At 34.5% G+C, this 72089-nt stretch overlaps 5 protein-coding genes, 2 long non-coding RNA genes and 1 pseudogene across 10 annotated transcripts; 1 reads left to right on the top strand and 7 right to left on the bottom strand.

The window, feature by feature from the left end:
- Nucleotides 1–14216: 14216 nt before the first annotated feature.
- On the bottom strand, nt 14217–15921 carry LOC122606235. Its single transcript, XR_006324834.1, has 2 exons — nt 15858–15921; nt 14217–14532 (listed from the first exon to the last, which is right to left on the bottom strand). It is a non-coding gene; the product is annotated as an uncharacterized LOC122606235 (long non-coding RNA).
- Nucleotide 15922: 1 nt separating this feature from the next.
- On the top strand, nt 15923–16166 carry LOC122606233. The gene is made up of 2 exons (XR_006324833.1): nt 15923–16014; nt 16105–16166. It is a non-coding gene; the product is annotated as an uncharacterized LOC122606233 (long non-coding RNA).
- Nucleotides 16167–17001: 835 nt separating this feature from the next.
- Nucleotides 17002–26720, bottom strand: LOC122605417 (paired amphipathic helix protein Sin3-like 2). 4 transcript variants are annotated; one of them, XM_043778365.1, is made up of 25 exons: nt 26536–26718; nt 26337–26450; nt 25466–25675; nt 25199–25382; nt 25003–25101; nt 24740–24910; nt 24356–24623; nt 23834–23970; nt 23540–23615; nt 23405–23434; nt 23133–23317; nt 22887–23041; nt 22662–22789; nt 22328–22582; nt 21714–22247; nt 21471–21556; nt 20944–21393; nt 20764–20864; nt 20547–20685; nt 20314–20466; nt 20069–20229; nt 19500–19611; nt 18499–18592; nt 17634–17825; nt 17002–17494 (listed from the first exon to the last, which is right to left on the bottom strand). In XM_043778365.1, the coding sequence occupies exons 2-24, from the start codon at nt 26414–26416 to the stop codon at nt 17665–17667; spliced, it is 3969 nt and encodes a 1322-aa protein (XP_043634300.1). In that variant the 5' UTR covers nt 26417–26450; nt 26536–26718; the 3' UTR covers nt 17002–17494; nt 17634–17664. The 4 variants fall into 4 exon arrangements, with proteins under 4 accessions (XP_043634300.1, XP_043634302.1, XP_043634301.1 ...); XM_043778367.1 differs by lacking the exon at nt 18499–18592; XM_043778366.1 differs by lacking the exon at nt 18499–18592 and having other exon boundaries at nt 17634–17811; nt 26536–26716.
- A 2326-nt stretch (nt 26721–29046) lies between these two features.
- Nucleotides 29047–37647, bottom strand: LOC122605419 (ABC transporter B family member 15-like). Its single transcript, XM_043778369.1, has 7 exons — nt 37408–37647; nt 36444–36498; nt 36176–36354; nt 32431–32891; nt 31573–32113; nt 30575–31456; nt 29047–30450 (listed from the first exon to the last, which is right to left on the bottom strand). Exons 1-7 carry the CDS (start codon nt 37645–37647, stop codon nt 29077–29079), a joined length of 3732 nt encoding a protein of 1243 aa, XP_043634304.1. The 3' UTR covers nt 29047–29076.
- A 3637-nt stretch (nt 37648–41284) lies between these two features.
- On the bottom strand, nt 41285–47766 carry LOC122604749 (ABC transporter B family member 15-like). The gene is made up of 9 exons (XM_043777618.1): nt 47719–47766; nt 47499–47554; nt 46692–46911; nt 46008–46062; nt 45525–45703; nt 44704–45164; nt 43979–44519; nt 42993–43847; nt 41285–42670 (listed from the first exon to the last, which is right to left on the bottom strand). Exons 1-9 carry the CDS (start codon nt 47764–47766, stop codon nt 41285–41287), a joined length of 3801 nt encoding a protein of 1266 aa, XP_043633553.1.
- Nucleotides 47767–51661: 3895 nt separating this feature from the next.
- LOC122604748 (ABC transporter B family member 15-like) lies at nt 51662–56407 on the bottom strand. Its single transcript, XM_043777617.1, has 7 exons — nt 56174–56407; nt 55993–56047; nt 55721–55899; nt 55191–55648; nt 54373–54913; nt 53211–54104; nt 51662–53050 (listed from the first exon to the last, which is right to left on the bottom strand). The coding sequence occupies exons 1-7, from the start codon at nt 56405–56407 to the stop codon at nt 51662–51664; spliced, it is 3750 nt and encodes a 1249-aa protein (XP_043633552.1).
- Nucleotides 56408–57706: 1299 nt separating this feature from the next.
- Nucleotides 57707–63667, bottom strand: LOC122604747 (ABC transporter B family member 15-like). The gene is made up of 8 exons (XM_043777616.1): nt 63630–63667; nt 62071–62350; nt 61917–61971; nt 61650–61828; nt 61122–61579; nt 60350–60890; nt 59201–60094; nt 57707–59095 (listed from the first exon to the last, which is right to left on the bottom strand). The coding sequence occupies exons 1-8, from the start codon at nt 63665–63667 to the stop codon at nt 57707–57709; spliced, it is 3834 nt and encodes a 1277-aa protein (XP_043633551.1).
- Nucleotides 63668–64576: 909 nt separating this feature from the next.
- Nucleotides 64577–71478, bottom strand: LOC122604746 (annotated as a pseudogene).
- Nucleotides 71479–72089: the final 611 nt, after the last annotated feature.

The raw sequence follows: 72089 nt of genomic DNA, 5'->3' as shown, positions 1-72089 counted from the left end.
TGTTCAGCCACCCCCAACATTTATGGATCTTGGCATAAATGAGGGTGAGTTTCAGCTTGAGTCTTCGGACTCATCTGAGACGGAATCTGACCAGGAGATGGCTGATGCAACTGTACTTGATCAGCTCCCTTCTCTCCTTGGTCAACCCCAAGAACCACATATTTCAGTTTCCCCAATAAATGTACAAAGTTTAGATATACCTCCAATATTCGCCTCTCACCAACTACCTTCCTCTATGGGTGTGCCTAGAAATAGACACATCCTAACCCCACTGTCGCCGTCGTTCACACCTGAGCACTCTCAGCATGAACGACACATTGAATCTCTTCCCTTCATTTCTACAACCCCTCCTCTTCTATCAACTGATGCTACTGCAACTGGAGAACCAAATATTGTCATACCTCGTCCAGTTGCACCTGTAGCTTTTTCGGCTGGTCCAGTGACACCTTCTCCTCAGTCATTGGAAAGCCAATTTGTGTCTTTTCAAGCCGATCTCTCGAACCTTCTCGCGAGGGTGGAAGAGATTCAAAAGACACTCGATAAGAACACCAAGTCCCTCTCCAGGTACCACAAGGATCATTTGCAAAATATTAAAGTGGTTGACCTGGGGATCAACAAGTTCTCTGCCAATGAGGACTTGGTGTTTGGCAAGCTGAACGAGTTAGTGGAATCCTCCAATCAACTGGCAACATCTTTAAGGGAGGCATTCGCACTGACTCAATCTGGAGTCACATCTTCAATATCCAACCTGCTGAATAGTACTGTCAGATCATCAGAGGTTGATATTAAGAATCTGGAAAGGCAGGTGCAAGATTTGTGTAACAAACCTGGCCTAGATGTGACAGAGCTTGGCAGTCAGTTGGCCTCTTCAGTGGGTCTAAAGATCGAAGAAACTTTGGCTGCCAGTGAGAACAATTTGATTGAAAAGGTGATGTCTGAGATCACCAAGATTGCAGCGCCCCAGGTCGATCTCACTCCTATTACATCTGAGATCGATCGGTTGAGGTGCAATCTAGATACACTGGCTAGCAAAGTGTCTGAACACTCAACTGCTATATCTGATCTGACCACTGAAGTTGGCAAAGGAAGGGAGGTTGAAAGTGTTAAGGAAGTCCCTGCAACTGGGCTCTCTTCAGATGATCTCTCTATACTTAAACAGATTTTAAAGAGTCAAGAGCAGACAAGTGGAAATGTTATGACTCAGTCTCAAGAGATAAATCATCTATGGAGGACAGTTCGCATAATTTGTGGAGTCTTCAAAGAGTGCAAAACAATGCAATCATGGCAGCCTCTAGATCGCTTGCCCTCTAGTCATGCCGATTTTGAAGCCATCAGGCAAGGACTAGATGCTGCCAAGGGGGAAAGGTCGGTACATGCCCCTCGCACTCTTGTGGAGACTTCAGGTAAAGGGAAGGAGATAGTGGCGGCTACCAGTACTGAGGCTGGTGAGCAGGAGATTGAGGTGTTTGATGATGTGGTGGTTGGGAGTGTTGATAAGGGAAAGGCCATTGCTGATGAATCTATGGAACCGGCCACCGATGCACCAATGTTGGAAACTGGCAATGTTGATTTGTTGCCTCCAGTTACTGAAAGCGAGAGTCAGAAATTAGCAAGAGTGGGATACCTGGTCAAGGAAAGGAAGAAACAGATGAAGGTGAACCAATTTGAATCAAGAAGAAGTCTTCCAACCCCTCTTGTTGATATCACTGATGCTCAACTCCTTGGCTTGACACTTGTTGAATACAAGAAGATCAAAGAAGATCCAAGAATAGTCAATGCACTGAAGGAGATGCTTGAAGTTGAACTGGACAAACACTACCAGGATGATGAGGCTGAACTGGATGCTAAGTGTTTGAATGTTTCGGTGGAAAAGGCCAGAGAGATTAGGTCTGAAGGGATTCTCAAGAGGACTGAGCAGGTAAAGAAGGCGGTCACCAAAGTATTGAATCCACCCAAGTCCAAAGGGAGAAAACAAAAAGCCTTGCCAAGAGATGCAAATCTGAGGACTTGGGTAGAACCATCTGAACCCACAACTGATGATATTCGAGCTGCTACACAAAAGCTGAGCACGAGCAAAATCAAACTGACAAATGAATCTGAAGCTCGCACATATTTGTCAGATGTACAGCGTCGAAGGCACAATAGAGGCAGGATTACTGATGTTAAGGTTTCGATCAAGCCTGGTGCCAAGCATTTTGTTGTTGAGGTACAATACTTTGGTGGGCCTAAGAGAACAACTGAGAACCCGGATGTCCATCAGTATGGTCATTCCGAACATGTAGAGATGTTGAGGTTGCTGGAGGGGAGACAGAGGAAGAATAAGGTTGAAAAAGGCTGGGAGTATGTATTGCAAAATCTTATCAAGTTCAAGGAAAACATTGAAGAAAGATTAGGCCTTGATCCTGAAGATACTCAGCCAATTTCATCAGTCACAAAGAGAAGGAAAACTGGCGAAGGGCCATCTGTTTAAGTTTTCCTTCTAACTATCTGCTTGTAATTTTGTATACTTTCTTGTAACTTATTTGTAAATGTTGTGTATATACAAGTTGCCAGATTGTAACTCACAAGTAAGATATCTGATAAGATCTACAAACAATTAAAACAAAATCCAAGACATTTGATGATCTATAAAAATGTCTTGGAAACTTAATAGGTTTTATCAAACTCAAGTATTTCAAACTTAAACTTGTATAGAAACAAGTTTGAAAACACTTGACAATATTTCAGGACAATTAGGGGGAATTTGTTAGGTCCAGTTTAAGCTAAACTGGAGCTCTCCAGTGACATCTGGAGAGCATGAGGAATTGTCCGAAATATTAGAAGTCCAGTTGCATTGTACAGGTTTAGCAACTGATGACTTCCTCCAGTTGAGATCAGAAGACTAGAATCTGAAGACCTTCCAGTTGAAGTCAAAGACAACAAATGGAAGATAGAGATTGGCAATGGCAGCGAAGCCCAGTTGACAATCTACCAGATTAATCAACTGGAGAATCCTCCAGTGTAAATGCTCTTACAAAGCTTTACACTGATTACGAGGAGAACCTTTTACTCTACATCCTTTTAACCGGACAATGATATTGTCTTTGGATAAAGGTGCAAAGATGTAGAGTGGTTGAATAAAGTAACCTTTTGTCTTACTTTATTTAGCACACACAAAGGATTATTTAAACAATACTTTTGTGTGCTGTCAACCATATTTGTACGTCGAAGTTGAGATCCCCATGCTCAATCTTCGACTATAAATAAAGGTCCTTGCACAAGAAGAGAATACAACTTTGCAAATACATATATTTTGCAATATTGGTGAACTTGTGCAATGTTCTCTCAATCGCAAAAAGGAACATTTCACAACTCTAAGTGTTTCGATTGTTTAGGAGAATTTCCAAGTTTAGATCAATTGTAATTCATGGGTTGTTAGGATATTTACATTCATGTATTATCTTGGTTCCGCAACAACCTTGTATTTTATTTAAACAAGTATTAAATAAAATACACTTGAAAATTACATATTGTCTCACCAGTTTACTTACTTATCACTTATATTATTGCAGTGTGTTAATTTACATATTTTGTCACCTTTATACATTAACTCCAGTTAACCTGGTACACGATCAATCTAAACTGGTCACATCCAGATTAATTGATCGTGTTGCAAAGTTCTCTCACCATTGACATAGAGGTGTCTTCAGCACCCATCTAGTAATAGTTGGGACTTACAAAGGGTCCATAGTTATATCGTAATGCATATCGACCGAAAGGGTCCATAGTTACGTCTAAAAGCATACAATGGAAAGGATCCATATGGATAACATACCGACTGAAAGGGTTCGTAATTTACACCCGAAAACTTACTGATGGAAAGGGTCCGTAAATTCCATCAAAAAGAATACTGACAAAACTTTTGTCACAAAAGGGTCCAACGCCATATATAACAGAATTTAAACACACTGTACCATCGGTATAAAATAAAATTATAGTTCATCGGTGTCACCAAATCACGGTGTGAATAACATAATGGAAAAAGGGTCGATTAATTTACATAAAGAAAAAGGCTGCTAAAAAGGGCTGATTAGACAATTGAAAAAAATTAAAGAAAGAAAGAAAGATACCTTCAGATTTGAAAACGTTTGTGCTGCTGCTTCACATTGTGATGGTTTCTATATATGTATTATATATATATATATATGAAAAAATTGTGAATAAAGACTGAACAAGCACAATGTGAACAAAAAGAAGCCCTGAATCATGAAAACTTCATATCGATTACAAATAGGTTTTTGAAGAAACTAATATGTAGAATAAAAACCCTAAATGTGATTATTTCTTCAATAAAAAAACCCTAATTGCAAAGAATGAAAACAGAGTGTATGTATAATGTTCATGTTAATATGAAATTAAAGTCGGTTAATACACGCGTCAATATAAAGCTAACGTTATTGACTTATTTCATGCGGGTTTTAAAATAAAAAGGAAAATTTAATTGTTTCAAATTAGGATGAGTCTGTTTATTAATTGTTTAAAAATTAATTAGAGCATAATTTTATTTTTTTTACAAAAACTAATGTATACATCTCTTGACATAAATACCAATTTAATTATTTGAAAGATTTTAAACAAAACCATTTGATTTTTGTGAATGAACGGGACAAATTAAAGCATCCATAAGTAATTCTGTTTTTGCTTCTTTTGATTACAAATGTTGTAATTTTTAAATCTTACTTTATAAATGGTAATAAAATAATAACACTAAAATTTATATTGTCAAACCGGCAATGAAAAGATATTAAAAGTGAAAAGTATAAAAGTATTATCAAAATATATTAAAGATGGACGTGTTGCAACTTATAACAACCATTCATGTTTATGTGTCATATGACCACCTACAAGTACATGTTAAATTTTCATTTATTTGTTATAATTGTAAGTTTGTTCGATATATACAGTTCAACTATAAAATTTAACACCAAGTGAGACATCTCATTGTGATTTTCTTAGACCATCGACTTAACATCAGGCTCTTATTCGGCATGTATTTTTTATTTTATCAATAATTTTGATAATGTGTAGTTGGTTGTTTGAAGTTGACACTAATGCGTTTTGCAATGCAATTAAACGGAACAACCAACTAATTAAAGTCCGGCGTTGAAGATGCCTTTATTTGCGGATTTGACAAAAATTAGCGTTTAGAATACCGACCTTACTAGTTTGCATAACTTTTTACTTAAAATACTAGAAGCACCACTTACCTTCAAAATATTACCATACGTATAAAATTTCCAAGCTCAAAGCTATCTATTAATCTATGCATGGTCGAGCCAGAATGACAGACCATGTCGGGAAACAGTGAACAATTTAAAAAATGACAAATCATGCCAACACAAGATTACCTTAAAGTCATACAACCTCTCTAACAATTTGGTCTTTTGGACAACTAAAAAGATGTCCTAAGCAAACTTCTTTACAAGGGCCTATATTTGTTTGATGGTCTAAGGAGTGAAGATAAGCTATAGCCAAAACACATATGATAGCAAACATTTTGACTTGTTTATTATACATATGATCGCAAGTTTTTATGCCTCAATTGATGTTGCATCGCAAGTTTTTAAATATTTTATGTTGACAAAACATTATTCTTATATAAAAAGAAGTGATATCTTTAATGTATTTAATATTATTATTATTATTATTATTACTATAATTACTATTATATATCATATTAAGTGTTCGTTATGACTTATTATATAATTAATTGTTATAAATATGGCATGTAAAGATTTGATGATAACATTATTTTAAAAAATAATTTAAATACATTTAAAGTTTCATCTATATTCTTATATTTTAAATGAAATATTTTAGTAATATAAACAAAACGATCAGATTAAAAGTTATCCAAAATCTCAAACTACTATATTTAAAATTTGAAGGAGTGGGATAATATAATTCTTAAAAAACATATTAGCATTTTAGTAATATAAACAAAACGATCAGATTAAAAATTATCCAAAATCTCGAACTATTATATTTAAAATTTGAAGGGGTGGGATAATATAATTCTTAAAAAAACATATGAGCTTTATATTAATACTATTTCAACTATCAATTTACTAACTATATACAGCCAACATGTATCTATCTGATCTAATAAATAATAATGACATTTGCGATGATGTTTACTTACAATGCACAAAGTCATTTAATATTATCTCAATTGTTCAAAATAAGTGTTCATAATAAAAAATTAGTCTAGTGGTAAGGCAAGCACTTGGTGACCTTAAGGTCTCAGATTCGATCTCCGCTGGGGACAAAAAATAATTCCTTTAAGGTGCCCGTTACCAATGAAGACTAGACCCATATGTGAAGTTTAAATACGCGGGTTCAATCCTTCGGGGTGCCCAGATCATGTGGGGATTAGGATGGAGGTATTTTACCGGCATCATATGGCTCATACGGGGTGGGTCGATGGGTATCCAATTGTGGTACCGGGGCTAGGGTTCCCCCATTACCCTTTTAATAAAAAAGACACACACTTATAAAAATGTATATGCCTTATAAACTGTTATTTTACTGTTGTTGCTATATTATGATTCATTTAAGACCGTTCATTCGTGTTGCTTGTGTAATTAATATCATCTACATGATTATTTAGATACGAAGTGTTAAATAATAGTGGATACATTCATTGTTATTTAACTATGGTCACCATATTATGATTGTCCAACTATAGTTTTTTGAAAGTGTTAAAAATGTCAATTTATGTATTATTTTACATTAACATTTTTAACACTTTCTAAAAACCACAGTTGGACAATCATAATATGGTTATCAAATTTAATTATTTTATTTTTATTAAATGACAATATTAATATTAATACTTATACTTTTATAATTATATAAAATATCCCCCATTAAATTTAATTTACACTTTTTATCCAATAATTATAATATTAGAAATCAAGAATAATAGCTAATATATATCTAATTGATTAATAGTTGATATTATATATCCAATCAATTAATAGTTAATATATAACCTAATAATAATACAATCTAGGATAAATTACACAAATATACATGAGGTTTGTTCGAAACTACATTGGTCATACCTAAAATTTAAAAATTACGTGAGACATATCCATCGTTGTCAAAAGTTTACACTGACCAAACCTATCATTGACGATTGTCTATTTGACCGTTAGGTCAAGTCACGTGTCGTGCACGTGAGGTGTCAAAACCGTAATTTCGTGTATACTTCAGGTATCATGCGTGTAATTTACGCTAAAAAAATTATTAAGATATTTATATTTATATTTCATATATTAAAGTGGGTAGATATTCTATATTAAAATTCACACACACACACACATTTATATATATATTTAATATAATGGACTCTCTTGCTCGATGTGTGGTGAGCCGCGGAGTCTTGGACTCTTTTGCTCGCTGTATGGTGAGCCCCGGAGTCTTTGACTCTTTTGCTCATTGTCGGTGGCAAGTCATGGATGACAATTCATGGGCTTGTCATCGTATAAGGATCCTTATATATGTTTGTTACTTGCGTGATACGATGTTGTTGATGTTGAATGTATATTGTACTCACTAAGCGAAAGCTTATTCTTTTAATTGTTTACTTTTTTTATAGGTTGTCTCGGAAGTGGAAACAAAAGGATGTACTTGAAGTATGAAGTTGATTTATGGATATTGAATGTATTAGCTAAATGTGGAAGATGGTAAAGTGGATAGGACCTCTAGAGATCCCTTTGAACTATTGGCTTGTGATACATTGATTGTTTTGGTAAAATTTTGTTATGTCAAGTGATGGACTCAACAAGTTTTGGTTATATATATTGAGTCTTTAAAATAGTAGTATATTGGTTATGATTAAAATGAATTTTTGGAAAACTCATAATCCGTAACAGGTTTTGACGAAGATTTTACGAATGGGTCATGCCGAAATTTCTAATTTTTGTGTATGGTCTTTTATAACAAATTTTGACATATGTATTGGTTGAAGTTTTGAAAAGATTGTTATTTGAGTCAAGTGTAAAATGATAATTTTGTGCAGACAGGAGTCCAGGTGTGGCGCAAAAAAAGACTACTTTTTAACTAAATTGGGTGGAGTCGTTTCATGACGTGACAGTGGGTTGACGAATCCACACCCGGTATGATCATGACCACTTTATGACGATATTATACTTGTGATGTATGACGTATATTATATATTGTTATGTAATGACGTGACGGTGAATTGACGACTCCACACCCGGCATGATCATACTTGGGATAAGAGTTGTTTAGCCCATATTATGACGTTTATATACATTATTGACGATTATTGTGACGTAACGTTATTGTATTGACTTTGACGTGATTAGGTATTATATCCTCACTTATCGATAACAGTTGATATCCCGACACTTGGTTTTCATTACTTGAACCTACGAACTCACCAACTTTTTGTTGACACGTTTTAGTACACTTTTCAAGTGAACAGGTTAATCAAAGACGTATTGGATGATTTATTGCTTGATTGTGTTAGTATTGGACTTGGACTTCATGAATCCGTGATTCATAGTTCCTAATTTATGGGTTATGCTTAGGATCATTTACCATCTTTGAACTATTCTTTTGTAAACATTTGATGGACGTGCTCCTTATGCATTTTTGTATGATCCGGTACTTGTATTCGAATTGAATTGTATGGATTGTCTAATCCTTTTTATGCATTTAGATCGTCTCTACTTAATTTCCATGTCGTGTTGTGCTATTTGTGTAACCCTCATGATTCCGTCATTGTTGGGGTGTTACAAATGTGTATAAATAAAAGGTGAAAAAGAAAAAAAAAAGAAAATTGGTTCCTAGCCGTTACATTCAAAATTTAAAAAGAAAAGTTTTTTTTGTTTGTTTTGGAAGCGGGGCAAACCCCACTCAAAGCGTCCACACTCGGCGATCAATCGATGGGTGGGGAAGAAATTGTCATCGATTGAATGAAATAACAATTCTATCGATTAGGAGTGCATTATCATTTCAAATTAGTGAATGAAATTTGTTAAACTTTTGCATTTAATCAGAGAGAAAATAATAAACTCTTTTTGGAATATCAATAATTTTGTTAATGAAAAAGGTCTCGAAGATAACAACTTGTCCGATTTGATTGAGCCGCCACTGCAAAACGATTTCATGTTTATAAATCTCTCTATAAATAGAGCCCTAGCTTTGCTTCCCGATCGTTCCTCACCTCCCAATCAAATATTGATTAAGCTATTTAGGTTGGATCGACGCTTGAATAATGCTCAACCAAATGAACGAGTATTTTGTTTGATTTTCATCAATTACTGTTTAACTTGTTTAACTTTAATCAATTATTCCTTTTATTGACACACAGTTAAGTTTACCTTTGTATTACGAATATAATGTTGTTTTATTGAGTATATAAACTAGTATTAATATTTGTGTACACATTATCACATAATGATTTTTATTTGTCTAAAAAACATTTAGGAAAATATTAAATGCAACCCTTAAAACTGCACTTAACGTGAATGAAAAATTTGTACTTTCCATATTAAAAGTTCACTTTCTGAATTTTACAATAAATGTACAACTATTTAATGTATCTTAACTACAACTCTTAGGGTTGCGTTTAATAAAATCCAAACTTTTGTTATACATTTATAAGTCGTTTATATATGTATATCCAGATCCAATGCACACAGACAATGAAATGCAGTTTAAAATACTTATAAACCTACATTTTATAAACTTGTTTACGATACTTCTATACTTAATGTCAGGGGTGGACTTATTAATAAGAAATGGTGTGTACTTACATACCCTATGTATCTTATTTGCAATGTAAATTTTCAGATTTTTTGGTTTTTTAAGAGTGTAGACCTGTTGATTTAATGGAGAATACCCTGCAACATTATCAAAGTTAGAATAGATAAGAAAAAGGAGAAACTTAGATTTGTTTTAAGGTGGAATGTTAAAAATGGGGAAAATGATCCAATGAAACTCTACAGGCTGTACTTTTGCTAGGTTCTTTCTAACACCCCTATTGATATGTATATTTGTAGTTTCAATCCTTTACCTTCTAAGATGTTTATAGAAGGTTTTAAAACTTTATATGTGAATATAAGATGCTATGATTTTAAGTTGACCCAAAAAATAAAATAACTATTAGTTTGGTATGTTATCTTTTATTTTAAATCTTTATTATAACTCTTCTATCATATTTTATATATATATATATATATATACTAGAATTTTTTTACCCGCACGATGTGCGGCTGCTTTAAAAAGGTGCTCAATAAAGTGAGATTTGAGTTAAACTTGCTTAAAAAAAATTTAATGAAACGCTTAATATGTGAACAAATGTGTTAATGGAATGGATCAATAATAATCGTAAAAAAAACATATGGACGAACAATCTATTTAGTTTCACTTAATTAAATTAGCAATAATGTATTCATTATCCAATCATTAAACTAATTGTTATATGCACTTGTTTTGAACTAACTCTTCGTCTACCATCATAATATTTTTCTCATCATCACAATGAAAAATTGTATTGTTAAAAAACCAAAGAAAAAAGAGATTATATTAACCATTATCATAAAATTCAAAATAAGATAAAAGAATTAAACCAAAAACTGTACATAATTTCCATAGTGATATGAACGAAAGAATTAACATAACTCTTTCAGAAAGTTATGATATTATACAAAGCTCTTAACTCATATAAGATGAATATAATTTAGTGGTGATAAAAAAACTTATAAACTTTAAATATTGCCACTAATAATTAATGCGATGAGAGTTCCAACTAACCAACGGCCTGCGCAAACTTTCATATAATCACCATAAAAAAAACGAAAGGAACCTCATATAAATGTTGAATAAAAAAGATAATGAAATATCATTAGGTATAGACATGATTTTTTAAACTAAAGAAAAGATATCATTTTATCTAATGAGAAGATCTTAGATTTTTACTCTATATATATATATATATTTATTTATTTTAACATATATACGTTTATTTGTTTTCTAAATATATAGTTTATTTAAAGAAAAATATAGAGTTGACACATACGATAAAATCTTATGTGGCAATTTTTCAAATTAGTTTTAGATTGCAAGAGGGCTTTAAAATGCTTGAATAACTATTGTTTTATAAGAGTTTTATATATATATATATATTTATATATATTATGTATTTGAACATTTCATTCATATTGTACTATATCTTGACATACTTGATGTGGTTGAGAATCGTACAAAAAACTCATAGTTAGGGTAAACCTGAACCCTAAACTTTTATCCCTTTTACCCAAAACCTTTTTTATCGAAAAGTGCATACCTAATGACGGATTTCTAGATCCATTTCTTGATGTAATTCTAGATTTATAAATGGAATATTTTGAAATACATTGAATAAAGGCAAAGTTTCAAGTCATGCATATGTGATGTGTATGTATAAGTTTCTTCTTACGAAGTTTTTTTCGCTCAAGTACAACATATGTTTCATACTCATTTCATGAAAACCATTCCTTATATATTTACTTTAAAATAATAAATCAAATCGAATATCAAATATATTATATAAATCAATTATACCACCGATTGATTTTCTTTTCTTTTAAAAGTGATGTTTTCTCTCATTAATCCCCCTGGTATTACATATGTCATTCATTCGCTATCATGGCCATGAGCATTGAGTGAGCATTTAAACATGAGATAGAATTTAGTGTGAATGTTATGTCGCCATAACTTGCAAATTATGAGATTTGAGTGAAAATGATGTGACATTGATATAATCACGTTAATTAGAAGTATGTTACAATTACTCAGTCACTCCATACAATTTACTCAAACTAGCACGTTACCCGCATAATGCGGTGGTTTTTGTGGTGATGACGGTGTGGTAGTGGGGAACGGTCGTTGGTGGTAGTGGCGGCGTCAAGTGATGTTAGATAATTGATGTAAAAGCAATTGATTTAAAGGGTTAATGTGGATATTTTAAAAGAAAAAGGGTTGATAGTGTTATATATCCATTAAGGGTATTTTAGTCATTTTTCCTATGTAACTTTCAACATGGGGGTTATTTTTTTTTATTATATAGTATAGATATAGAATTAGGAAAGGGGTAAAATAAAATAAGTATTATCCTAAAACAAGTAAGATATGATATGAGTTTGACATGTGTCCTTTACTAATAAATTAATATTTATAATAGACAAGGATCGTATGGTAAATTACCTACCAAATTACGCTAGTTGTAACATCTCTATAAATCAGCTCTCCCACTCTCATCCATTTACCTGCTTTCTCTCCCTCAAATAATAAATCAATTGCAACAAAATGAATTATCAAAGCCCACCATCGGATCTTTAGCCTAAAGTTACATTAAATTAAATTCATATAAAATTGTTTTTCATTAAATTAGTATAATATAAAGCTAGATTAAATTTATGTATGTGAATGAAGCCTTTCATCATACATTACAATTTCTAAGTTTAAAACAGTTTATAAATATGCATCACATAGACGCCATGATTATCTTATACCAGTGCATCAATTATTACAAAATACTTGTGCAATAGTATTTACAACATATTATATATAACAATCACTTTTTGCATATAAATACTTGTGCATCTATTCTTACATAAATGCATCCATCCATTATTGAATCAGTGTGAATCAAAAAATACAATGACTATTTTGTAATGTTTATAAATAATTACAAAAAGACAAAAAAAAAAAATTTTATATTTTTTGCATCATAATAGTTTGTCATGAATGTGTTAAAAAATTATGCATCACTATTTGTATAAAAAAGAACGGTTATGAACAAAATATTGAAGTCAAAACGATGCATCGTGATTTTCTTAAAACTAATTATGATGCACATAATTAATAAAGTGATGCACCATGATTATTTGTTTAATCATTGTGCATCAATGTTTAAAAAAAAAATCATTGTGCATCACAAACTAACACTATTGATTAAAAAATATGAATAAAAGATTATCAATATGACAATATAGCAAATTAAAATAAAAAAGAGACCAAAAGTTTTATTTAATATGATTTATTGACTTAAATCTAATATAAATATTGACATTAAAATGATTTATCGTGATTCTTTGAAACTAATTATGATGCACCATGCATCACATACTAACAATTTAGATTAAAAAAATTTAATTAATATTGCATTATAGCAAATTTAGATTTTGGAGAGTACGAAACCAGCAAGTTTTTGACAACATTAAGCCCTGCGTAAACACACTGGTCGAATCGGTTAAAGTCATGTCACGCCTTTGGATTTCAAATAGGACTTCATACGTTCATAGAACTTTAATGTAATAGTTTACTGTTTGTTTTTGTTATTTTTCCCCTTGTGGTGTACTTCAGCTTCTGGCTGATTATTTTTGGTGACAATAAAATTTCAGTTAAAAAAAAAAACCAAAAGATTATTATCTTATGAGATTTATAGATTTAAATTTAGTGTTGTACAATTTTAAAAAATCTTGTTTACAAAAAGTTAAAATTAAAATTCATAAATTATGTAAGAAACTACAAACATGGAACGCATGTTTTTATGAATATATGTTCCATGCCATTGGACATTCAAAAATTTACAGAAATGACATCAATAGATATAAATTTTTGATCTGATCACGATGGAAGATCTAAAGGATAATATATTATCTTTTTGTTTTAGTTTAATAGTTATTTTACGATATTTAACCTCGAATTAATCATAGATATAGATAGTTTGAGCAAAACTCAGTTTAACATGGCTTAGATATACTATTTATAATCACCATAGTAAAAAACAGAGTTGATGAAAGATCTTTTTTTTATACCACTACAAAGTGATTTACATGTCGATCTGATTACAAACCATATTTATTTTGATAGTTTCACCCTTAATTTCAATAATAACCATCTCTCATAAGTCACAAACACATATTTCGCATTCTTTTAGAAAACAACCATTTGATATGTTAGATAAATACTCGTATCGTATATGCAGCATGCTCAACTAGTTAAACTCAATAGAATGCTCGCTCTTTAGTTATCAAGCTGCAAAAGATCACATAATCATAGAATATTAAACACGGTAAGATAATTCGATGCATATCGAAAGAATATGTTATCTTAACAAAAGAAATTAAATCATATCAGTATATCACCCTTTAAGGTAATCCACAGTAAATTTGCATTGTTCTTAATTCAAAAAATTTCACTGACAACATTTTGTTTATAAATTAACCTTGAATGAATCTCAAGATCAAACTACTAGTATATATATATGTGAATGTGACAACCAATATGCATATGGTTGATCTTGAATCAGAAAACTAGGTACTTCATTTTGGGTCTGCAAAGAAAGAGTTGATGGATGGCATTATCTCGGGAGACTTGTTGCGTACAAATCTCCTTACGATGTGTTCCACATATTTTTCACCCTCCTTAAAGTTATCCAACACACCCGCAGTTCTGTTTTCCTTGGTCACTCTGTACATATGCCAATCAAAGTTAGATACATATAAATCACTCTGTAGAAAATGTTACTTCTTGTCGGTCTTCTTCCATAACATACTATTATTATATTAATCATCTACTTTTCTTCTTCATGTTTGTCTCAAAATGGTTCTCATATTTCATTAAATACTTCACTATTATTTGATGGTTTTAATTTAAAATCAACTCGTTCTAAATACGAAGAATAAACTGAAATACTGCAACAAATTTACATATTTTAAAAGCAGGGTTGATGTGCACATGACTTTTTTAATTTTTTTATTTACTTTATGTACATAAAAACACAAGGTACACATCTTAAAAATGGAGAAACTCGTCAATGTATGCATATATTACATACATACATACATACATACATACATAAAAAAGTTTCCTACGCAAATCACTTCCTTAAAATTCCAATTTTTCTATTGGTAGACAATAAAAGTGCAATGAAAAAAAAATATTATTTAAAAAAAAAAAAAAAAGTGCAATGAAAGAAATATTATAAAAAGTTAACGGTGGTCAATAATTGGAAAGACGTGAAGCAACAACTTGTACAAGTTGGACTGTTTTGGATATGATCTGTATTTCGTTCCACGAATATGCCTTGTTTTCAAACAATAGGCCGCCCTTTTTAAGAAGCTTCGTATGAGATTTCCACCAATCTAAAAAAAAAAGGTAAATTTTTTTTTTATCTATCTATAAATTTATAAACCCTTACAAAAAAAAATTAATACTTCTATTTTAGAAAATTCAGCACTTTTTTATACCCAAAATACCCCTATTTCTCAATATTAATTCCCATATAAACCTAATCTATACTTTTATACTATCTAATAAAAATAACAACTTTCTTTTTAAATGTTACATGAAAAAGTTATCTAAAATAACGTTAATTATTAAATTACATTACCAGTTTTTTATCTTTTAAAATATCTTCATTAACCTTATAAATCAATTACTTTTACATCAATTATCTATACTACTTGACGCCGCCTACACCACCAACAGTCACTCCCACCACCACACCGTCGTCACCACGACCACCACCGTAATGTGCGGGTACCGTGCTAGTATTCATACATAACATATTTGAAAAATCATCTTATCTTAAAACATATAAAAAATAATAATTAACATATAAAAAAAATTAATAATAATGATAGCACGGTAATAACATTAATAATATCAAAATTTCAACAAACTAAAAATATACATGTATATACTACTTGTCTAATGTGAAAGAATAGTAATGTATGTCGACTTAAAGTCTTGCATTGAATTTCTAAAATAATCGATTAGGCTGGAGGGAGTACCCATTGTGTAAGCGCTCGGGTATCCCGACCACGATCGGGCACACCACCCCTGCCGATCGGGTTTAAGTCGGGTAGCGAAAATCAGGTAGTGAATTGGGCTTGGAAACCGATTGTTGGGTAGATGCATAGAGCCGTTGCAAGTGGTCCCCCAACGACGGTAAGCTGTTTCTGTTTTGTTTTTTTGTTTTTTATTTTTTTTTTCGGCGACCTGTTTCTGTTTTCTTACTTTTATCCATCGATGATACAGGGGGAAGACAACATATGTATGTTATTATTAATATTTAATACAGTATTACATATTATTCTTAATTTTCATTTTAAGCCTTAGAGTTTCATATTTATTTTAGAAGCCTTGAAAGAAAACATATGTATAGTCTTTTTTCTTTTCTTTTCTTTTTTTTTTTAATTTCAAGTATTACGTATTCTTCTTTTTTATGGTTATGTTTTATTTACTAAATGATTTAGTATTTATATTTATATAGTTTAATTATATGTAATAAAAAAAATGGAAAAAAAAAAGAAATTGGTAAGATTGGGTAAGAATTGTGTATGTATTGCCAGTAATTTTAGTAAAAATTAGGTAAAATTGAGTACTTGTGAGTTAGAATATTTTGATTGAAGAATGAATTAGTTAGAATTAGGTATTTGGGTAATACTCCATCCACCCTTAGACCGAAAAATAGTAAGATCGAAAAACAGACATTCACTTTATCTTTTTTTTTTTTATTATTATTATTTCCCAATAGTTTATGTTAGATTATTTCTTAGTACGTCGTTTCGAAAGCTATTTAATGTTAAGATAATCTAACAGACCCTTGTTACATGTTAAAAAGTTCCACCCTATTTACAATGCTCTTCAAGAGGTTGTGTGCTTCTAAAACCTTTCATCCCATTTCACACATAAATGTGTGCCTAATGTATATGCAATGTTCTAAACTCAGGAATAGACCAGCCAGTCATGATTAAAACATCAAAGCGGGTGTCTTAAACAAAGATTGATTTAACATGGGTATTTTAATATTTCTTGATGGGAAAACAACCAGTAAACAAGACTGGATTATTTACCCAATAACATAGAATTTTGTTACATAACCTGCTACATTATTCTTTTTGGAGTAACACCTTCAATATGAGAAGAAAAAGATAAAGAAAAACAGGACAGACGATAGATCAACTATTGGGGGTCAAATAAATGTCAGATTACAGAATTGCTTAAAACATCAACAGTTGGTAGTAAGCTCTGTACAAAAGCCCAGAATATCCTTCCTTCCTGGAGTTGGAGCTTCCTATTTTTTAGGGGAAAAACAAAAACCCTTCCTCCACCTTCATATAATTCTGGCATTACATATTCATTGACCGACCACAAAAATTGGGACAGAAATGTTACAAAAAGAAAAAAAACGGTTACAGACAAAAGGGTATCATGTGTCAAAGCACAGCAAAAATAGAAGCAATTAGACGAGCAGATATACCAGTTGTAACATGAAATCTCCATGCCTATTTACACAACTGATGGTTCATATCCCACTGTCTGTATGAACTTCACAAGGCGATCGTTATATTACCGAACCTATTTCTCACAAATTAAAGCTGCCTCAAGTAGCACTAGTACCGAGCAAACTTATGCCAGCAAGATTCTACAAAAATGACAAAATATACGCACTTTATTGGTGATCACAATGTAGCCCCATGAAAATTGCAACACTAAGTTAGCATTCAGAAATTGCAATCATGAGATGTGTTGTATGCTTCAGCAGAGCACCTATAAATATTTACCTTGAAGTTCATGGAGCAATGGCATTGAGTGCTACTGTATAGAGGTTTCTAAGAATCTGTGAAACCGTTGTACTTTTGCTTGAGCATGGCAACTTGAGGATAGTATGCTTCCAGAGGCTTTTCTTCCTTTTCTTTTTTCACGGGAGAAGAAATCTTCTGTATCGAGGACGTAGGAGATCTGCCAGCACTCAACTGATTAGAAATCAGATAAACTTTATCAAGGGATATGGCATGCAAACAGAAACACAAAATCAATACTTTCTTTTATATTAGAGAAAAAGAGCTGTTGAGACAACTTTTAAGATAAAAATATGAAACAGCAGGGTAAATCAGATCAGGATACTCTACATGCCATATATAATGTTATAAGTAGTAAATTGTATAACATGATTAGAAGCGATTCATGGTGCAAACGAAGTAATTACAATCGGCAGAATACAATCTACCATGCATATTAATCATGTATTTAGTAAAAAGTTATCATATGATTATGTAGTTTTCACTCTAAATTTCTTACCCTGTTTGTGTTGTGTCACAGATTATGCTTAGAGCCTACTTGTTCATAATTTAATACTCAGCAATGACATCACCTACATAATTAGAAAGGTACTTTGTTGGTACCGTCGTAATTAACTAACTAGCGGTACTAAACATTGCAAAAATGTACAGGAGTCTTGGGAGCCACTTCCATTTCAATAGTTAGAATTTAGTAGTGGGCCCAACTGCCGGGCCCATTTATATCCTATAAATTGGAAGTTACAAAATTATCAGGTAACTATATATTTTATTTCATTTTGAGAGAGACAGCTCCAACAAGTCGGCCAACAACTCTACCGTTATTGGTTATCAGGGAGGTTCGATCTACCATGGAGGAGAGACACCCAACTTAAAGAGGGGCACGTTAACATCAACAATGAAGAGTGTGCCAATGAATGAGGGATGTTGCCAATGGTGATAAGCTGCAGAATGCGTAAAATCACATAAGTCGGTGAAGAGAGGAACCACCAAGTCTCTGAGATGTTTGGCAGCAGAGGTTACTAGCAACCCACAAAGTACAACAATATGCAGAAAAAAACCATAAACAAAATAGATTATGAACAGTTTAATGACGAATGTTTGTTGAAGGAAGAGATGAACTTAAGGGCTTTTCAAAAACCAAATTCAGAAAGAAATGGGACTAAGTTTGAGAAAAGCTGGTATTGATTTAGCACTAATCTATGAACTCATCATGATGCACATGAGGGGAAAATAAATGAGAAATTACGATACTAAAACCATTGGTATTGGATTTTTTTGCTTCAAATTTCACTTTATTGACCCGGACACTTGTGACTTGTGAGTAGCAATACCCTCAGTGATAAAATCCATTATGGAATAAATGAAAACAACAAAAGCAATGGGTGATGGGGTTGTGGAGTTGTGGCATGCTACAACATCATATCGCTAGATTCTACATAACTTTTGAAAGGAAAGTTGAAGTTATAAGCGCATATATGCTTCTCCATCAGAAAGAAATACGGTTTTTGGAGCACCAAAGATGAAATGATTCAAATTTATCACAAACAAGGACAGGATTCATGAACAAGGTAATATGTGAAATAGATATGAAATATCCACTTCATGACCCCAAAAGCAATGGTGGTTTTCTTAGATAATATAATAGAAATAAGATTTATGAGAAGTTCAAAGGGGAGTGGTGAGTCATTCTTGATTCTTCAACAACAAATAATTGGGATAAACTTAACATGAAAAGAGTGAATGAAAACTTAAAAACAGCAGACTCATGTGTGCACTTTAATCATGCAAATACATCAAAGATTATGTATGAGAGTTTGCATAGAAGAGTAATGCAAAGACAGCAAATACCTTTGACGAGCTACAAGATATCTTATACTCCAAGCCATTGACCACTTGAACACCTTCCATGGCAGCTGACAGAGCAGCAGATTCACCCATGTCCAAGAATTGCCGTTTACTTCTGTATGTAGTAAGGACTTCAATGTCATTATATAACAAAGGCTAATGCTATATCCTCCTACCTGATCCCTCAAATTCATCCTCCTAGAGATGATGACACGTGGCATGATCAAGAGAGTAGATGGACTAGAAGATTGAGAACATGTGTCATCATATCCTTTTTAGGAGGATTTACCATTTTGCAAAAGAATTAATGAGGAAATCGTGTGAAACCAAGAAAAGCAACGAAGGTGTCAAATCATTTTACAAGCATAACAGTTGATTATTTCCTATATAAATGTTATCATGTAATCATTGAAAGATCCAAATGCTTAGATAATAATGAATTTAGATAGATTCGGTAAACATACTAATGACTACTCATTAACTCGTACAAACATCACAAATGATAAAAGACTCACTTGTTTATTAAACTTTGAACAGAAGACTCGATCATTCGTGTCAGAAAGTATTATTACCTCTGCAACATAATGCCAGATTCCTTTTTTTCAGGCACAACCGAAAGGAAATCATTCTGGAGATAGGCTGCAAAATTAGGATCTACAGAAACCGCAACTACTTCGGGCTTTTCATTTCCATCATCCATCAGCTGGATGGTCAAACAAGATAGGCTAGATGACTGGAAAACATTTGAAAAGAACATAAAAACCAAACGCGGCTACAGGCAAAACAAAGCAAAAGAGATCAGCGCAAGAAAACTTACACACTGAAATCTGTATATGTTTTCATCATGAATGTGAATATGTGCATTCTCGTAGTATACAGAATCAATATATTTCTCAGAATTACGTGATCTTTCATACTCGAACAGTTGGAGAAGTTTGTTATCTGTCTCATCACCTGCCACAGTTTGAAGCTGCAGCCAGTAGAAATGCAATCAGAACCATTACCTGGAGCGAAATGATCGACGAGCATAAGATCAATCCAGGTGCATACCTGTTTGACAAGCTTAAAAATCAGCTTGTCTAATGTAAATAACACATAAGATTGATTTCCGATGATATCCCGACAATCATCTTCGAACTTCGCATTATCAGCAGAACCATCAAGCAGGCTGTAAAGAGCACTTATAAATCTGCACAACACAATGATATCCTAATAAGGACGGATGTTCTAAAGTTACGTGTAAATTACAGATGCAGAAATTAACTACCTAGAGTACAAATCGGGTGGAGAGGTGTCCTTAGTAGCTCTCCACTTTGTTTCAGCAGATGTCGTAAAAACTTTAGCAGACAATAGTCTATCATACAACACCTGGTAACGTAATACAGATAAACAAAAATTCCAAGTAAAGGATTGTATAATTTGAAAAATAACATAGATAACTACTTACTTGGTGAAGCCGAAAAAGAACATAAAAACTTTCGTTCCCGTAAAAAACGTTGCAATCTTTTATCCCACCAGTGTGTAATGGAGAAACCATACGCTTTACCAATGGTTTTGCTGTAAGCCAAAAACGATCTAAAGATTGCAATGACGTGTCTCCTCCAACAAAGTTTGCATCCTCTATTCCCTCGGCCTCTCCTTCACTCTCTGCTTTGCCATCAAGATCATCATGATCTCCATCTTCTATATGTTCTTCCCTTGAGCATTCATCTGCAGCAGACTCAGTGCCTGAAACATCATCACCACCTTCTGGAGCATTGTCACTGTCCTCGTCATCAGCATCTGCATCGATCTCCATAAAATCAAAATCACCATTTGGGGATAATTCACCCTCTTCTTTCTCAATTTTAGCAGAGCTTCCATTTGCCACAGTCGCAGATCTTGAGATGTCGCCAGGCTGTAGAATAAGAAAATATCTGTGATACGTAAGAGCTCATTGCAAAAGTGAAACGAGTGACAAATAGAGAGTCAAACCTGAGATGAAGAAACATTAGTGTTTGACTTGACTTCATGGCCATCTTCATCAACATTATTTGGTCTAGATGAGGTTGCATCGCGTCCTTGAAAAATATGATCCCAAAATTTTGGCTCAGCAATGACATATATACCATAACATAAAGAAATCATAAATATACAAAATCATAGATGTCAAGACTCAAGAACGCTCCCTAGATAACTCAGTGCAAATTCTAGAAAGATTGTTATCATATGTAGTACCTGTTAATGGCGCTTTATCCCCAACAGATACGTTCTTAACATCTTTCTCTAGTCTTGATCCATCCTCTTTAACTGAAGTAGCTCCATTAACCAAAATATTCTTGTTTGAATCTATTCTTTTTGGTGAAGCATTATAATCCCCATTGCAGGCTGGTTTTGCTTGCTTAATACTAAAAGTAACACTATCAGCACCTGGACTTGCATCACTCTCGCCTTCATTCTTGGTAGTACCACGTGTAGATGTCTCAACATCTTCAAGACCATCAGAATTGCAGGGCCGCGTAGGTACACTGAGCATTGGCTCCAAGAAGGTAGTCCAAAGCCTTAATACAATGTCCAGTTGTTCCTTGGTTGTGCAAATTTCTTCACATGAATACTTGATAAGTTTATATACATCCTCATGAATATCCTTGTCGGTGAAATTAAACTCAAGATTTGGCATGATATAGTGTCTATTTCCAGCAGCAATACTAAGGAGCACATCATCATCTTTTTGGCTCTTTTCCTTTATTTCCTTGATCTCAGCCACCAAGCCTAGTTACAGAGAAACATGAACGGTTTTCATATAGAAAAACATCAAGTAACTACGATATCAGAAACTCAGATCAACTTACATTTCGTGCTCAAATTCTTTGAGTCTTGTTGCTTGAAATAGAAGCTGCGGTGATCAAGTGACTTATAATGGTTCTTTGCATAAATATCAGCCCAAACCTTGTTAAAATCTGCCCGACACTTGGTCCATTCATCTTGTTTCTGCTTCAAACGGATCAATATAACAGGCAATGCAACAGATGGGTTTTTACGCAGTGTCTCCATCACTTCAAGACCATGATCCCCATATAGTCGTTCAATGCAACGTAAATTCAGAGCTACAAGTAGTAATAATCAAGATCAATAAGAGCAAGATATAAAACTGCAGAAACTTTCCCAAAACTGAACTGCAATCACCTGAGAAGTGATCTTCAATACGAACGGAACCCTCTGAACCAATTGAGTGGTCATTAATGCTATTCAGTAGTTCCTCCGCACGTTTAGTAGCTGAATTCACAGACTCCAATAACATATCTAGCTCAAACCTACAAGCATCATAAGAAATAAAAGAGAACATGCATCGTTATTTCATAAGTTTAAGACTCATCCATCATTCTTTGTTCTTGTAAATTGTTACTTTACCTGTCGTCTTCACATCTAAACAAGCTCTCTTCATACTGGTTTCTACGCATATGCTTGAATGAATAATCCTCACTACCAGAAGTCACGGATACCCAGAGATCATTTAATACTTGAGTACCTAGCTCTGATCTTTGGCTTACTGATGGAATCGGGTACTACATGAGACCAAATGTCAAATATAAACTGCCAGATCATAAAGTTAAGTTGTTTGATAACCAGAAAAAGCAGAAGGCACTATGGTCTTACATCATCAGGAAGAAGTCTATAGCTGGGAGTGCACCGCTGACAATCAGAGAGGTCAAGCTCTTGTATAGATTTTCCCCAATACTTCTCTTTGTACTTGTCCTTCTCTTTATTAGCATCAATTTCACGCCTATTCTCCCTTTCTTTCTCCTCTGTCCTTGTTGACTTGGAAACATTCCACAACGCTTCTGTGGTGAACAAATGTTCGCACAATTGATTAATTTTACATTGAAGAGAGGTGTAGCAAAAGGGAAAACAAAAACAAGCCCACATACTTTTGTCCATAACCCCGGCTAAGAATCCATCTGCGAGCACACAAATATGAGACATTGGTGATCATTTTAAGGAATCATAAGCAGGATATAGTAAAACAAAATAAGTGTGAGTGAACAACATAATGTAAAAGCCACCTATGTTTTCGCAATGTTCCAAAAATGCACTGAAACCTTCCATAAGATCAGTGTGCTTCCCAAGTAAATCAGCAACCTGATTACGTGAAGGGGAAAAAAGATATATCAAATTCAAAACCGCGAGCTGCTATTCACACCAGTAATGAGTCAATTAGAGCAAGATACACCAACGCGACAACATGCATAGTCTATATCAAAAGCAGAATAGAAAAGGCTTTCATTGGAGAATTGTAATTATTTCAAGTAGTGCCAGAAGAAAAGAAAATGAGTATATGTACAACTTGTGAAACATACCAAGGTCTGTAACTCCTTCTTTGTAATTATTTCTGTGCTATAGATATGTAGGCATTTCAAGAATGCTTGATAATCGTCTGAATTGCGTAATCTATTCTTCACATTCTCGCAGAAAGTAAATTCATGGCTGTACATGCCTATAATGAAAAAATATCATAACGTGAGACAACTTCAAAGAAATAATGTGTAACCAATATGACTAAGATACAAGAACTTTCATCAAACAGCCAAGTTCTACTTCCAGACACCTAAACTTCATAGCAAACAACCTGCATATTCTTCAAAACTAGGCAGTATTGATAAAGTTCCGGGTTAATCAAAAACATCATCTACATATGGGAACAAGTGCATTGACGTAGCAAAAACCAAAAGGTTTTAGGTTCAAGTCTCACTAGGGCAAGTGCAAGATTAAAACCCAGATTGTGAATGCGTGTGAATTAATTGCCTTTCAGAAGAAAATATATAAAGAAAACAATGTAATACTTATGAGTTCCCCGACTGACAAACAAAGCATCTACTCACTTTTGACGGCATCTTTATCATCATATGGGGCCGAACCTGAATGTACTACAAAATCTTCAGCTTTACGTGCAGATTTTCGTTTTTCAGCACGATGGATATCCTTATTGCTATCAAGATCATGATCTTTGTAATCCTGATCACTACTTCTCCTATCCCTGCTCTCCTTTTCAGCACGTTTCCTCTGCTCTTTGTGAAGTTTCACCATTGATTTATCATCCACATCAGGACTCGGGTCCCGTTCAGCATTGACTCTGTCTCTCCGGCCTCGCTACCAATGCAAAAAGAAAAAAAAGAAAAAAAAAAAAAAAGAAAGCTTAGTCCATTCAAACTCAAATTAAATATGCATATGTGAAAATGATGTGTAAAACTGCTTAATCATACTACCTTATCTATTTGTCCTGGTCTAAGCGGAGCCACGGCTGAGCTCCGTTCATCAAAACGTTGTTGGGAATGTCGTAACGAAGCCTGGTGTGCAGATGCAGCAGCTGAAGCATCAGGCAAAAATCTTGTGAACTCGTCAAGAAGATCTGGATGATCATCAAAAAGCGAAGCAACCTGCACAGATGCGAAGTGAAACAATAAGACAAAGACAATCCCGTATGTCAGCATATCCTGAAATATTTTTAGAAAAGTAAACAAAAATTTACCTCTTGATAGACTTCACTAATACCCTTGTGTTCTTTCCTATACATATTCAATATGTCCAAAAACGATTTGTATACACGATCATCATTTTGAAAGCGTTTCTGCACAAGAGGGGTAGGATAACTTTAATCTAAAATCATAAATCTAAAACAGCTGTTGTTTCTTATAAGTTTCAATAACTAAGAAAATCAGTTCCACCTTTATTTTGTTCACAAAGCTTATAGCCTCTTCGAACTCCACTGTCCTCTTTGGAGGCGTCTCGTCGTCCTCAATAACAGTAATCTCATAACCCTTTGGTAAGAAAGTGTTAAACCCAAAAATTAGATTATTGTGACCTTTGAACAATTCTTTCACCCTTGCTATGACACCAGTAGTATCAATTCTGCATTATCAAAGTTCTCAACTATGTCAAATCCCAGTACCTATCAAATGTTATAATCTATCCATCTAACGATAATTACTTACCTTTGAGCTTTAAAATCTTTCATCACGTCAAGAAACATGTCATATTTCTCTCTTTGATCTTGGAACATGTCTTTGACCTCCTTCAAATACGTCAATGCATCATTTGTTGTGAGTTTTTGTGCACTGCTACCACCTCCATTCCCCCCTGCCACAGCTGTAACTGCTCCTCCAGCTCCTTCACCTCCTCCCGGGGCTGGTGGTTGGCTATATCTTCAATAGAAAAAGAAATAAAAGTTTCAACCTTTTTACTAGTTAAGCATCCGAAAAATTGGTATCACAAGTAAGCAACATAGGTTTTGAATCACGTACGCAAATCCTTTCATGTGACACTAATTAACAACCCTAACCAAGCATTCCGATGAGTATGCATGTTTAAAAACCATTTAGTACTTTCCTTGCACAATCTTCCACAATAACGTTTACTTCACGTAACATTTTACCACGTACAATCATTCAAATTTAATTCCACTTTCCTTACAAGATCCACTAGTTCCTCCAACGGAAACGGCAACTAAATATATACGCTAATAGAAATTACAATATTTTCACTATATGTTATCCTTTTCTACATTTACCTTTCCGATAATCACAATTCTACCAAACACTCAAAGGCAACAAATTTCTCAAGGAAAAAAAAACCTAATCTATAGACAAAGTTTACAACAACAAATTTCACCTACTTACTCGTATAAATCTCAAAAATTTAAAACTAAACCCTATAGATAATACAAACTTTAACCACATTCAAATCAAAAATTATTAATAAAACTTTTTTACAAAAACAAAATAATCCCTACATCAAATCACACAACCTATACATACACATACATCATATATATATATATATAGAGAGAGAGAGAGAGAAACTTACGATTCAGCCCGGGAAGAAGCAAATGGGCGTTTAAATTGAGAGTTAGTGTTACCATATCCATCATCTCGTATTCGTTTCATCCTTTCCTTCCAGAACAACAGCTACTAAATCAATCTGCATAATTTATTATACATATTACTTGTATATATATAGATATATAATTCGAAGATAAAAGAAAGAAGCTGAAAAGTAGAGAAACCTTGAAGGAAGGCAAGAAAAAGGATTGTGTTGTGAGGCAGATAGATAGAGAGATAGATCTATATATATATATATATGGAATTGTTAAGACAATGAATCGAAGTTTTGGATCCAAGTTTTTCAGAGAACAATCATTACTACAATTTACAACTTCTTCTTCTTCTCCTTCTTCTTGTTTGATGTATTAATAATTATTATTAATTATAATATAATAATAAGCAAAAAGAGAGAAACTATAAAAACACCGCAAGGTGGGAGAGAAAGAAAATAAGCGGTAGAAACAGAAAAAAGAGCAGAGTGGTGAATCAACGAGAAATTTCATTTATATTTATTTTTGCATTTGTATCGTAGCATGGTTACAAGAACAGGTTTAACCCTTTTACTAAGTTATATATTATATTGCACGATGTACGATTAGCATATGTTTTCTTTAGCAGAAAACCTATTTAAACAACTAGACTTCGTTGTGATTTTTGATACACACTTGTAAAAAAAAAACAAAAAATTTTATCATTAAACATTTTATGTGTCACTGTTTCTATATTTGAAAAATTGTAGATAGGTCTTGGTTTTGAAATTTCGAAAAAGATGGTTTGTAGGTTTGGGCTAGACAGTAAAAAAAGGTTTATTTGGGCTAAACACTAAAAAGGTATATTTAGGCCATTCCTTTTCAAGCGGACAGCTTTTATTTAACGTATTTGGGCTTCTTTCTAGGAACTGATAGGTGATACCCTACAAGGCTACAATTCGACATCTCCTTTTTTTTTTGGTGTATTGTTAGTGGGCCGTGTTTGTTATATAATTGAGAGGTAAGAATGACATTGTCTTCAACAATTCGACATCTCCTTTTTAAATATAAAAAAAAAGACGACAGAAATTGTCCGCGCATTGCGGCGGTGAGATGGTAGTGGTGATAGATCATAGGAGGTGATAAGTCATAGAGTGTAATAGCCAAATGCTTTATCCGTACGGGCTCCGCCCTCGCATTTAAAAATTGGTCGAAAGTATATCGAATGCCATCTCTAATGAAAGAACATAAAATTTTAAGAACACCCATACAATTTTTATAATTTATCGTTTTTTGAGATAAAAGATTTTGAATAAATTAGATGAACAAAATGATTTACAGGGGAGAGAGAAAAAAATGAGTGGTTGAGATTTGAGGAGAGAGAAGAAAATGAGTGGTCGAGATTTAAGGATATTATATGTATATTAACTAAGAATGTTTAAACTAATGAATACAGAAGAAGAGTATTTTAGGTACTTCAAATCATGAATTTTGATTTTTAAAAAGGGCAAAATACTTTATAAGATAGTATAGATATATAGGTATAAATAATATAATTTACTAACATCTTGCTAGTGTTTATATAAGCATTTTTTAAGTGTACGAGACTTATTTTACGAGTATTATTTTTTTTTAATTTATATTTTTTGATGTTTATCACGATATATCCTATATATGCAATGACTAAAAACCTACATGTCACAAAGATAGAAAACCAAATAAGTTATTTTACATACATATTTTTTTAAGTGTATCGTAAGCTCCGATATCAAACCAAAAAGACAACAATTTGTAAATACAAATGGAGATTAGTTTGATGAAAATATGATTGCATCTCTAAAGAAAAGATATTTTATTGATCATTCCCTAAAGCGTCACGCAAACACATATGATTTGGTTTAGTATATGAGGCAACTATTAAAAAAAAAAAAAAAAAACCCTCACCTATTAGAAGTGAAAGTACCAATCTCGCAGCTAAACAAGCCTATTGAATACAAGAATTTGAGAGAAATAAAAGGAAAAAAAAATACCCTCTTCACAGTTCACACTTACTGAATGAACTATGAAATATTTCTGGGCTTATTATGCAAATTTTGGGGAACTTATTATTTTTTTTAATAAAGAATATCCTTCATTATTTTAGTTACTCTTGTATTAGCGTTAGATACTTTTATAAGAGTAAATGAGTAAAATTTAACAATTAAGTAAAAGGTCAAATGCTTTATATGTACTAAAGACTAAAGAAAAGATAGAGATATGTTGCTTCACTTTTCACTAAGAGTAGTAAATTGTAATCCATGCATATGTCATTGCATTGCATTGCACCAATCCTTATATATATCATTATATCAAAATATTGTATGGTTGTATTTCTTGGTTGAATTTTTGATTAAGTCAACTTATGTGACCTGCTGTAGTGAATTTCAAGCTGACAAATATAGTTAATATGGTTGCCTATGCACCAGTACAAGGGAAATTTGTTGAAGAGATTTGAAGGACTGCACATATTCAAGTCAAGTGTTATGTGAATTCATATTGCAAAAGTTGGTCCAATCATAGACCATCAATTTTCTTGACATGTCAAGGTAACATATTGATTTGCTGTTTCTACTGTTTGTTGCTAATTTAGTGGCTGAAGTAGATGTGATTTGTGTTTTGTAGCAACACTGACTAAAAAGAAGCAAGTAATTATTTTGTTTTATTTCAACAATTGTGATCCCCCTGTCAAAACCCATATGTTGTCTCCACCAAGTTTCAGTGATTAGAAATAGGCTTTTGCAGATTGACCAAGGAGTAGTAAGCTCCTGGCGCCCCTTTTGCTAGCAACGTCCGATGGTTACCTTTCTCAACCACTTTCCCTTTCTCCAAAACTGCAATAGTGTCACAACTTTGTATTGTACTTAACCGGTGTGCCACCACCACACTTGTCCGCCCCACCATCATTCGCTCGAGAGCTTCTTGCACTATATTCTCAGACTGGCTATCAAGTGCACTAGTCGCTTCGTCTAGTAACAAAACTGTTGGATTTTTCAGTATAGCACGGGCTATGGCAATGCGTTGGTTTTGTCCTCCAGAAAGTTGTACCCCTCGATCACCACACCAAGTATCATACCCGTCTTTTAAAACTGCTATGAAATCATGAGCATTGGCTGCTTTTGCAGCCTCTATAATCTCTGATTCACTAACATTTTCGGAAGCACCGTATATGATGTTTTCACGTATGGTACCGGAGAACAGTGATGGCTCTTGGCTCACGAGTGCAATATACTTCCTCAGTGTTCTTAAATGGTAAGACCTTATATCCCTTCCATCAACTTCAACAATACCCTTCACCGGGTCATAAAAACGCTCGATTAACCCAATTATGGTTGACTTCCCAGACCCACTTTGTCCGACCAACGCAGTTGATTTACCTGCTTCAATAGTGACTGAAAATCCTTTGAAGATACTAATGTTAGGCCGAGCGGGGTACACAAAGTCAATATCTTGCATCTCTATATGCCCTGTAATGATCTCTGGCTTGTTACCATTGGGGTCCTCAGGATCTATCAAGGTGTAACGGTCTAATAATGCAAACACAGACTTCACTGCATCAGACCCTTTGGCCAGATCATTTGTCATGGTCCCTGCTTCTGCAATGACCCTCCCCGTGCTTACCAAGATAAAAAACGACTGGAGAAATGGTTTGATCCCAAGATGACCACCGCTAATCAATCTCCCACCATACCAAAAGGCTAGAGCCCAAGTACAAGCTATAAGGCTTTGTGAAAACCCGAGTCCAAATCCAGCATACCAAGCTTGCCGGATGCTTTCATGCATTGGCTCTTTTTGGGTCTCTTTGAGCATTTTGAGTATTCGTGTTTGGGATGAAAAGGCAGTCACCGTACGTAAATTTGAGACAGCTTCAGCTGCAAGCTTGCTGCTTTCATCTTGTGCTTTCATGGCTTTCTCTGACATGTTTTTTAAAAGAATTTTTCTATAATAGAAGCATATGATTATTAGTGGTTGAACTGCAATCATAACTATAGCCAATCTCCATGCGATCACCAGCCCCATCGTGAAGGCAATTGTTACTGCAGAGAATGCTTGTATTAGAAGTGAGCATCGATCACCCACCAAAGACCGCACCTGCAAAATCATTCAGTCTTTTGTCACTTGCTCCATAGAAAAATGATGCATGAAACATCATTTGTTAGCAACGGAAAAAATTCAACTACTTATAACAAAATCATAAAAAGATAAAAATCTGTACCACATTGGCATCTGTAGCAAGCCTTGAACAAATTGCCCCGCTTGAGTTTTCATCTTGGTCGAACCACCCAATTTCAAAGGCGAGTATCTTTAACAACATCCTTTCTCGTACTCTCTTTGTTAAGTGCTCTCCCATGGCTGCAAAGTTATAATGCTGAACGATATTGATTAGCATTGAACAAACTGCCAAACCAATGAAACACAATGCATGAATCATCGTTTTATGCCTGATATCGTCATGATCTGGCAAAAAATACACGCACATCATTGACGCCATCGAGAAAGCATAAAGTGGCTGAATAGCACCAAACAAAATCGCACCCACACTCCCAAACAATGCTTGCTTCCATTCAGGAATGTTCATTGCTAATAGCCTCTTAAATGTAGGCACTGGAATTTCTTGGTTGGCCTGCGAGATAAAGTTTTGTTCACCACGGTTGCCTGAGTTTGTGGAACTCGACCTGCTCACAATCAGTTGCTGACGGCTGCTCTTGTTGTGGACATAATGTGTGGAGGAGTCCAATGGACATTTGTGTAGGGTTTCAGTGTTTTGCTTTTTTTCTTGGAGGTGAACGAGTGATTTGTAGAAACTGTTTTCAAGTTGAATGAGTTCATCATGGGAGCCAGACTCTACTAACCGGCCATTTTGGACCACTGATATCATGTCTGCATTTCTAACTGTTGAAAGGCGATGAGCTATGATAATGGTGGTTCGACCAACTGCCACACTATCAAGTGCCTCCTGCACGACCCGTTCAGATTCAGAATCTAGTGCACTTGTTGCCTCATCCAAGAGAAGAATACGAGGCGACTTGATTATGGCACGTGCAATTGCTATCCTTTGCTTTTGCCCACCTGACATTTGAATTCCTCTTTCACCAACCTGTTGTTTAATGGACATTTTAATGGATGTTAATATTAGGAGTTAAAATACCATTACATGGAACTTGCGATTTATGACTAATTTGTGATTAGGGCATGTTATAGGGAAAAACAAACCTGGGTTTCATAAGCCTGGGGCAACTGGGAGATGAAGTTATGAGCATTTGAAACTTTTGCAGCCTCAATGACTTCTTCCATAGTGGCATCTTCCTTACCAAAAAGTATGTTCCCTTTTATGGTGGTAGCAAATAGAGCAGGCTCTTGACTTACCAAACCCATTTGTGATCTTATCCACTTTAGTTGAAGCTTGTCAATCCTCACCCCATCTAAACAAATCTCTCCTTCTTGAGGATCATAAAATCTTTGTAACAATGAAATCACCGTTGATTTACCTGACCCACTACCGCCTACCAATGCCATTGTCTTCCCTGCTGGAAGCTTTAAGTTAAAGTCTTCAAATATCACTGACTCCAGCCTCGATGGGTAGGCAAACTTTATGCTCTTGAATTCTACTTCCCCAAAGACTTCTTGTAATATCTCCCCTTCCATGTCTTCTGAGTCTATCTTCGGAACTCTTTTTATCAATCCCCTTATACGTTCACTTGCAGCCATTGCCTCTGAAAAATACTTGACATTTGACAATCCAGCACCCAATGATCTGCGGGTTATCAGATATTTTTTAAGCAATTAGCAAAAGTCCGTTATTAAGAAGGAATGTAAAACAAGTATTATAGTGAAACAAGGAAGATAAGATCTTGAATATTGTATCATGAAAAAACTGATGCACGAAGATAGAGCTCAAGTATATACACTAATGCACCAAGATATACTAGCTAGTTAAGAAAAACTGGTGGTTTTATTTGTTTTAATCTAATACCTGTATTATATGAACAAGAAACCATATATATATATAAACACATATATACACAACATAATTCTAAAAAGAAGGAAAAATATGAAACTACAAATACTTACAGTCCACCATATGTAATAGAACTTCCGACACCAAACACGATTCCACCTTTAGCTCCATGGTACATAACCAATCTACTACCGTACCAACATATGAAAGACCAAACAGCAAAAACGACGCCACTATTGCTGCCCATTGCCAATCCCTTAGCCAAACCCTGATTTATACCTAACTTCATTGTTCCCTGTAAAGCAGCAGAATACTCTCTAATGGTCTTGCTTTCACGAACAAACGAATAAACTGTCCTTACAGAAGATATCGCTTGCTCCACGACAACACCAGCATTATTATACTCCTCCCTGATTTGTCTTGATAAGCTAACTAAAACTCTTCCATAAATCAGACCAGGGATCACTAAAATGATGATAAATGGAAGCCCAACAATTGCTAGCCTCCATAGTAACATAAATGACATAATATATGCTCCACAAAAGCCCGCCACATTCATCACGAACACCGGCAACTGCATTTTTGTTTCCATTTCGATTAGAATCACAATCTCAATTGTTAGACTTGATGGGAATATATATGACATGAATCATAAATGTAACTATTTTTTGCACTGATCATCGTACTCTCTAAGAGTTGATAAAATAGAAAAAAAGTTACAATAGTATATTTTATAAAAGGAAAATGATAATTGTATCACTACCTTAATTTATTTTTTTTTGTAAAGTTAGTTTCGATTAAGAAGTTGGGGCAATTTTAACCAACAAATTGCTGGACCTTCAACCCCCTCCTCATGGAAAATACCTTGAGATGAGAAACCTAAGACTCGAACCCGAGACCTGAGGAAAAACTCACCTCCGGAGCCCACATAGTGGATTTAGAAGATACTCTAGCCTAAGTGAAGTTGGTTATTGTATCACTACTTTTTATTAATTAACCATAATGTATTGATCTTAAAACATACAATCAGTATAATGCTTATATATGATAGATGTACATTTATTTTAGTACAAGTATCATTTAGTTTCCTTTTTCTTAAAATGTCTCCAATGCTCTCTCTATTCTCTCATCACCGCTCAAAGTTAAACATCTGCATGTCACATGTTAAAGTGCAAAAAGAGTGCTCCTCTCTTTTTTGGTGCATACTCTTATAGATAATATGGGCCTATTCACCAATTGGACTTTTTTTTTTGTTTTTGAAAAGTAAATTTCATTCACCAACTGAACTGATTTTTCTTTTTCACTATATTATCCTTATAACCTTATAAAAATTCTAACCTCATATTGAAAAAACTAAAGGAAAAAAAATGTAAAATTTCCTAATTGCCTGTAATAAATTAATTTACAACATAAGTTAGTACTTTATTTTTTTAAATATCTTCATTACTACTTTTGCATCAACTTACACTACTCTGTCACTAACACCAATAGTTACCGTCATCATCACTAGTTTATGTCTCTGTACCGTCAATGCATTGCGAGAGTATCCTTCTACTTAATTTTATTAAATATTTTATTCAAATTCAATATTAATGTCGTCTTTAATGCAATTATAATACACTTATACTTTTCTCTCAACATGCAGTAGTTATGTAATATAATTTCCCAACTACAATATTTAATTTTTACTTATCATGATTTGAGTAATTTTTTTCCTCCAGACTTCTGGTGATAATTAAAGTACTTTCAAGCTATAATAACAATTAAACTAACGCTCAACAACATTAAATAAAATTTATACTTAGGGAAAAAGTAAGGATAGGGTTGTCTCACACCCAATTTAAGTGAAAAATATCCTCACATTTTAATATTTTAGTGTTTTATATAAAATACATAGATGATTGACCCTCCTATTTTTGCAAAAAAAGTATTAAAAAAAATTAAATGTGATGTGTTTTTCACCCAAATTGGGTGTGAGACAACCACACCTTCACTTCCCCCTTATACTTATATATTAGCATGTTACCCGCTCAACGGCGATAATTTACATCGCTAGAGATGACATAATTACAATAATTTATGTTGGTGAGTGTTGGTGGCGATTATTGTGGCGACGTCATGTATGAGTGTATGTATCGCAGGAGATGTGAGTTGTTTGATAAATTAGAAAGGTATTTTAAGTTATCAAAATCTTAATGTTGAGAGGAGGGGAAGAATTAACGCATTATAATTATACAAGTTAATTTACTACTGGACATATCAAGATATAAATAACTAGATTAAACCCGTACGTTGTACGGGACTAATCGAGAACATAAATAAAAATAATTCATGTTTACATTATCATTCATATTTTATGATAATATAAAAAGCATTAGATTACGATTATAAATAATAAAATAATATATGTCAATTATGTTAAAACATGAAATTGTTTTTCAATGTACACTTTTAAAATTGCATTGGGATATATTTAAGTTTCATTTACTAAAAAATCATATTCATGTATGGTAATTAGTATTGTATATAACTATATAATAATAATAATAATAATAATAATAATAATAATAATAATAATAATAAAGTGATTTCTTGTAAACCCACATATTTCTAATAAAAGTGATTTTTATAATAATAATAATAATAATAATAATAATAATAATAATAAATGCATGGAGTTTTATTTTAGGGAAAAAATATTAATATTAGTTACTAACTAATTACTAAGGTAAATTTTAAAATAAGCAAAAATTATAACATTTTGACTAATAAACAAAAATCTTAGTTGTCATCTAAAAGAAGGTGTCACAAAGGATCCTTTATATTTTCGCACAAGTTATGATTTGATTTTTTGTTACTATTATTTATTTTTGTTATTATTAAAGATGACCCTATTGACTGATAACTTAAATGTCACTCAAACTTCGGCAAACCTAAGCTAAAATAGGGGTATGATCGTAAAGAGATGAAAACGTAAATATAATTGATATATTTGACACACATATATATCCATTTTTTATTTACATTCTCAAAAAGCCTCGTATAATGTATGACTTAATATAATAACATATAAATATGATGCTTGGGAATTATAGGCTACTTAAAAAAAAACTCCATAATTGAAAGCTTAGTCATGTAAAATATTTGGTTTCAAACTTATTGATCATGGTTAAAATGTTTTTCTCAATTTAATTACACTTTAAAATTGCATTGGGATATATCTAAGTTTAATTAAAAAAATTCATACTCATATATGGTAATTATTAGTACTCTGTATATAACTATAACTATATAATAACAATATAATAATAATAATCATAATGATAGTAGATAAAGATACATGGAGTTTTATTTTAGTTAAAAAATATTTATTAATTATTAATTAAAATAATAAGTTAAACTTTAAAATAACCAAAAATAAGCAAAATTATAACATTTTGACAACTAAGCAAAAATCCTAGTTGTTATCTAAAAAAGGGGACCACGTAGGAAAAAATATATCATCTCTTAGTTATAAATAGAGATGTACTGTATTTCTGCTCATGTAACCTAGTGCATGTATTATAACTTTTTGTCGTATTACTATTACAATTAATTAACCACTGGGTTAAACCCCAGTGGTCACCGTGTTGCCATTTGCGTGGCCTGTCTCCTCTCGGGGCACAGGTTCGAATCCCGCCAAACGCATGGCTGTGGAAAATCGTATTTGTATTTAACCTTGACGCTATCCTAACACGGGGTCATGCGGGTGCCAAAAAGGCACATGAGATCAGACGGTTCTTATCAATCTACAGTTTTTTTTACTATTACAATTAATTAGTCATGAACATCTATATATCTAACATATATAATAATTACCTTTTCGCTGATGAATTCTTGAATGATGAGGCTATCACTCGAAACAGTAGTAACGATTTCAGCTGTGCATGTAACATTCAAGTCAAAATAGGCCACTTCTTGTCTTAAAATTGCTTTTAAATAAGTTGTTCTCAATCGTGAGGTCTGTCTCTCTGCTGTTCTTGTCCAACAATACCCCTCTGCATCAACACTCATTAGATAAGAGTACTATATATGTATTACAATACATGCACTTTATACAATATATATATGTGTGTATATATATTACCAATAAAACATGCAACGAATTTTCCAATGGCCAAGTAACAAAGATATTCTGCATTCTGTTGACAAAATGTATATATAGAGTTAGCTAGGATTATGTAAGAACGCTAAACATATCATATTAATTATAAGTATGTAAAAATGTTTATTAATTAATATTGGCCGGGTTTTTGTACAAATTAGTACAAGTTTATTTACCATATAATTTATGAGTGAATATTTTTATATGAAAAATATAACTTTTTTTTTATACATATATGTTAACTATTGTATTTAGCATTTTCTTTATTATGTAATCATAAAACATACGAGTAATATTTTTTGAAACTGCATGTATAAGTTTATATACTCAATTTCAATTACACGAAAACTTGATAAAACTAAGTTTAAAACTTGAACTTAATTAAAACCTAGCTATAAATGTACCTACATACCGATCCTTCTGTTTGGTCAATTGTCATAAAACATACAGTAACTTGATAATCGTAAAGTCAATACCGAGAAAAAAAAAATCCACATGTTTTTCAACTCATTTATCTAATGAATAACTTTTCTTTGAAACCCTAATTTATCATTCATGAAATAAATTAATCATAAAATTTAATTAAGTTGATGATAATCAGAAAAAAAGGTTACTTGCTTTTCCAGTCATAAAAATTGATTACAAAAATTTAGGAGCTAGCACTAATAAACACATATTATATATATATATATATGATACTTAATTAATTTTCAATAAAATATGTGATTATTAAACTATGATATATATATACGGAGTATGTTTAATTACTATCTATCTTAAAATTTACTTTCATTTTAACAAAAAATATTAAAGTTTATCTTATTTATTTACAAGCTCAGAAAAATATTAAAAAACGTTTTTAAGCATTTAAAACGTATTTTTAAAGTATTACGAAATACTACTGTATTTAAAAGTTCTTTAAATCCTTATTATGTATATGAATCACCTTATTGATTCTGCCAATGAAGACATTGGTGGATATAGAAGAAAAGTTTCCAACGCTGTTCATAAGGGCGCAAGAAATAAACAACAACGTTGGAACCTCAAATCCATCGGCGATGGCACCGAAAAGTCCGAAACCCATGAGAAACATATCGGCAACGTCTGCATGCATGAAAAGCGATCGGAATGATCCATTATTTCTAGCTGCTTTCTTATTTGTTTTTTTGTTACTCATCTTTAACATACTTAAATATTAGAAGTCGAAGAGATGCGGAGATTTCTAAGAGTAGTGGTAGTAGTAGTGATGAGATAAATATGTATATATATGTCATGCAAGTGAAAAATATATATGAAGTCATGGAGAGACACTTTTTCTTATTTGTGGGAAAAAATAGTCGGTGCATTTATACATGTGTCATTCTTATATTTATGATAATGTGTTGTCACAATATCCCAAAACTCTAGAATTTGTTTTCACTTTTCTTTTTTTTCACATTCTCAGATTTTTACTTTCCTGTATTGGAGTATGTCAGTGAGATATATATAGTGACAGGTCTATAGAGTGAAACAGAGTTGACTATATAGACATTTTGCATTTGCCTATATTGCCAAGCCCAAGAAAAACAAAATTTAAGGAAACTTTCTTCACCTAAAACAAAAATAAAGAAAATATATATTATTAATTTTAATGTACAGTTATATAACTTTAGTCAAAAAAATGTATTTCTAGAGGTGAATTTCGTTTGAAACTTCATGTTACGATTCGACAACGGAATGTCTAGTATACGTTATATTAACCGGGTCTACGCTAAAGAGTTTTCTCGAAGTAAAAATATCCACCCTAATAGATTTATTAGGTTTTTAACTCACATATTATTTAAATTTATTTCGAAATCTAATAAATATGAATATATCATTTTTAAGTCAACATATTAATTAAATTATTAGATTTTCATGTGAACATAAGATATGTTAAAATAACTATAAAAAATGTTTTAATAATCTGATGCATTATAAGAGTTAGGGGTGTTCAAACAGTTGGGTTTCGGTTTAATGAAGTTAAACGGTTTGGTTTATTTGGTTTTGAGGACAAAAAAAAACGCCCAATACCCAATTACATCTTCGGGTTAACTGGTTTGGGGCCCATAAATCCGAACATGTGTGCGGAATTTAGACACGCTTACAAAATTAAAATCTTTTATACATCTGGCTTATAACTTTTATATGGTTGTATTGCAACATGCCAATGTCAATATTAAGTGTGCAAAAATAAGATTGACAATAAGATACCAACATTAGACACATCATATGTAATATATGTTTTTTATGACAAAAACATCATACGGTATGTGGTATGGTAATAATATGACAAATCGTATTTGTTGTTGAGTTATTGCGAATAACTTCTAGAAAAGAAGGGAAATATAAGAATTTTAATCCCTAAAATCTGATGAATCCTTTTAATTAGTCATTTACATGTAGAAGAATGAAACTTAAATTAGCTAATTGGTTTTCGGGTGAGCCCCGTCTAAGACTTTAAAATCCACACCCAATCCAAAAACCACTCAAGTTATTTGGTTAGAACCATATACCCGATCCAAATCCAATTGACCCAAAACCATATAACCCAAATACAATTGGATCGGGTGGTTTTTCGGTTTAAACCATTTAATGAACACCCCTGATAAGAGTAATATTTTTTGCCATATACTCAATATTGAAATTGTAACTTAATCATATAACTTTAGATTATTAAATTTTGGATTTTGCTAAATGTTAAATTGATGACATAACGTAACGTATTATTAAATTTATTGATGTTAAAAGTCAAATATTATTGAAGACACAATGTATCATTTAATGTTGAATTTTGCTAATAATAGTATTTAGAATTATGCATAAAAAACCTTATACATATAAATATATAAAAGCCCACCATAATTTAATGACAAATTATACAACTTTTAGGTATTATTCAATATATATATATATATATATATATAAAAGCCCACCATAATTTAGTGACAAATTATACAACTTTTAGGTATTATTCAATATATAGACCGTTTTTACTTGCCGGTCTCATTTTGATACTTGATGAAAACCTTCATAGTTTCAAAACAAATCTTTGATTACATTATGGTTTCTGCCATTTAACTACAATCTCACTTCCTGTCTGCCAAAAGCCCAAAACTGTTATGTACACGGTTTTCCCGCAAGACTACAGTCCCGCCACTTGAAAACCAAATCCCATATCTCACTTGTTATCCCGCACTTTTAAAGTATATGTAATATGTTCCACCATTTCCACTAATTCATTACAAAGTAGTGGACGTAGCAATGAGTGCGGGCCGTCCGTAACTCTTGACTTCATAAAGGGAAGTGATATTAATACCATTTATTTTGATAAATGTATCATATTTGTGAGCAAAAAAAGCTAGCTCAACTGACAGATGCATCTCTGGTTTTTTCACAGGTCTTGGGTTCGACTATTAGGAGTGACAAGTCTGTGGGTTTTTTCACTGAATCACCGGCCTGTAACGGCTTATGGTCTACATCTCGTAGTCTAGAGTACGTGCATGGCTTCACCATTATACGATGAGGTGTTCCCTGACGTCGAATACCGACTAACTGTTCAAAAAAATATATACTTGTGCAATACAAGCTTGTACAGTCATTTGTAAAAACTGTACATTATGGTACATCCATCAAAAACAATCATACGAATATCACCTCTCCTTCATAAAAGAATAATATTCTACATGAACGTATTCATGTGGCACAGAAGGAAAAAAAAATATAAACGGTAATCAAGTCTTAACATAATCTAATGAGATTCCACTTTGAAACCATGTGATGATAGAAAGAATAGCTAGCCCACAAACTTATATCACTTTTTTTTAAAGCAAAATATGAATTTGACACCTAATAATCCTCCCCTTAATCCCAAATTACGTGATTGGGTCTCCCTTTCAACTTTAGTTCCTGATTCCACCTTTTTTCATACCACTATCATTTTTCTAAACAAATCGTCTTTTACTCAGCGCAAGGTATACCAGGTTCCACGTCATCAATTAGCCCAACCTTGCTCACATGCCAATTGTTAATTAAGAACGTTTACGGCCCAGCTTATCAAGCCTAATATAAGTCCAATAATTAAAGTTCCATTTTAAGCATATGATGTTAGAGGGAATAGTAGAGAAACTTATACAACTGTTTAGTCTTACATCCAACACAATATATTAATACAACATATTGAAATCCCTTAAATTTAAGAATTTGTGCCTCAACTCTGCAAAGGAACTAGTAAGGATGCATTAGCTACAGACGCACCATCGCTGCAGCAATTGTTTTATTAATCCTTTGATCATTTGCTCATGTAGTCATGTGTCACGTTCATTAGATTGATGCATTTGAAAGTTGCAAAACATTTTTTTTTTTTTTTTTGGTATGCAATTAGGGTACCACCAAAAATTAATGTTAAAAAAAAAGAATTTAATGTTAAAAAAATACTATAAGAAAAGAAAGAACACCAATAATACGGCTGTAGTATTTTTGTTATTGAACCAAATCTATACAGGTTATTTAATTATATTGAGCGATTGAGCCTAGCTCCGTGTTCTGAAGTATACCTGCCTGTAGAATTGTATTGTATCTACTCGGTAAATTATTGAAAAGTACTCATTACGAAATATATCTGCTAACTGCTGCTTTTTTTTTTTTCAAGGTATGTGAATTGTAAATTTTGGTGCTGTTCTAAACCATATAAATGTATGGGTGCAGTGGGCCTTATTGTAGTTTCTCTGGTTGCAGCGATGCAACACTGAAGTAAAGTACATACTAACTTTGTTTTACTTAGCACTTGTGATGTTCACCAAATTTCAGTCCATAGTACGGATAGTAGAAGTATGCTTTTGCAGATTAACCAAGGAGTAGTAAGCTCCAGTCGGCCCGTTTGCTAGCAACGTACGATGGTTACCTTTCTCAACCACCCTCCCTTTCTCCAAAACTGCAATAGTGTCACAATTTTGTATTGTACTTAACCGGTGTGCCACCACCACACTGGTCCGACCTACCATTATTCTCTCGAGAGCTTCCTGCACTATATTCTCAGACTGGCTATCAAGTGCACTAGTTGCTTCGTCAAGTAACAAAATCGTTGGATTTCTGAGTATAGCACGGGATATGGCAATGCGTTGTTTTTGTCCTCCGGATAGTTGTACTCCTCGATCACCACACCAAGTATCATACCCGTCTCTTAAACCTGCTATAAAATCATGAGCATTGGCTGCTTTGGCAGCCTCAATAATCTCTGATTCACTAACTTCTTCTGAAGCACCATAAATGATGTTTTCACGTATAGTACCGCAGAATAATGAGGGCTCCTGGCTCACGAGTGCGATATATTTCCTTAGAGTTCTTAAGTGGTGAGACCTTATATCCCTTCCATCAACTTCCACAACACCCTTTATCGGGTCGTAAAAACGCTCGATTAACCCAATTATGGTTGACTTCCCGGACCCACTTTGTCCGACCAATGCAGTTGATTTCCCCGCTTCAATATTGATGGAGAATCCTTTAAAGATCCAGATGTCAGGCCGAGCTGGGTAGGCAAAGTCGATATCGCGCATCTCTATATGGCCTGTGACGATCTCTGGCTTGTTACCATTAGGGTCCTCGGGATCTATCAAGGTGTAACGGTCCAATACAGCAAACACAGAGTGCACTGCATCAGACCCTTTGGCCAGATCATTTGTCGTGGTTCCAGCCTCTGCAATTACCCTGCCAGTGCTTGCCAAGATTAAAAATATCTGGAAAAATGCTTTTGCCACAAGATGACCACCAATGATCAATTTACCACCATACCAAAAGGCTAGAGCCCAAGCAAAAGCTTGAAGGCATTGAGAAAAACCGAGTCCAAATCCTGCATACCAAGATTGCCGGATGCTTTCACGCATTGGCTCTTTTTGGGTCTCTCTGAGCATTTTGAGGATCCGTATTTGGGACGAAAAAGCAGTGACAATATATAGGTTTGAGACAGCTTCCGCGGCGAGCTTGCTGCTTTCATTTTGTGACTTCATTGCCTTTTGTGACATGTCTTTTAACAATACTTTTTTATAATAGAAGCATATGATTATTAGTGGCTGAACCAGAATCATAACCAAAGCCAATCTCCATGTGATCACCAACGCCATCGTAAAGGCAACTGTCACAGCAGAGGATACTTGAACTAGAAGACAACATCGATCACCTACTAAAGATCGCACCTGCAAATTCATTGTTGACATTCTCTGTTAACACTTAGTTTGAAGAAAAATAATAACAAGAAATTCTTTTTGCCTTTATACTACAAACATCGTTTGTTAGTAATAGGAAAACATTAACTTAGTAAGTGCAGTATTAGACATAGGTTAGTTTCTATATATTAAGTTGCCATAATATTAGTTTTCATGTATTAGGTTAGGCTACTCGATAAATATAGCCTCTTGTAATCCCCTTCAATAACACAACAATAATAATACAATTACAATAACCTATAAGGTTTATCATGCAGTATACATAAGTTCATAAATTCATTAAATTTCATACCACATTGGCATCTGTAGCAAGCCTTGAACAAATGGCTCCACTTGAATTTTCATCCTGGTCGAACCACCCAATTTCAAAGGTGAGTATCTTTGATAGCATCTTTTCACGAACCCTCTTAGTCAAGTACTCACCCATGGCTGCAAAATTGTAATGTTGAATGATGTTGATCACAAGCGAGAAAACTGACAAAGAAAAGAAAAACAATGCATAAATCTTTGTTTTGTGCTTGATCTTTTCGTGATCCACCATGAAATATACGGATATCATTGACCCCATTGACAAAGCATATAGTGGTTGAACTGCTCCGAAGAGAATCGCAGCCACACTCCCAAAGAATGCTTGCTTCCATTCAGGACTGTTCATTGCTAAAAGTCTTTTGAAGGTAGGTAGCGGAAGTTCTTGGTTGGCCCGCAAGGCATTTTTTTCTTCACTCTGGTTGGGTGAGTTTGTAGAGTTTGATCTTCTCACCAGCGATTGATGATGGCTACTGTTCTTATGGACATCATCTGAGGGTTCATCGTTTTGCTTGCTTTCTTTGGATTGAATGAGTGACCTGTAGAAACCATTTTCATGTTGAATGAGTTCATTATGGGAGCCAGACTCGACCAGCTTACCATTCTGTACCACTGATATCACATCTGCATTTCTAATTGTGGAAAGGCGATGAGCTATGACTATGGTGGTTCTACCGATGGCTGCCATATCAAGGGCCTCCTGCACCACTCGTTCAGATTCAGAGTCGAGTGCACTTGTTGCCTCGTCCAAGAGAAGGATACGAGGTGACCTGATTATTGCACGGGCAATTGCAATTCTTTGCTTTTGTCCACCAGACATTTGAACTCCTCTTTCACCGACCTATTATTCACAACAAACTTTAGAACAAACCAAAAATAATCACCTAATTACATGTAACTAATACTAAAATATGTCTGCAACTTGATCAATATATGAGTTTCTGTAAAGCACATGTTATAGAGAAAAAGAACCTGGGTTTCATAAGCCTTAGGCAATTGAGAGATGAAGTTATGAGCATTTGATGCTCTTGCAGCTTCAATGACTTCTTCCATGGTTGCATCTTCCTTGCCAAAAAGAATGTTCTCTTTTATTGTGGTCCCGAATAGAGTAGGCTCTTGGCCCACCAAACCCATTTGCGATCTCAGCCATTTCAGTTGAAGCTTATTGATCCTCACTCCATCTACACAAATCTCTCCTCCTTGCAGATCATAGAGCCTCAGCAACAATGCAATCGTCGTTGATTTACCAGACCCGCTTGCACCCACCAACGCCACCGTCTTTCCTGCTGGAACTTTTAAACTGAAGTCTTTGAATATCCATGATTCCGGCCTTGATGGATATGCAAAATTTATATTTTTGAACTCCACTTCTCCAAAGACTTCTTCTAATGTATCCCCTTCCAAGTTATCTGAATCAATCTTTGGAACACTCTCGATTACTTCCCTTATACGTTCACTGGCAGCCATTGCCTCGGAAAAGTATTTTAAGCTTGACAATCCAGAACCCAATGCTCTACAGTTTTCGGAGTTTATAAGCAATTAGAACTCAACAAAAATCTTAGCAAATGAAATACTGTAACAATTTGTGTAAATACTTCTTTAATGTCTAATACTATATAAACTCGGGCATATATGCAGCATAATGCATGTAAAGTTGTAAACTGTTGGACGAAATGAAAGAACAAAACCAAACTTACATTCCTCCGATGTTGAGGGCAGCTCCAACATTAAACACGGTTCCACCGCTAGCTCCATGGTACATCACCAATCTACTACCGTACCAACACATGAAAGACCAAGCAGCAAAAACGACGCCACCATTGCTGCCGATCGCCAATCCTTTAGCCAAACCCTGCTTTATACCTAACTTCATTGTGCCTTGCAGAGCAGCAGAATACTCTCTGATGGTCTTACTTTCACCAACAAACGAATATAAGGTCCTGACATTAGAAAGAGCTTGCTCCACCACAACACCAGCCTTATTATACTCCTCCCTGATTTGTCTTGATAAGCTCATCAAAACTCTTCCATAAATCAGACCAGGTATTACTAGAAGTAAGATAAATGGAAGCCCAACAATTGCTAGTTTCCATAGCAACATAAATGACACAAAATACGCCCCGCCAAAAGTTGCCACGTTCGTCACTAACACCGGCAGCTGCAGTTTTGTTTCCAAATAAAACTACACTTACAATCACTTGTATTTAAGACTAAACAAAAATTAACTCAGAACAATTTCTTGCATTTATTTGTCTAACATTGTCAATTATTTTCAAGTAGCATTTCAAATTTCCCAACTCTTCAAATAAATACTAATAGCTAACAATAAGAAAAAGTCGGTCAAATTATATATAATTCAAAACATTTTATCAAGTCATCTACCTTTTGATATTTTGTGTAATAATTTCTTGTTGATAGATTATGGTATTCATCTCTTCTTTTTTTTTTTTATATAAAAAACCATAGTGAAGGCCCTAAACATATCATAAATTCAGATAAAACTCGATAGCTGACATACCTTTTCGCTGATGAATTCTTGAATGATGAGACTATCACTGGAAACAGTTATAACAATATCGGCAGTGCTTGTAACATTCAAGTCAAAATAGGCCATTTCTTGTCTTAAAACTGCTTTCAGATAAGTTTCCCTTAATCGTGATGTTTGTCTCTCTGCGGTTCTTGTCCAGCAATATCCTTCTGCATCAAAACTTATCATATTATTAATTAGGAGCCTTAGTTTTCAACCATTGTTAGACACATGGTGTATGTCGTCTCAAAATTTCAAACAAAGTCTGCAACATGTTGGAGACGTTGCAAAATTTGCGATACAATTTACAACATAATTTGCGATATCTTGAGGTAAACGTCGCTAAATTGTCGCCAACTTTGTTGCAAACCAGTAACATAGAAAAGTATGTTGCTAAACTTGTCGCCAATTTGCTGATTTCTTGTAGTGTTCATGCCACAAACGAAATTAAATAGAGGAATTTCGAAGACTTACCAATAAAACATACAACCAATTTCCCAACTCCCAGGTAACACAAATTTGCTGCATTCTGTAAATAGGACATTAAAACTCATGCTATCAATTAGATTTATTAACTAACCATAATTGATACATTACCTAGCTAGCATTTGGCCTAAGAGTATTCAATATGACTTATCAACTAAAAAGCTACAAATTAATAGTCATCTCCTTAATTATAAACAAATTTGTAGATGTAAAGTGACCTTTTTTATTTTTATTTTTTTGAACAGCGAGTTAGTAGTTAGCAATTAGCAATTAGCATTCGTTGCTCGAGCCACGCACGCTTGGATGAAACCCGGACTCTCGAAAACTCTCCTAATAATTATCCACTCCTACAATTGTAGGAAGTGAGATTTAAACCCTGGTGAATTTCCCCAAGGTCAAAGACCTTAAAAATGGCTACCAACCCATTAATGGCGTGACCTTTTAGAAAATTGTAACGAAAAAGACTCAACTCAAACAATCAACTTAAAAGATGTACCAATCATCAATTGATGGATTGGTACATGGTAGAGCCTACAGAGTTTTCTCATTACGAGTTTCGTTTGAAACTGAAGTTGTATATATGAAGAGGCATGTCGTTGCGTTAATAACACTCGTAATTAATACTGTAAAAAATGATGATCATCTCTTAAAAAACAAACAATATTGATCAACCTGGTTAATTTTGTGAATGAAAACATCAGGGGATGATAACTTAGAAAAGCCCCCAACGCTGTTCATGACTTTTGAGGCGACAAACACCATCATTGGAGTCCCAAGTAGTCCGTCGCCGATGGCACCGAAAACTCCGAAAGCCATGAGAAACATATCGGCAACGTCTGCATGCATGAAAAGCGACCTTAATGATCCATTGCTGCTGCCTTTCTTCTCCATGCTTCGTCTTGATGTTGGTACTAATAGTTAACGGAAGAAAAGACGTCGAAGATATTCGGAGTTTTCAAGGTGGCCAAAAAGAGCAAGTTATGTAGGACAAGTAAGTAAGTGGAATTAAATTTGTCGGTGTATTTATACCAAGTGTCAAATGTTTTTAGGATACTCGTATAACTTTCCACGTGGAAGAAATGTATGATACGATCTACTGTGGTTTGACTTTTATTTATTTGAATGACGAATAGACTGAGGGTTGACTTAATTTTTTTTGAAAAGTACCACTCAATAATTATAAAACAACCTCCTAAAATCATTTTTAAAAAAACCATAACCTTTGAATGAAAAACAAGATTAAATTTAACTTTTAAATTACTTTACTTACATCATTTACCTTTTTTAAATTAATTTACTAAATTATTAAATTAAATACTAAATTACATTCTATATTTACGTATAATTCGTATAATGATATTTATTGAATATGCGTTGATGACTAACTCAAGTAACAGACACTATTGGTTGAATTTTTAGTTAATGGTTATTTTAAGTTCTTTATAATTTTCTTTGGTCGGCTCTTCTTCAATATCGTACTTTAAACACAAATTTTGTTTATCGTATACATTAGCTTTGAGCCAATATGGGAGTCCCTACTTGATAGAGGTTTATTCTTTCTAAGAAAAAAACCAACATTCAAACTTCAACATAAAAAAAGGTTTTGCTAAACAAAGCCTAAGTGCTTTTGTTGAAGTGCATTAAATAATTGTACGCTTACCATAAAAATCAGGGGTGACTTTTTGATATGGAAATGTACAATCTTTTTATGCACGTTAAGCGAAGCCTTAAAGGCTTTGTTTAGCATTTTTTTAAAAAAATTGTGATGATATAGAAATGAAATAGATTGGTGTAAATGTAAAATACTAAGCTATTAAAAAATATACATTAGTTTGAATCGATTTATCGATGTTTTTGATAGAGACATTTATAATCAGTAAAATTTATAATAGGTAACGTTTAAATACCAAAAATGAATGTGTAAACTTAATCGTATTTAAAAATCTAATAATCAATATGCCAAAAAAAATATACTTCTAATTTCAATAAACAAAACTCTAAGTTTTCGAAATTTTCATGCATAATTATTACTGTTATTTTAGTAAATAAGTTAAATTCATTAAAATGTAATATACATAGCTTTTTTAAATAGCAAATACAAATGTATGATGTATCCTTTCTTACTAGCATATCACCCCTGTAATACGGCAGTGGTCGTGGCGGTGACAATGTGGTGGTGAGAGCGATTGTTGGTGGCAGATGAGGCGTCAAATGGTGTAAATAGTTGATGAAAAAGTAATTGATATCAAGAGTTAATGGAAATATTTTTAAAGATATAAGATTGATATCGTAATTTAATCATTAATGTTAAGGGGTAGTGTAGGTGAAAATATTTTAAAGAGTAATAAGTGAAAATTATTTTAAAAGGTGTTAAGTGAAAATATTATATATTTTTTAACACTTCCAAAAGTAAAGTGTTATTTCTTTTATGATATAGTATAAAAGTATAGGTGTAGATATATACTTTTTATTATCTTTAGAATAGTATCTGAACCATTTAAATTATCTTTTGGATCATTATATTACTTTACAAGTTCTATTTATGAATTTTAATAAGTAAAATGAATCGTGTAAGAATTCACATAAGGTCTTTAGACAAATATAACGGGTCTTTAAAAATTAAAAGTATAATAATATTTGAATCGAATAATTTACAAGTACATGATATAAAAAACAGCTGAAAAAAATTCAATACATTCTTTGATTTTAAGTCTTTTTAATTTATTTGAGTAAATATTAATTTTTGCTAATTATATCATTATAAAAGCTTTAGTATTTTTATTATGCGTATTACGCGAGAAAATAATCTAGTATGTATTGTAGTAAAGAAGTTTTTCCAGATTTTTTAAAAATGATTTAGGAGATTGAGGTCAAGATAATTATCTTTATGCATTATAAGAACATAAGTTTTTCTTCTTCTTCTTTTTTTATTTTTAATAAATCTTAGATAAAACGTGAATTTTTATTTTTGTTTAATGTCATCATGATGTAATGATAAAACTATCTACATCTCAACCTCTTATACACCGCCTACATTTAAAATTCAAACTCACATATAGGTGTTTACTTTATTTTACCTTACCGTTCAGCATTACACGAAACTTTTAGAAACTAATGTTGAATTTACGAAGTATTACTATTTTATTGTTATATATAATAATATACTATATTATAAAACAAAAGACCTCTAAATTTTCAATATTGAAGGTAAATTTTCAATATTGATTTTAAGTACTTCCCTAAAATGCTCCTCCCATCAATTCTATATTTACCTAAAATAACTATAATACCCTTTCTCTCTACTCAAATCTCAACCAATCATTTTTTTTCTCTCCTCCATAAATCATTTTATTCCTATAATTCTTTCGAAATCTTTTATCTCAAAAACCGTATATTGATAAATTATAAGAATTATATGGGTGTTCTTAAAATTTCATGCTCTTTCATTAGCGATGTCATTCGATATACTTTCGATGAATTTTTAAATCCGACGGCGGAACCCGTACGGCTAAGGCATTTGGATATGACACTCTATGATATATCACCTCCTATGACCTATCACATTTTATGACCTATCACTCTCACCATCTCACCACTGCAACGCGCGGGTACTTATTTTCGTATATAATAATGTTTTATCTTTTAAATGCCATTCTTTATTTTTATTTTTCTTCCTTATTTTCACACTCCTTTTATTAATTAAAGAAAGAAAAAAAATGGTAGTGATATTCCTACAATGGAATTTCACCATCTACAACAAAAGTATACATTGTACTGCATAAAGTACAACTGTATAATGCAGGTTTTGTTGTAGATAGTTAAATTTTGTTGTAGAAATATCATTTCCTAAAAAGAAGGTGAATAAGGGACTAAGAAAGGTATTTTTATTACTTATCATTTATTTCTCCTCTCTCAAAGGACTCAATCAAAGATGGTTGTAGGAATGATGAAGTGATGTGAAGGTTATGAATTACTTTCGTGATCAATAGGTTGACTTATTAACTAATTTTGACTAAATCACTATTTGAATATCATGATAATTTGAATATAAAATTTAAATTAACAATTAAAACTTAGAATGATTGACAACGAATATAAAGCAATCAACCGATAATGTTGTCAAGTACGACCACCCGATATTAATATCCATATTTATATAATTATATAAGGGATTAGTTATAAATACATATACTCAAATCAAAAAAGTTTTGGTAATTATTACTAAAAAATAGTTATCCTTGGTCGGATATGGGCCCGGATAAGGTACCCGATTAGTATTAGATCGGGTTTGGGGTCGCATATTTTTTTTATCGGGTTCGACCGTTCAGGTTTGATATTATCCGCCCTGAACCTGACCCAATGCTATTCCTATACGTGTATGAAAAATATTGTATGTTTTCTTATAAATTTTATGGTAAATATACAACAATATAATTTACATTAATGAAACCCATTAGGCTTTGTTTAACAATAATGATAAATTTAATTTTTTAATAGAAATATGTTTTTATCATATTTACACTTTAGTAGTCAGGCACAACCCACTTAACACCCATATTCCTCTTCCCCATTATTAACATGACATATTATATCAAAATATTATAAAGCAAATTCACTTTTCAATTCTTAACATTCAATTTCAACAATGTACACATGATAATGCATAATGTACCATATATTAATGCCTATAACTTTCTTTCTCATCCATAAATTATTTATTCCTCCAATTCATTCAAAAATTTTTATTTCAAAAACCGTATATCGATAAATTATAAAAATTATATAGGTGTTCTTAAAATTTCATGCTCTTTCATTAGAGATGTTATTCGATATACTTTCGACGAATTTTTTAAATCCAATAGTGGAGCCCGTACGGCTAAGGCATTTGACTATGACATATCACCTTCTATGACCTATCACCCTCACCATCTCACCGGCTCAATGGGCGGGTAATTGCTCTCGTTGTATCAAAAATATTCGGGCTATAATTTGATCACATATCTTATTTCTTTGTATAATTACTTACGCCTTTCAGCAAATGCCTTGGATACATTTCAGCTATACACCTTTTACGCATTTCATCGAACACCTGGCATGTATGTGTTTTATAAAGCACTAATTTGGAATCATATTGTAGGTACTAAAATCAAATGAATTGATAGATAAGCTTTATGATTTAGGAAGTTGAAGATGGAGGCGTTTAAGAAAAAAAAATCAATAAATAAATTTAAATATTGGTGACCAAGGAGCCAGTCTAGCTGTTCTTCTAGTTGTCAAGCCAAAAGCTCACCCCTTGATTTGCAGCCAGGTTTACATTTTCTGTGACTTATTTTTCCCAATGTTTATTCATCAGAGCAGCATGTGCATATAGGAATTTTCACACACACACACACACACACACACACACACACACATATATATATATATATACACATATCATTTCTTTCCTATAAGGATGTTGCTTAGGTTAACTTATAATTTTGTTCAATAAGCCTTTAGTGCATATATTGTTGCTTAAATGTGTGCTTAATGGAAGAGCTTTTGATAGTTGCAAAGCTAAAGCGAAGTACATATTAACTTTGTTTTACTTCAAACACTTGTGCTATACGACATTAGAACTTGATGTTCACAACCCTATATAATTAGTACTCTATACTATGATTGGTAGAATCAGGCTTTTGAAGATTAACCAAGGAGTAGTAAGCTCCAGTTGGTCCTTTCGCTAGCAACGAACCATGGTTTCCGATCTCGACCACCTTTCCTTTTTCCAAAACTGCAATGGTGTCACAACTTTGAATGGTACTTAACCGATGTGCGACCACCACACTAGTCCTCCCCACCATCATTCTCTCGAGTGCTTCTTGCACCAATTTCTCCGATTGACTATCTAGTGCACTAGTTGCTTCGTCTAGTAATAATATTGTCGGGTTTTTTAGTATTGCCCGGGCTATAGCGATACGTTGTTTTTGCCCCCCAGAGAGCTGTACCCCACGCTCACCGCACCATGTATCAAGCCCATCTTTTAAAGCCGTTATAAAATCATGAGCGTTAGCTGCTTTTGCAGCCTCAACAATCTCTGATTCACTAACTTCCCCGGAAGCCCCATATATGATGTTTTCACGTATACTACCAGCGAATAACGTCGGCTCTTGACTCACGAGTGCAATAAATTTTCTCAAAGTTCTTAAATGGTACAATCTTATATCCCTTCCATCAACTTTGACAACCCCTTTCATGGGGTCATAAAAACGCTCAATTAACCCAATTATGGTTGATTTCCCAGATCCACTCTGCCCAACCAACGCCGTTGATTTGCCAGCTACAATATTGATGGAAAACCCATTAAAGATCCTGATGTCAGGCCGAGCAGGGTATGCAAAGTCAACATCACACATCTCTACATGGCCTGTAACGAAGTCAGGCTTCATACCATCAGGATCTTCAGGATCTATCAACGTGTAATGGTCAAGTACTGCAAAGACTGACTTGACAGCATCAGACCCTTTGGCCAGATCATTTGTCATTGTTCCAGCTTCTGCGATTACTCTTCCTGTGTTTATTAAAATCATAAATGTTTGGAAAAATGCATTTGCCCCAAGATGACCATCACTTGTCAGTTTCCCACCATACCAATAGCCTAGAGCCCAAGTACAACCCATAAGGCTTTGAGAAAAACCGAGCCCTAGTCCAGCATACCAAGCTTGTCTGATGCTTTCACGCATTGGCGCCTTTTGGGTCTCTTTAAGCATTTTGAGGATTCGTGTTTGAGATGAAAAGGAAGTGATAGTTCGCAGATTTGAAACAGCTTCTGCTGCGAGCTTACTGCTTTCATCTTGTGATTTCATGGCTTTTTGAGACATGTTCTTTAACAGAACCCGTCTGCAATAAAAGCATAAGATTATAAGTGGCTGAATCGTTATCAGAACCAATGCAAATCTCCACGCGATCACCAACCCCATCGTGCATGCAACGGTCATTGCAGAGATTGTTTGAATTAGAAGTGAGCATCGATCACCCACCAAAGATCTCACCTGCAAACTCATTTTGACAGATTATTTAATCAATAATTTTTCCATTGTTACTCTTAAGAAAAAAAGATGTTCTTAGAAAACTCCAAGAAAGAATCGTTTTACACATACTTGGAAATTGAAATTCAAATAGAACCTTGGTACTAAAAGTGTAAAACCATACCAAATTGGCATCAGTAGCGAGCCTTGAACAAATGGCTCCGCTCGAATTTTTATCCCCATCAAACCACCCAATTTCAAAGGTGAGTATGTTCGACAACATCTTCTCTCGGACTCTCTTTGTCAAGTACTCACCCATGGCCGCAAAGTTGTAATGCTGAATGATGTTAATTAAAACCGAGAAAACTCCCAGTCCTGCGAAGCACAGTGTATAAATCATTGTTTTCCTCTTTATTTCATCATGATCTGCCAAGAAATAGACTGATATCATCGATCCAATTGAGAAAGAGAAAACTGGTTGAACTGCACCACATAGAATTGCTCCCACACTCCCAAGTAATGCATGCTTCCATTCAGAAAGGTTTGTTGCTAATAGCCTCTTAAAGGATGGCACTGCAAATTGTTTGTCTACCTGTAAGGTAACGATTTCCCCTCTGTGGTTTGCTGATGTTGCAGAGCTAGACCGACTCACTATTGACTGCCGACGGCTGCTTGTGTTGTGGACATCAAATGTTGAAGAGATCAATGGAGGTTTTGGTGGGTTTAGATTCAGGGTTTCAACATCTTGTTTGGTTTCTTGAAGGTGAACGAGTGATGTGTAAAACCCGTCTTCTAGTTGAATAAGGTCATTATGGGAGCCAGACTCGATAACCTGACCATTCTGGACTACCATTATCAAATCTGCATTTCTAATAGTGGAAAGGCGGTGAGCTATGACGATGGTGGTTCGGCCAATGGCCACACGATCAAGTGCTTCTTGAACAACTCGCTCTGATTCCGAGTCAAGTGCACTTGTTGCCTCATCCAAGAGAAGGATGCGAGGTGATTTGATTATTGCCCGGGCAATTGCAATTCTTTGCTTTTGCCCACCCGATATTTGAACTCCTCTTTCACCAACCTAAGTAGAAACAGCAAATTTAACCATTAATTGCCAAATTAGTTTACAATTCTTTACTCTATTCATATATAACATTAAATATTGTGTTATGTCTCAAGGTATGCAGACACCCCATGTTTTTGTTATGATTACTTGTACATTAAGGGATCTTTCACCCTCAGAATACGGAGATGCCATCTTAAATTGATTATAATAGATATTAATTTTGTACTTTTTTATATACAATATTACCAATACTGATACTTGGATAGTGAAATAGGAAAGAAACCTGGGTATTATAAGCCTGGGGCAACTGAGAGACGAAGTTATGAGCATTTGAAACTTTTGCAGCTTCAATAACTTCTTCCGTTGTAGCATCTTCCTTGCCAAAAAGTATGTTCTCTTTTATGGTAGTCGCGAATAGAGCAGGCTCTTGACTTACCAAACCCATTTGCGATCTTAACCATTTTATTTGAAGCTTATCAATCCTCACTCCATCTACACAGATCTCTCCATCTTGAGGATCATAAAACCTTTGCAGCAACGCAATCACTGTTGATTTCCCAAACCCACTTCCACCTACCAACGCAACAGTCATCCCCGCTGGAACCCTTAAGTTAAAGTTCTTGAATATCACTGATTCTGGCCTTGATGGGTATGCAAACTTTACATTTATGAATTGGACTTCACCTGCTACTTCCTGTAAAATCTGCCCTTCCATGCTGTCTGAATCAATATCTGGAACTCTTTTGATCACTTCGCTTATACGTTCGCTAGCAGCCATCGCATCTGCTAAGTACTTCGCAGTGGATAATCCAGACCCGAATGATCTGCCATTATCAAAGTTACATGTCGTTATAGAAGGACAATATATCCAAAAGTATTGCTGAAGAGGTATCACCTCAACAAAACAGAAAACCACAACACACTTGTCATTTCACATGGAAAAATATGCAACTGTAAATATTTTCCCATTTTCTGTAGTGTTTAGTACGAGTAATACAAATCATTCATTTATCCAAATCTATCTCCCCAAATTGGGGCTTATGCAGACAACCATTTAATGCAATGGCATAATGAAAACAACCAAGCAAACAAAGAACTCACATTCCACCAATGGCAATTGCAGCTCCTACATTCCACACTGTGCCTCCTCTAGCTCCATGGTACATCACCAATCTACTACCGTACCAACACAAGAAAGCCCAGACAGCATACACAACACCATTACTACCCATTACAAGTCCTTTAGCCAATCCCTGCTTTAAACCTAGCTTGACTGTCCCCTGCAGAGCAGCAGAGTAGTCTCTGATGGTCTTCCTTTCACCCACAAAAGAATAAACCGTCCTTACTGAAGAAATCGCCTGCTCTGCCACTGCATCGGCCTTATTATACTCTTCCCTGATCTTTCTTGATAAGCTCATTAAAACCCTTCCATATATCAGACCAGGTATAACTATAAGTAAAATAAATGGAACCCCAACAATAGCTAGCCTCCATAACAATATAAATGCAACAAAAATAGCCGCAATGAAAGTTGTTACGTTCATCACAAATGTCGGGACCTGCACTTGTTTCGATTTAGTAGTCAACCCAATGTTTGAGTTAACAAAAACATAGAAAAGTCATGGACATACCTTTTCACTTAAGACTTCTTGAATGATGAGACTATCACTTGAAACACTAGTTATAATATCAGCTGTGCCTGTAACATTAAGGTCAAAATAGGCTACTTCTTGCCTTAAAACCGCTTTCAAATAAGTTGACCTCAGTCTTGATGCCTGTCTCTCTGCTGTTCTTGACCAGCAATACCCCTCTTCAACAAACATATATAGTTTGTCATATTTGTCATTCTTATCTAAAACATCGACGTAAGTTATAAGTATATAAAACTTGATCAAAAACCTACCAAAAAAACAAACAACAAAATTCGCAATTGCCAGGTAACACAGATTTACAGCATTCTGTAAACAAGAAATAAAAACCCAATTAGTTTTGTTGACAATAGCCAATATACACTGTATGTATCTATATCTACATGCATAATACATAAGTATATATATCCCACTATATACTCCATATATATCAACCTTATTAATTTTGTCAATGAAAACATCATTTGTAGATAAGGACGATGCGTCTCCAATGCTGTTCATGATGTTATTAGTGAAAATTAACATCGCCGGCATCCCAATTCCTTCGCCGATGGCACCAACTAGTCCAAGAACCATCAGAAGCATGTCGGCACGGTCTGCATGCATGAAGAGTGAGCTGAATGATCCATTGCTGACCTTCTTATTTGTTTCTGTGATTTGTTTATTCATATTAACATAAGAAGTTGGAGATACAATGAGACATGAAAAATCTGAATTTTTAGCAATTGGGAGTTATAATAGTAGGAACATGCTATAGTCGTGCAAATATATTTAGAAATTCGCATGTGGAAGTTTTATAATTGCTGATTACTGAAGTATGCTTAGGGTGTCATTATTATAATTAAGTACTATGTTAATAAAATAATCACTTCACCTAGCTCGTCAGCGCAGAACTTGTTAGTTAAGGTGTCTCCATCTCATACTACGACTTTTTCTTATTTATTATATTTTTATGTATCTTTATATCAACTAAAAGAGTAATACCAAAAAAAGTTATATGTGCACAAATATAGCATGATAGAAAACCCAAATACAATATATATCGCATCTAACTTGATTGGTCCTTGCTTAGGTCATGCAAATATAATGTGATTGAAGTTATAACTCAACAAAACATGTATGTACAATCCCATCTCCTCACCCAGGAATGTTCATCCATTCCCTTCCTCATTTCACACCTTTTTTTTTTCAATCAAAGAAAAAGAAAAGTCAAAATAGTTGAGTGAGCAAGGAACTTTCACCATTTCTATTCCTTGTTGCCTCAAAGTTACTCTTTTATACCTCTGCACTCCTTCCCCTTAAAGGCATAGACCAAAGCTAAAAAAAAAAACACTACTGATAATGAGTATGACAATAATTATGACCCAAATCAAAGTAAATACATGGAAATTGCATTACAACAGAAGACGAACAATAACCCCAGGTTCCACACAAGTTAACACAAAACACACACATATAGTAGCAGCTCCATCTAAAACAAACATAGAATAAAGAATATAGTAGCCTAGTAGGTAGGCGGATATTAGCAGAGGATGTATAATGGCCGAACTTATTTGACTTATTGTCTATGACCGGAAAATGATAAATATTGGTAATAGAGAGGCCGGTCTAATTCATAGGGGTTCTTCTAGTTGTCAGGCCAAAAGCTCACCCTACCAATTGCAACCAGGTTTGCATTTTTTGTGTCTATTTTGCGCAATATTATGTTTATTCGTCAGAGGAGCTTGTGCATATAGGAGTTATCATATATATTATATTTCTTTCTTATAAGGCTGTTGCTTAGGTTGGCTTGTATATTTTTTTCAATAGTCTTCAATGGGACATCTTCATATGTGAATTGTTGCTTAAATGAACTATTATTGTAGTAATGTGTTTAATGGAAGAGCTTTTGACGGTTGCAAAGCTAAATAAAATTAAATTTAAACTTTGTTTAATATGAAATTAGAACTTGATGTTCTTAAACATATATTAGTAGTCTATGCTATAATTGGTAAAATCAGGCTTTTGAAGGTTAACCAAGGAGTAGTAAGTTCCAGTTGGTCCTTTCGCTAGCAACGAACCATGGTTTCCAATCTCGGACACCTTTCCTTTTTCCAAAACTGCAATGGTGTCACAACTTTGTATGGTACTCAACCGATGTGCGACCACCACACTAGTCCGCCCCACCATCATTCTCTCGAGTGCGTCCTGCACCAATTTCTCTGATTGGCTATCTAGTGCACTAGTTGCTTCGTCTAGTAATAAAATTGTCGGGTTTTTTAGTATTGCCCTGGCTATAGCTATACGTTGTTTTTGCCCCCCAGAGAGCTGTACACCACGCTCACCGCACCATGTATCAAACCCATCTTTTAAAACCGTTATAAAATCATGAGCGTTAGCTGCTTTTGCAGCCTCAACAATCTCTGATTCACTAACTTCCTCAGGAGCCCCATATATGATGTTTTCACGTATACTACCAGCGAATAACGTTGGCTCTTGACTCACGAGTGCAATAAATTTTCTCAAAGTTCTTAAATGGTACAATCTTATATCTCTTCCATCAACCTTGACAACCCCTCTTATGGGGTCATAAAAACGCTCAATTAAACCAATTATGGTTGATTTCCCGGATCCACTCTGTCCAACCAACGCCGTTGATTTGCCCACTTCAATATTGATGGAAAAGCCATTGAAGATCCTAATGTCAGGCCGAGCAGGGTATGCAAACTCAACATCACATATCTCTACATGGCCTGTAACAATGTCGGGCTTCGTACCAGCAGGATCCTCGGGATCTACCATGGTGTACCGGTCGAGTACTGCAAACACTGACTGCACAGCATCAGACCCTTTAGCCAGATCGTTTGTCATTGTTCCAGCTTCCGCGATTACTCTTCCTGTGCTTGCTAAAATCATAAATGTCTGGAAAAATGCTTTTGCCTCGAGATGGCCGTCACTTGTCAGTTTCCCACCATACCAATATCCTAGAGCCCAAGTACAACCCATAAGACTTTGAGAAAACCCAAGTCCCAATCCAGCATACCAAGCTTGTCTAATGCTTTCACGCATTGGCGCCTTTTGGGTCTCTTTAAGCATTTTCAGGATTCGTGTCTGAGATGAAAAGGAAGTGATAGTCCGCAGATTTGAAACAGCTTCTGCGGCGAGCTTGCTGCTTTCATCATGTGATTTCATGGCCTTTTGTGTCATGCTCTTTAACAGAACGCGTCTGCAATAAAAGCATATGATTATAAGTGGCTGAACCGCTATCAGAACCAATGCAAATCTCCACGCAATCACCAACCCCATCGTGCAGGCAACGGTCATTGCAGAGAATGTTTGAATTAGAAGAGAGCATCGATCACCCACCAAAGATCGTACCTGCAAAAATGACACTCCTAATATAACTCCACGAAAGATTAGTTCTACACATACATGGAAATAAAATGCAAAAAGAACCTTGGTAATAAAAGGGTAAAACCATACCAAATTGGCATCAGTAGCTAGCCTTGAACAGATGGTTCCGCTTGAATTTTCATCCCTATCAAACCACCCAATTTCAAAGGTGAGTATGTTCGACAACATCTTTTCTCGGACCCTCTTTGTCAAGTACTCACCCATGGCCGCAAAATTGTAATGCTGAATGATGCTAATTAAAATTGAGAAAGCTCCCAGTCCTGCGATACACAGCGTATACATCATTGTTTTCGTCCTTATTTCATCATGATCTGCCAAGAAATAGACTGATATCATCGATCCCATTGAGAAAGAAAATACTGGTTGAACTGCACCAGATAGAACTGCTCCCACACTCCCAAATAGTGCATGCTTCCATTCCGAAAGGTTTGTTGCTAAAAGCCTCATAAAGGATGGCGCTGCAAATTGTTTGTCTTTCTGTAAGGTAATGTTTTCCCCTCCACCGATGTTTGCTGATGTTGCAGAGCTCGACCGACTTACTGACTGCCGATGGCTGATTGTGTTGTGGACATCAAATGTTGAAGAGATCAGTGGAGGTTTTTGTGGGGTTAGATTGAGGGGTTCAATATTTTGCTTGGTTTGTTGAAGGCGAATGAGTGATGTGTAAAGCCCTTTTTCTAGCTGAATAAGGTCATTATGGGAGCCAGACTCGACAACTTGTCCATTCTGGACTACCATTATCAAATTTGCATTTGTAATTGTGGAAAGGCGGTGAGCTATGACGATGGTAGTTCGGCCAATGGCCACACGATCAAGTGCTTCTTGAACAACTCGTTCTGATTCTGAGTCGAGTGCACTTGTTGCCTCGTCCAAGAGAAGGATGCGAGGCGATTTGATTATTGCACGGGCAATTGCAATTCTTTGCTTTTGCCCACCCGACATTTGAACTCCTCTTTCGCCAACCTAAATTTTAATAGCAAATTCAACCATAAATTAGCCAAATAGATTACAGTTTTGTACTCTATTATATAACATTAAATATTGTGTCATATCTCAAGGTTTGCAAACACCCCATGTTTCCCTTTTGATTACCTATTTCACTAAAGGGATCCCCCCCCCCCCCCCCCCCCCCCTCCAATTAGAGTAGAGTATAACTTCATAAGTTTTACTAATTTAGCATATTACTAATACTCTGATAGTGAAAGATAGGAAAGAAACCTGTGTGTTATAAGCCTGGGGCAACTGAGAGATGAAGCTATGAGCATTTGAAATTTTTGCAGCTTTAATAACTTCTTCCATAGTTGCATCTTCCTTGCCAAAAAGTATGTTCTCCTTTACGGTGGTTGCGAATAGAGTAGGTTCTTGACTCACCAAACCCATCTGTGATCTTAACCATTTTAGCTGAAGCTTATCAATTCTCACTCCGTCTAGACAGATCTCTCCTCCTTGAGGATCATAAAACCTTTGCAGCAACGCAATCACTGTTGATTTGCCAAACCCACTCCCACCTACCAACGCAACGGTCATCCCCGCTGGAACTTTTAAGTTAAAGTTATCAAATACCACCGATTCTGGCCTTGACGGGTAGGCAAACTTCACATTTTTGAATTGGACTTCACCGGATACTTTCTGTAATATCAGTCCTTCCGTGCTGTCTGAATCGATATCTGGAACTCTTTTGATCATTTCACTTATACGCTCGCTAGCAGCCATTGCATCTGATAAGTACTTCACAGTGGTTAATGCAGACCCGAATGACCTGCCGTTATCAAAGTTACATATCCTTAGAAAAGGACAGTATCACACCTCAACGACAAAAGAAAAAAACATAACACACTGTTCATTTCACAAGGAAAATAGCAACCGTAAATATTGTCATATTTAGTTATTCAAATCATTCATTTATATAAACCCATCCCCCAAATTGGGGCTTATGCAGAATGCAGACAACCATTTTATGAAATGGCATAATGAAAACAAGCAAACTCACAGTCCACCAGTGGCTATTCCAGCTCCAATAGACCAAACTGTGCCGCCTCTGGCTCCATGGTACATCACCAATCTACTACCGTACCAACATAAGAAAGCCCAGACAACATACACAACCCCATTACTACCCATTACAAGTCCTTTAGCCAAGCCCTGCTTTAAACCTAGCTTGACTGTCCCCTGCAGAGCAGCAGAGTAGTCTCTGATGGTCTTACTTTCACCGACAAAAGAATAAACCGTCCTTACTGAAGAAATCGCCTGCTCTGCCACTGCGTCGGCCTTATTATACTCTTCTCTGATCTTTCTTGATAAGCTCATCAAAACCTTTCCGTATATCAGACCAGGTATAACTAAAAGTAAAATAAATGGAAGTCCAACAATTGCTAGCCTCCATAACAATATGAAAACAACTACAATCGCCCCAATGAAAGTTGTTACGTTCATGACAAATGTCGGTACCTGCATTTGTTTACGAAGATGTCAATCCTTTGTTTGAGTTGCCAAAAACATTGAAAACTCACGCACATACCTTTTCGCTTAAGACTTCTTGAATGATGAGACTATCACTTGAAATACTAGTTATAACATCGGTTGTGCTTGTAACATTAAGGTCAAAATACGCTACTTCTTGCCTTAAAACTGCTTTTAAATAAGTTGACCTCAGTCTTGATGCTTGTCTCTCTGCTGTTCTTGACCAGCAATACCCCTCTTCAACAAAACATTTTATAGTTTGTTATATATATGTCAATCTTATCCAAAATAAATGACATAAAATAAAACTTGTTTAGAAACCTACCAAAAAAACAAGCAACAAATTTTGCAATTGCCACGTAACAAAGATTTACAGCATTCTGTAAATAAGAAATAAATGCCCAATTAGTTATGTTGATAATAATCAATATTATATTTACATACATAATACATAAGTATATATGTGTATATATATCAACCTTATTGATTTTGTCAATGTAGACATCATTTGTGGAAAAGGACGATGTGTCTCCAATGCTATTCATGATGTTGTGGGTGAAAAATAACAATGCCGGCATCCCAATTCCTTCGCCAATGGCACCAACTAGTCCAAGAACCATCAGAAGCATGTCAGCACAGTCCGCATGCATGAAAAGTGAGCTGAATGATCCATTACTGACCTTCTGGTTTGTTTCTGTGCTTTGGTTACTCATGTTAATTAACATAAGAAGTTGGAGATACAAAGGAAACAGTACAAATCTGAGTTTAATAGAAATGGGAGTTATATTAGTAGGAACATGCTAAAGTCTTGCAAAATATATTTAGAAATTCGCATGTGGAAGTTTTATAACTGCTGATTACTGAAGTATGCTTAGGGTGTCATTATTTAATTTAATTAAATACTATGCTAATAAAATAATAACTTCACCTATAGCTCGTCAGTCCAGAAGTTGTCAGTTAAGGTGTCTCCATCTCATACTACGACTTATTATTATGGAAAATGATAATGACAGCCCTTAGCCCTAAGCTGTCACTAACAACATATTACATGCTTAAAAACTTGTACATTATATATTAAAAACCGGCCCCTGATTTTTCTAACAGCAAGGTACAAATTTTAATGCACCCAATTAGTTTTTACTGACAACCCTCATAATTTTAACGATTATGTTTCTTATTTCTACAATTAATCAAGATTACCAAATTAGTCAAGAGTCCTCTTGAGTTCATTTGGGTACGGCCATACAAACATCTTAATTAATTAATGAGGGGCCCAATTGGTATCATACTTCAGTTGCAAATTGAAGGAACAAATCCTGTATTGACTACAAGTGTCTGGCCATGTCGTTTCTTGACATTTCTGAAAATAGCCCTTTATTACTGCCTTGTTCAGGACAGTTAGGAACTATATCAAGAAATGCAATCCACACATGCATAACTCATTTGTATCTCAAGTCAAATGATAAATAAAGTAACCACAGAACGAATTATCATTTTATGGACAAAACCCTATTATTATTATTATTATTATTATTATTATTATTATTATTATTATTATTATTATTATTATTATTATTTTTATTATTTTATTTTTATTATAATTATCATTATCATTATTATTATTTACACACCTAGATTATTATCCTACATAATAAGCGGGTAAAACATATATAACTAATGACATGTTAAAATTTTATTATAATCTAACAAATACGAGTATGGTACCCGCGCAATGCAGCGACGATGGCGGGGATGACGGTCTAGTGGTGAAGGTGACTGTACTATTGGTGGCGGCGGCGGTGTAGCTTAATGTAAAGGTGACAGTGAAATGTTTTAGAAGAGGGGCTTAGGGTGTTAATTATTAAAATAAGAGTTTAGAGTGTAATTAATTCATTAAAGATAAATTTGGTATTTTATAAAAACTCTTTTCATAGTGGGTGTTTATTAAGGCTTTAATAATTTCGTGTGTAACTATTGTGTAACACTTTCTAAAATTGGGGTGTGTGATAATTTTTATAAAGGAGTATAGTATAGATACAGATAAATGAAGGTGTTGGAAAATAGTGATGTTGTCATTTTTATAATATCTTTTTTATTATTATTCTAAAAACCATATACATATCAGAAATATTTTTTCATTTAAATATCATAAGATACTAACGATCTAAAATTGAATACTTATAGCCAATATTTATCAGGTTATATGATAAAAACCTATATAAAGTCATAATTTAATAACAATGTATTACATAAAACAAAGGGAACTGTTATGGAGAGAAAAAATAAATTAAAAAAAAAACTGATTGTAAAAAAGATGTTATAAAATTTATAAAATTATTTTCTATTTATATCATGGTGGAAATAGGAATGCAAGTGACTTGTATCTATAACATTGCTATGAAAAATATTTCAAATTTTTAAAATTAAATATGAGATGCACTTATTTAAATATGAGATACATTGTATTTCAAAAAGTTCTATATTTTGGACCAATAGACAAAACATGTATGAGATACAATCAACTTTCACCATTTTCCCTCCGTGTTGCCTCAAAGTACCTCTTTATTCCTCTGCACTCCTTCCCCTTAAAGACATACCAAAGCAAAAAAAACCATATCACTGATAATGAGTATGACAATAATCATGTCATGACCCAAAAAAAAGTAAATACATGGAAATTACATTACAATAGAAAATAGTAGCAGCTCCATTTGAAACAAACATAGAATAAAACAAAATAGTTGGCAGGCAGATATTAGCGGAGGATATATAATGGCCAAAGTTATTCGACTTATTTTCTTTGACCGGAAAACGAGAAATATTTGGTGACCGAAAAGCCGGTCTAATTTATTGAGTTCCTCTAGTTTAATGGAAGAGCTTTTGATGGCTTAAAGCTAAAGAAAAGTAGTACATGCATTTAACTTTGTTTTACTTTGTGATATATGAAATTAGAACTTGATGTTCTCAACTATATATTAATAATTACTAGTCTATACTATGATTGGTAGAATTAGGCTTTTGAAGATTAACCAAGGAGTAGTAAGTTCCAGTCGGTCCTTTCGCTAGCAATGAACGATGGTTTCCAATCTCGACCACCTTTCCTTTTTCCAAAACTGCAATGGTGTCACAACTTTGTATGGTACTTATCTGATGTGCGACCACCACACTAGTCCGCCCCACCATCATTCCCTCGAGTGCGTCCTGCACTAATTTCTCTGATTGACTATCTAGTGCACTAGTCGCTTCGTCTAGTAATAAAACTCTCGGGTTTTTTAGTATTGCCTGTGCTATAGCGATACGTTGTTTTTGCCCCCCAGAGAGCTGTACCCCACGCTCACCACACCATGTATAAAACCCATCTTTTAAAACCGTTATAAAGTCATAAGCGTTAGCTGCTTTTGCGGCCTCAACAATCTCTGATTCACTGACTTCCCCGAAGCCCCATATATGATGTTTTCACGTATACTACCAGAAAATAACGTCGGTTCTTGACTCACGAGTGCAATAAATTTTCTTAAAGTTCTTAAATGGTACAACCTTATATCCCTTCCATCAACTTTGACGACCCCTTTCATGGGGTCGTAAAAACGCTCAATCAACCCAATTATGGTTGATTTTCCGGACCCACTTTCTCCAACCAACGCTGTTGATTTACCAGCTTCAATGTTGATGGGAAACCCATTAAAGATCCTGATGTCAGGCCAAGCAGGGTATGCAAAGTCAATATCACATATCTCTACATGGCCTGTAACAGTTCTGGGCTTCGTACCAGCTGGATCCTCGGGATCTACCAAGGTATACCGGTCGAGTACTGCAAACACTGACCGCACAGCATCAGTCCCTTTTGGCCAGATCATTTGTCATTGTCCCAGCTTCCGCGATTACTCTTCCTGTGTGTACCAAAATCAGAAATGTCTGGAAAAATGCATTTGCCCCAAGTTGCCCGTCACTTGTCAGTTTCCCACCATACCAATAGCTTAGAGCCCAAGTACAACCCATAAGACTTTGAGAAAACCCGAGCCCTAATCCAGCATACCAAGCCTGTCTCATACTTTCACGCATTGGCGCCTTTTGGGTCTGTTTAAGCATTTTGAGGATTCGTGTTTGAGATGAAAAGGAAGTAATAGTCTGCAGATTTGAAACAGCTTCTGCTGCGAGCTTGCTGCTTTCATCTTGCGATTTCATGGTCTTTTTTGACATGTTCTTTAACAGAACGCGTCTGCAATAAAAGCATATGAATATAAGTGGCTGAATCGCTATCAAAACCAATGCAAATTTCCACGCGATCACCAATCCCATCGTGCAGGCAACTGTCATGTTAGAGAATGTTTGAATTAGAAGAGAGCATCGGTCACGCACCAAAGATCGCACCTGGAAATTCATTTTGACATATTTCATTCAGTAACTATATCACCGTTACTCTTAAGAAAGATGATGGAGTTATCAGAACTTTTAGAAATAATAGTTTTACACATACATGGAAATGGAAATGTATAAAGAACCTTGGTTATAAATGTGTAAAACCATACCGAATTGGCATCAGTAGCAAGCCTTGAACAGATGGCCCCGCTTGAATTTTCATCCTTATCAAACCATCCAATTTCAAAGGTGAGTATTTTCGACAATATCCTTTCTCTTACCCTCTTTGTCAAGTACTCACCCATGGCTGCAAAGTTGTAATGCTGAATGATGTTAATTAAAACTAAGAAAGCTCCCAGTCCTGCGAAACACAGTGTATAAATCATTGTTTTCTTCCTTATTTCATCATGATCTGCCAGGAAATAGACTGATATCATTGATCCAAGTGAGTAAGAAAATAATGGTTGAACGGCACCAGATAGAATTGCTCCCACGCTCCCAAGTACTGCAGGCTTCCATTCAGAAAGGTTCGTTGCTAACAGCCTCTTAAAGGATGACACTGCAAATTGTTTGTTGGCCTGTAAGGTAGCGTTTTCCCCTTCACTGCGATTTGCTGATATTGAGGAGCTCGACCGACTCACTATTGACTGCTGACAGCTGCTTGTATTATGGACATCAAATGTTGAAGTGATCAATGGAGGTTTTGGTGGGGTTAAAATGCGGGGTTCAACATTTTGCTTGGTTTCTTGAAGGCGGACGAGTGATGTGTAAAACCCATCTTCTAGTTGAATAAGGTCATTATGGGAGCCAGACTCGACAACCTGACCATTCTGGACTACCATTATCAAATCTGCATTTCTAATAGTGGAAAGGCGGTGAGCTATGACGATGGTGGTTCGGCCAATGGTCACATGATCAAGTGCTTCTTGAACAACTCGCTCTGATTCTGAGTCGAGTGCACTTGTTGCCTCGTCCAAGAGAAGGATGCGAGGGGATTTGATGATTGCACGGGCAATTGCAATTCTTTGCTTTTGCCCACCCGACATTTGAACTCCTCTTTCACCAACCTAAATATTAATAGCAAATTCAACAATTAAGTAGATTACAGTTTTTTACTCTATTCATATATAACATTTAAATATTGTGTCATGTCGCAAAGGTTTGCAGACACCCCATGTTTCCCTTTTGATTACTTTTTTCACTGAAGGGATCTCCCCCCTAAGAATCTGGAGATGCCATCTTAAAATGATTAGAATACTATTAATTTAGTATACTATTGATATATTACTCTTGATATTAAGGGACACTTCATTTATCATTGTTTTCTTCTTTATTTCATTAGCTTTGTACTTGTTTATTTATTTAGCTTACTATTAAAAGATACCAAATACTGATACTCTGTTAGTGAAAGATAGGAAAGAAACCTGGGTGTTATAAGCATGGGGCAACTGAGATATGAAGTTATGAGCATTTGAAACTTCTGCAGCTTCAATAACTTCTTCCATAGTTGCATCTTCCTTGCCAAAAAGTATGTTCTCTTTTACGGTGGTCGCGAATAGAGCAGGCTCTTGACTCACCAAACCCATTTGTGATCTTAGCCATTTTAGTTGAAGCTTGTCAATCCTCACCCCATCTAAACAAATCTCTCCTTCTTGAGGATCATAAAACCTTTGTAACAATGAAATCGCTGTTGATTTACCTGACCCACTCCCGCCTACCAACGCTATTGTCTTCCCTGCTGGAACCCTTAAATTAAAGTTTTCGAATATCACAGATTCTGGCCTTGACGGGTATGCAAACTTCACATTTTTGAATTGGACTTCACCAAATACTTCTTGTAATATCTCCCCTTCCATGCTGTCTGAATCAATATCTGGAACTCTTTTGATCACTTCACTTATACGTTTGCTAGCAGCCATTGCATCTGATAAGTACTTAACAGTGGTTAATGCAGACCCGAATGACCTGCAATTATCAAAGTTACATATCACTAGAGAAGGACAATATATCCGAAAGCCATAACCCAAAATGGGGTTTAAACCAGGCAACCATTTAATGACATGGCATAATGAAAAAAACCAAGCAAACAAACAAACTCACATTCCACCAATGGCTATTCCGGCTCCAACAGACCACACTGTGCCTCCTTTAGCTCCATGGTGCATCACCAATCTACTACCATACCAACATAAGAAAGCCCAGACAACATACACAACCCCATTACAACCCATTACAAGTCCTTTAGCCAAGCCCTGCTTTAAACCTAGCTACACTGGCCCCTGCAGAGCAGCAGAGTAATCCCTGGCGGTCTTACTTTCACCGACAAAAGAATAAACCGTCCTTACTGAAGAAATCGCCTGCTCTGCCACTGCATCGGCCTTATTATACTCTTCTCTGATCTTTCTTGATAAGCTCATCAAAACCTTTCCGTATATCAGACCAGGTATAACTAAAAGTAAAATAAATGGAAGTCCAACAATTGCTAGCCTCCATAACAATATGAAAACAACTACAATCGCCCCAATGAAAGTTGTCACGTTCATCACAAACGTCGGTACCTGCATTTGTTTACGAAGATGTCAATCCTTTGTTTGAGTTACCAAAAACATTGAAAACTCATGCACATACCTTTTCGCTTAAGACTTCTTGAATGATGAGACTATCACTTAAAACACTAGTTATAACATCTATTGTGCTTGTAACATTAAGGTCAAAATACGCTACGTCTTGCCGTAAAACTGCTTTTAGATAAGTTGACCTTAGTCTTGATGCTTGTCTCTCTACTTATAACGATTCATAATCAACATCTAGTTGACAGAGCACGTTTTAAAATGCTTATAACGATCCATGGTCAACATCTAATAGTCTATAGTATGTGTGACCGAATGTTTAAAAAAAACTATGTATAAAAGCTAGATTAAATTGTCATTTAAGATTATACGATTATAATATGATTATAGGATATCGGAATATGTAAAACTTATTGGAAAAAACAATCAATGTTAAAATATTAATATAAAGGGTGGTAGAGTTAAATCTCCAAGGGCGTTTGATGTCGAGATTAATTGTTAGGGTGCGTCTAGTTAGGTTGTTTTCCATTTTTGTTTTCAAAAATTTCTTGGGGAAAAAAAACGCAATCAAATCCTTAGTAACTCTAAATATTTATTCCTTTAAGTTTAGGATTGTTACATTCCTAATTTGTGTCGGAGGTCATAACTAGTGAGAGTCAAAGCCAAATATATGTGGCTATATAAAACGTTATTTTTTCGTTATCTATGCATTGTAGTTGTCAGAAGAATAAGTCTTGGAAAAAATACTTAATAGTGTTTAGTTGTCAAGGTTTTTATTAGGGGTGGTGGTCTTTCCATGTGGAAAAGATACCATGAAAAAAATATGGGAGGCAAAATTTAAACATTAATGAAATATAAATTTAAAAAGGAAGAAAAATAATGAAAAAATTTAAAAATATATAAAAAAATCAGCCCCTTTGGGACCTCTACACAACAACAACAACAACATGACCCAATCCTTGCGCGGGATATGTGGGAGGTAAGCTGTAAACAGTCTTACCTTTACACAAAGGTAGAGAGACTGCCTCCATAGGGACCTCCGGCCATAAAGATGTACAAGACGAAAAATGAGAATTGTTTATAATAACCATACCTGTCTGCTGGATATCTGAAAAGAAGAAATACCTGTCTGCTGAGTCCAGCTACTTTGAGGGTCGAAACGAGTATCACTCATGCGCCCTACCGATATCTTAGAAACATGTTTGACAATACAAATACTGTAACACCCCAACAAGGGGGAATCATGAGGGTTACATACTAAGCACAACACGACATGAAAATTAAGTATAAACGATCTAAAATGCATTTAAAGGATTGGACAATCCATAAATCAATCAATTACAAGTACCGGAATCATACAAAAATGCATAAGGAGCACGTCCATCATACGTTTGCAAGGTATAGTTCAAAAGGTGGTAAATGATCCTAAACATAACCCATAATCGAGAACTATGAATCACGGATCTATGAAGTCCAAGTCCAATCCTAGCACAATCAAGCAATAAATCATCCAATACATCGTCCATTAACTTGTCCACCTGAAAAGTGTATAAAAACGTGTCAACATAAAGTTGGTGAGTTCGTAGTTTAAGTAATGAAAATCAAGTGTCGGGATAACAACCGTTAACGATATACGAGGTTTAATAACGTTCAATAACGTAGGCTCAACAACCCATAACGTGGATTCAACAATCCATAACGCGAGTAAAGATACTCATAACGTGGATATAGAGATACTCATAACGTGGATTCAACAATCCATAACGTGAGTATAAAGATACTCATAACGTGGATATAGAGATACCCACAACGTGGATTCAACAATCCATAACGTGAATATAAAGATACTCATAACGTGGATATAGGGATACCCATAACGTGGATTCAACAATCCATAACGTGAGTATAAAGATACCCATAACGTGGATTCAACAATCCATAATGTGAGCATAATGTGTAATAAGCGTTACAATAACACGTATCGCAAGCAAACAATTAAGTAGTTATCATCTCGTTCAATATCATAAGCAATCGTATCAACCGACAAGCATTTAACAACGAGTACACTTTCCATCCCAAATAAAGTAAACGTAAGGGCTACGAAACTCACCTTTGCTTTGATCGTCAAGGTTTAAATTGATTTATAAATATTTGATGAGCCAAGATTGTCCAAGAATCGTCAAGGTTCACGACCTATCAATGTATTTATATAGCATACGTATTAATTGAATGTACGTTCATGTACACTTTCATGTATATATATATATATATATATACTTTTATATAATTTTGCACGCTTATGTGTATACTTATATATATACACATGTAATGCTCTAATTTAGCCCGACATCAACTAGTTTAGGGTTTTACGCCTACTATACATATATATTTATCACGTTTATTATTATGTGACAAAACCACCTTTTAGTTAAATAAGTATATGTATATACTTATATATGGGCTTGCTTGAATTCCCGACCTTTGAATCTCGAAACCAATCGAAAAGGGGCAGCAAAAGGGACTGGGGATCGGCCCAAGAAAGAAGCCCAAACTGACCCATTAGAGATGGGCCACAATTAGAAATTAAATAAAAGAAGGGAAATAGAGGTCGTATATACGTATACCATATATGTAATATTGCAGCTTTCTTCCTGTTCAACATTCAGAACAAGTTTTCCCACGCCACTACCCCACTGAACACGACTCAAACAATCAATCCAGACATAGAGGACCCCACGTACGATTGGACTCAAGCATGAAAGGAAGGAAGGAAGAAAGCAGGAAAGAAATCTGGAAAATTTCATAAACTGAGCCACCGTAAGGTACGGTGGCTGTAGGCGTCGGGTACGGCAGGCAAGAATCAGACAGGCGTAAGGTACGGTGGCCCCCAGATGGTGGTTTTAGCGTCTGGTAAGAAGAAACATGACGTAGACAGTATATTTTGAGCGTAATGTCCATTTGAAAGATGCAGAGGACCGTAAGCTACGGCCATGGGAGCGTGGGCTACGCTGAGCAGGGCAAAGGGGGCGTAATCTATGTTGGATTGGGGCGTACTGGACGGTGCAAGGAGAAAGAGTGAATTCTGGGCAGAAATTCAGGGAAGAAGAACAAGTTGACTTTTTAGTCAACTTTGACTCACGACTACCAGATTTTAATTCTTGCTATTGGAATCGATTTGGAGCTAATTAAAACATGTTTTGTGTAATTAGCACTGTGATAAACATAATCAAATCCAGTCCCTACTTCAATTCGATCGAAATCTTAGGTTTTACAATTAAATTGTTTTTGACCTTATTTTATTATCCAAAACCCTAATTTCGAATTTTCATGAGTTGCATTTCGAATTTTGACCAGAAATGGTATGTGACACATTAGAAACATGCATTTTACTAGAACCCATTCGAAGTTTTGGCGTATAACACCCGTAAATCCAAAAACCCGGTTTTTGACCCATTCAATAAATAAAAACCCTAATATCTACCAAAAACAGGTTTGACTCCCAAATTGACCCACAATCTCTTTGTTTTCATTAAAAACATAATAACAAACATTATAAAAGGAGATTTCTT

This window comes from Erigeron canadensis, chromosome 6 (assembly GCF_010389155.1).
Source record: "Erigeron canadensis isolate Cc75 chromosome 6, C_canadensis_v1, whole genome shotgun sequence".
Classification (NCBI taxonomy): domain Eukaryota; kingdom Viridiplantae; phylum Streptophyta; class Magnoliopsida; order Asterales; family Asteraceae; genus Erigeron; species Erigeron canadensis.
This window is presented reverse-complemented; position numbering and strand designations above follow the sequence as displayed.

Bases quoted from the DNA above. Each gene is read 5' to 3' on its own strand.
- LOC122605417 (XM_043778365.1), bottom strand. From the start codon at position 26,416: ATGAAACGAATACGAGATGATGGATATGGTAACACTAACTCTCAATTT. The intron at 25,676-26,336 runs GTAAGTTTCTCT...TTTCTATTGAAG, and splicing joins GCTTCTTCCCGGGCTGAATC to ATATAGCCAACCACCAGCCC. The intron at 20,467-20,546 runs GTATGCACCTGG...TACTGGCTGCAG, and splicing joins TTTTTAAGCTTGTCAAACAG to CTTCAAACTGTGGCAGGTGA.
- LOC122604749 (XM_043777618.1), bottom strand. From the start codon at position 47,766: ATGCTAAACAAAGCCTTTAAGGCTTCGCTTAACGTGCATAAAAAGATT. The intron at 45,704-46,007 runs GTAAGTCTTCGA...GTTTTGATGCAG, and splicing joins ATTGGTTGTATGTTTTATTG to AAGGATATTGCTGGACAAGA. The intron at 42,671-42,992 runs GTATGAAATTTA...ATGAATTTGCAG, and splicing joins TTGCTACAGATGCCAATGTG to GTGCGATCTTTAGTAGGTGA.
- LOC122604747 (XM_043777616.1), bottom strand. From the start codon at position 63,667: ATGACAACATCACTATTTTCCAACACCTTCATTTATCT. The intron at 61,829-61,916 runs GTAGGTTTCTAA...GTTTTGTTGAAG, and splicing joins ATTTGTTGCTTGTTTTTTTG to AGGGGTATTGCTGGTCAAGA. The intron at 60,891-61,121 runs GTGAGTTTGCTT...TGATAACGGCAG, and splicing joins GGAATAGCCACTGGTGGACT to GTCATTCGGGTCTGCATTAA.
- LOC122604748 (XM_043777617.1), bottom strand. From the start codon at position 56,407: ATGAATAAACAAATCACAGAAACAAATAAGAAGGTCAGCAATGGATCA. The intron at 54,914-55,190 runs GTGAGTTCTTTG...TGATAATGGCAG, and splicing joins GCAATTGCCATTGGTGGAAT to ATCATTCGGGTCTGGATTAT. The intron at 53,051-53,210 runs GTATGGTTTTAC...ATGAGTTTGCAG, and splicing joins TCGCTACTGATGCCAATTTG to GTGAGATCTTTGGTGGGTGA.
- LOC122605419 (XM_043778369.1), bottom strand. From the start codon at position 37,647: ATGTTAAAGATGAGTAACAAAAAAACAAATAAGAAAGCAGCTAGAAAT. The intron at 36,355-36,443 runs GTAATATATATA...GTGTTGATGCAG, and splicing joins ATTCGTTGCATGTTTTATTG to AGGGGTATTGTTGGACAAGA. The intron at 30,451-30,574 runs GTACAGATTTTT...ATGATTTTGCAG, and splicing joins TTGCTACAGATGCCAATGTG to GTGCGGTCTTTGGTGGGTGA.